The 72,089-nt window shown below is 35.1% G+C and overlaps 1 long non-coding RNA gene across 1 annotated transcript; it reads right to left on the minus strand.

The window, feature by feature from the left end:
- Positions 1-7,628: 7,628 nt before the first annotated feature.
- LOC136040375 (uncharacterized) lies at positions 7,629-51,369 on the minus strand. Its single transcript, XR_010620694.1, has 3 exons — positions 51,230-51,369; positions 12,070-12,200; positions 7,629-7,954 (listed from the first exon to the last, which is right to left on the minus strand). It is a non-coding gene; the product is annotated as an uncharacterized LOC136040375 (long non-coding RNA).
- Positions 51,370-72,089: the final 20,720 nt, after the last annotated feature.

The following is a 72,089-nucleotide window of genomic DNA, read 5'->3' on the forward strand; positions in this document are numbered from 1 at the left end:
CCTTCATTCCTTTTAGGCTTGCCCAAACTTCCTCTACCTTGATCGGTTCTAATAGAATATAATCCTCTTGTCTTAAGGGGAAACCATTCTGCTCTTGTAGCTCCTCTTCTAAACTCCCTATACCGTTTACATATTGCTCCCTTTTGCTAGTGTCCTGCTCCAGGTATGTTTTCCCCGACTCAGCTGGAGGTCGTTGTTTGTCGTTGGCCTTGAATTCCCGCCTTACTTCACTCCAAATCTGTTTTGGGTCTTTTGACAAGTATTCCTCGCTGATCTTTATGGCCCTAATCTCTTCTACTTGTTTTTTTCTCATTTTTATTAGCCTCTTTGAGATTTTTCTCTCTGTTCGGTACTCCAATAAGTGTTTATTCATTTCCTGGTCATTTAGTACTCTTTTCACTTTCTTGAGAAGTTGAACAAGGTTTACTTTCAGCCTCCGACAATCCTCATCAAAGAATTCAGTTTTATTTTTCACCATATCCTTCTTATTTGATATTCCACTGCTTTTCTGATATACTTCCTCTGATATTTCTTCCACGGCTTCTTCTAAATTCCCTTCTCCCAGTATATTTATGCATTTCTTCGCCATTTTCTGCATCTGTTCACTTTCCAACAATTTTTTCAAACGGTTTTTCTCCATACAATCTACCCTGATCTGCTGCTTCATTGCCTTCCTACCCTTATCTTCCATCTTTCCCTTATTCCTCCAACTATATCTCTCACCCTCCATCTCATTCATCCATTTCTTCGCCTGTCCTGCCTTCATGACTACCTCTATTGGCTGATGGTCTGATCCTACAACATCCATAACATAAAAATCCAAACAATTTTCCCATAACTTCCTATCAACCATAATATAATCAATCACGCCTGAGTTCCCCGAACCCGAAAACTGATATTGGTTGTTTTTAATCTGTAGCACTATAGTAGGGAATAGTTCGTTCTTTTATTAAGTATTTTATTGTATATAACAATTTTAGATTAATTTGTCATATTCTTTCAGAGCAATTTGATAGCAATATTAGAATATTATTTATCTTGGAGAAATCTTGGAAGTTGGATTGCAATCGACTGGCTTATTATGACACGCACCCGAAAGTTTTTGACACCCCGGCTTATCACCCCACCCGACCGAAAGCTCATGACCCAAACTGGAACAGTCAGTTACCACCATATCACTGTTTCACTTATAAACGAACTTCGATGACCAGATCTTATTCTTCGATGGCAGCAAGACGTTAGGAGAACCAGAAGAATGTAATTTGTAAATCAGGATCAAATACCTAAATCAGGATCAAATACCTAAATCAGGATCAAATAGGTAGATTAGGATCTAATGCCTAAATCAGGATCAAATCGGTAAATCCGGATCAAACACGTAAGTCAGGATCAAATGCGTAAATCAGGATCAAATAGGTAAATCGGGGTCCAATGCACAAATCGGGATCAAAAACATGAAGATAGCTCAATGTAAAACCTGGGATTTGACAGGTACGTCTGGAGATAACTAGATGACGTATTTATACATATACAGCAGACAAGGATATTAGTTGTTTGAATGACTATTTAAGATGTTCTTTGATATGATTAGTTAGAATATTTAGATACCGCAGGTGAAGCCCTTGGCTTCCTCTTCTACCTACGTGATGCTTCAAAGTAAGTTTGGAAAATAAAGAAATGAATAGTAAGAGAAGTCTCGTCTGCGAAAAGTATGGTTCTCATATCACGTCAATGAAGCTACTCTGGGTTGACCAATGAAGATTCGAAGTACAATTTTCTTTTGAAACTTAGTGGACATGGATCGATGTAGAAAATAACCATGATTGACGATCAATGTGGTGTTGGTGTGCCTTCGCGTGTAGGTCGTTGCATCTAGATGTATGGTGAATATCAATTACTTATCAAAAAATTAAAATAAAGGGAAGCTTTTTTCCAAGTAACTCTTTACTCCCTGGTTTTGTGAAATCTATTTCTTGTTTCTTTTCAAAATTCATATAATAGAATATTGTTTCTACGAAACGTTCATATAAATCTGCAATGCTAAGTTGATATGGTAGGGCTGGCTCTTTACTCAGAATTTTAGTAGTATTTAAAAAGTCTTTACACCCTTGCCATTGTTTTGTTTGCTTTCTCTCTGATTTCTCATAAAAAATGTTTGCTACCATCTAAGTTTGCAACGGAGTGCTGTTAAATTCTGTTTCTATGCTGCTAGTTGATGCAGAAAATCATGCAAATAAGTCATTGCTGTAAATTTCAAGCTGTTGGTCATCAACCTTAGCAGGTGTTTGGATAAAAATCCAAACAATTTTCCCATAACTTCCTATCAACCATAATATAATCAATCACGCCTGAGTTCCCCGAACCCGAAAACTGATATTGGTTGTTTTTAATCTGTAGCACTATAGTAGGGAATAGTTCGTTCTTTTATTAAGTATTTTATTGTATATAACAATTTTAGATTAATTTGTCATATTCTTTCAGAGCAATTTGATAGCAATATTAGAATATTATTTATCTTGGAGAAATCTTGGAAGTTGGATTGCAATCGACTGGCTTATTATGACACGCACCCGAAAGTTTTTGACACCCCGGCTTATCACCCCACCCGACCGAAAGCTCATGACCCAAACTGGAACAGTCAGTTACCACCATATCACTGTTTCACTTATAAACGAACTTCGATGACCAGATCTTATTCTTCGATGGCAGCAAGACGTTAGGAGAACCAGAAGAATGTAATTTGTAAATCAGGATCAAATACCTAAATCAGGATCAAATACCTAAATCAGGATCAAATAGGTAAATTAGGATCAAATTGGTAAATCAGGATCAAATTTTTACATCCGGATCAAACACGTAAGTCAGGATCAAATGCGTAAATCGGGATCAAATAGGTAAATCGGGATCAAATGCACAAATCGGGATCAAATACATGAAGATAGCTCAATGTAAAACCTGGGATTTGACAGGTACGGCTGGAGATAACTAGATGACGTATTTATACATACAGCAGACAAGGATATTAGTTGTTTGAATGACTATTTAAGATGTTCTTTGATATGATTAGTTAGAATATTTAGATACCGCAGGTAAAGCCCTTGGCTTCCTCTTCTACCTACGTGATGCTTCAAAGTAAGTTTGGAAAATAAAGAAATGAATAGTAAGAGAAGTCTTGTCTGCGAAAAGTATGGTTCTCATATCACGTCAATGAAGCTACTCTGGGTTGACCAATGAAGATTCGAAGTACAATTTTCTTTTGAAACTTAGTGGACATGGATCGATGTAGAAAATAACCATGATTGACGATCAATGTGGTGTTGGTGTGCCTTCGCGTGTAGGTCGTTGCATCTAGATGTATGGTGAATATCAATTACTTATCAAAAAATTAAAATAAAGGGAAGCTTTTTTCCAAGTAACTCTTTACTCCCTGGTTTTGTGAAATCTATTTCTTGTTTCTTTTCAAAATTCATATAATAGAATATTGTTTCTACGAAACGTTCATATAAATCTGCAATGCTAAGTTGATATGGTAGGGCTGGCTCTTTACTCAGAATTTTAGTAGTATTTAAAAAGTCTTTACACCCTTGCCATTGTTTTGTTTGCTTTCTCTGATTTCTCATAAGAAATGTTTGCTACCATCTAAGTTTGCAACGGAGTTCTGGTAAATTTTGTTTTTTTGCTGCTAGTTGATGCAGAAAATTGTGCAATTAATTCATTGCTGTAAATTTCTAGCTGTTGGTCATCAACCTTAGCAACTTTTTCTTGCTTGAATTTTTGTTTCTAAAATTTTACTTAAAAAAATTTACTTGACCTGAATCTTTACAAAATGGCTTTAGATCACATCCAAGACCACGAAAGGAACTCTCTAAACCTGTTTTCATATTTTGCCTAGTTTATACCAGCAATCTTTCCAGTTTAGTCTTTTTTAACTCAGCAAGCAAATTAATTACTATATCTTTATAGTCTAGGGCAATTTCATCAAAACTGTCAATTAGGATTACTACCTGCACCCCATCTACAGAAAGATTATTGTTTAATAATTTCTTCTCTAAACCATCATCAAGCTTTAATAGTCTGTTGAGCAAAAAATCTATTGCTTGATCCCCATTAAACTGGCTACTATTAACCCGGTCATTTAGTTTGTCCAAATGATCAGTATGCTTGATTAAACCAATTCTTATCATATATCTACCGTAATATTTATATATTATTTTCTCTAATAGAGTAATCATAAGTGTCGTCTTCCCCATCCCTGCTGTATCGGAAATGATTATTACTTTAGTCTCTTTAACTTGATCTAAGAATTTACTCTAGATATTGATCAATTTAACTTCCTCCAGACTTGATATATTTACGCGATATAGATACGGAGCCTTTTGATTTTTGCCAAATTAATTTCCCAGGCTTACTTTTTAGCCAATGGATGATAGCATTAGGTTTTCTTTCACAAAACAGATCAAAACTTTCCTTTGTATTAACAATCTTATCCTTAATTGATGTTGTCATTTTCTATTTTCGTATTTATTTCTACTTGATGGGGTTTACAATCTATATTATAGTCCTTAGTCTCTCCTAAATCTTTTAGTTGAGAACCAATATTTATGTCTTTACCTCGAACAAGATTAGCAAATGCATATTTATCTATAATGAATCGGGAAATGGATGCATAAATTGATTGAAACTTATTCTTTCTACTTTGCCTTAGAGAAGTATTTGCTTTTTGTCCAAAGCTACTGCACATGGTTTAAAATCTTGCAGATTAATTTCATCATCTACTTCATAATAATCTAGTGCATTATTACATTAAAAATTGTCAGCTAAAACATTAGTTATTTCTTTCTGATAAACTAAAATGATCTTTTTCTTAGAACCTAATTGGATTATGCTAGACAATAAGGAATTATATAGATCAAATAAACTTTCTTGACAATAAGAACAATCATCACATTCTGTTATCAATAAGTTTGTCGCTGAGCCATTGAAAGCGTTTAATACAGCTTCTTTATGTTTATTTTTTCGTTTAACTAGAATGGTTCTACAAAATTTATGATTTAATGCTATAAGGATGATATATGCTTTACGGATTTTTTCAGCAAAAAAGCTTTTCAGCAACTGACGAATAGCATGAACACTGGATCCAATAGGCAGTCCTTCTTGTCTTGTGGTCTGTGGTCTTGTGATCTTCAATCCTGTCTAACACTTGTGGTCTCCAATCGTATCTAAAACTTGTGGTCTTTAACCCTTCTCGGTGGTGGACTCGGCTTCGTTGCTCTGCGGGGTTACTGTTCCCTGAATGGATTCCCTTGATATTGTAACGGGGTATACCCCTTGACTCCACGGTATTCATATATTCGGCATTCTTGTGAAGTTTGTGAAGTTTGAAGAATGTGAAGTTTGCTTTTTCTAACTGTTCATTGTCGAAATTAGCACTAGTAAACAAGACCAGGATCAAATACGTAAATCACGGTCGAATGCGTGACTCAGGATCAAATAGGTAAATAAGGATCAAAAGCATAAGGACAGCTCAATGTAAAACTTGGCATCTGACTGCTACGTCTGGACATAACTAGATGAATTATTTACAGATTTACGGCATACAAAGATGATTGCTGTTTGAAGGACTACCTAAAATGTACTTCGATAGGAATAGTTCATCTATTTAGATAGTGCAGGCAAAGCCTGTTGATTCCTCTTCTGCCTACTTGATGCTTCAAAGTAGGTTTCGGAAAATGGAGAAATGACTATCAAGAGAAGTTTCGTCTGTGAGAAGTATGGCTGACCAACGAAGATTCAAAGTGCAGCTTCTATTTGGAACTTTGTGGATATGGATGGATGTAGAAAAGAATCATTGCTGACGATTGATGTCCTTATTTGTTGTTTTAATATCAAAGATACTGGATAATATCTGTTTTTCCACAATCCCTTGAAATTTAGAATTTCATTTAATATTTAGAATTTTATTTAGAATTTCATTTAATAATGCGTAATACGCTTTACGATTTTACTTATCAAAGAATCCTTGGATTTTAGTAGCTGGCCACCAATGTCAATTTCAATAGGCTCATTTGAACTAGGATTAAAAATCATTATTTCAGTTTTACTTTTGTTGAACCATAAACCTACTTCTCCCTACCCTGCATAAAGAATAAGTGAATTTAATTCAATACCCCTTTTTATATGGCGTATATTTAGAATATCGTCAGCATAAATAGCCATTGATATATTTATTCCATCTAGTATTCGAATCGTGAGTGCATTCTCTTGGGATGTAAAAACCATATTATTGAAAACTGGTGGGGAAGTCACTGCTCCCTGTCGGATACTTTTCTTAATAGGGATTGGGGGTGTGAAATTTTCAAGTCCCTGATGTAGTACTCTTGCACCTTATTACTCAGCTTATTGTACTAATTTCTTATTACTCTAATCGCAGACGAACTAACTCCGCTACAATAAGCACATTCTAGTATATGGGCATGAATACCAGAATCGAAAACTGATACTCCATGGAAAGATAAATTTGTTGATAAGATTTTTCGTCTTCAATCCTTTCTAAAACTTGTGGTCTCTAATCATGTCTAAAACTTGTGTCTTCAACTTTTCTCGGGGTTGGACTTGGCCTCGTTCCCTTGCGGGGGTAGTGTCCCCTGAATGGATTCCCTTGATATTGTAACGGGTTATTTTCATATCCCTCGACTGCACGGAATTCATGTCTTCGGCATTCTTCTCTTTTTCTGAGATCCAAAATATCTGAAAGTAATTTTTGTTCTCTTATGTTCAAAAGTAATTTTTGAATTATACTGTTTATTATTGTATTTTAGTTTTTATATAGAATATTTGGAAGATAGTCTTCTTTTTATGTTTTATTATCTACTTTGAGAAATGTACTACTCATTAAGTAACTATTTACCATTTATATCATTAGTCATAGTGTTCGACTAATCATTTGATTGATTATTTTTTCTTGTTTGGTTATACGGCAGCCGACTAAAAGGAATGATTTAGATATCTGTATTAGGCACGATATCTAGAAGTGAGTAAATTAAAACAGTTCAAAATAGGGATGATACCTTTTTATTGACGGTGAATAGATATAAAATTATTTAGCTGGAAATTTTGAATACGTATACAGTGTTCATCATCAGCAGTAAAACTTTTCTTTATCATAATCAAATATTCTTTATCAGTTATTATAAGAGCAGATGAGATAGAAGGTAGAGAATTTATTATTTTGATATAATATTAATTATTATATAATTTATTAAGTTGGAAAGAATCTTCTTACTTAGGATTATTCTTTGCATTGGTCTATCATCTTGTTTAAAAGTTTGTTTTGGAATAAAAATTTCTTTCGTATCAGGTTTTAAAAGCTTGCATGTTGACTCATCAGGGATCTCAGTGAAAAAAAGATCTTAAGGGTTTTAATTGCTCTACTTATGTAGAATATTGATAAAATGGTATTTTCTCACTTGGGGTTAAGTGACAATTAAGACTGATGGCCGTCAATGTATGCATTGACTTAAGGTCAAGAATTTAGTTAGCAGTCCACATGAGAAGAAAACCTTCGATTGAATGACCCATATTCTATGTCTGAAGGATTTTATCATACTTCAGGCAAGGTCTAACCATAATAAATTCAACCCACAGTTTAATAAACGTCAAAAGTGATCCAATTGAGTGCTTAATATATATCGATTAATAAGTTACAACATTGCAGCTAACGTCAGGCATTTCTTGTGTTCCTGATTGCTGAACATGTTGATGTTTTGGGTTTCTTTATCGCTTGGGGTCTAGGCGATCTGTTGTCTGTTCATCATTCTTTTGTGAGCACTGCCGTATGTGTGGTAGATGTCTTTCGAGTATTTTATTTTTCCACTTTCACTTATATTACCTTTTACGGTCTTCACTAAATTCGTCAACATTTATAAGTCTTCCATTTTTTTATTGTTGGGTACATCTGAAAAAGAAAAGGTAATTAAGAAAGTTAACGACATAATTACCTCTTTCCAAAACCCCCTTTTCAACACAGTATTCACAGGAGAAGGAAAGCCAAGCCTCGTTTTGCTGAAATTCTGGTTATAACCTACTAAAGAATGACATCTCTTGGGTTGCCATTCCCTGGAAATATTTCTCGTCGTTGATCCCTTAAATTGTCTCGTCTTTTATTTTATCTAGTACAAAATCTTAGTGCCACACCTTAAGGTAATAGCTGAGGAAGCCTTAGCTTCATAGTAATTTGTCCTATCTATGAATATAAAAAAGAACATACTTGTAAGAATGTTGCTTTAAGACCACCATTCAAGTGTAAATTACGTTATTATCATTACAGCGATAACTGAGCTCAGTAACTAACAATTTTATCATAGAGAGTTTTTAGAACAAACTTTCGACCTTAGATTGAGCGTCACAAGAATAATGTTGAAAGGGAAGTTAGCTGTAAATACTTGCAGTAAAATTTCTCTTCGAACCGCGAACCCATAAACAATTTTTATCAGAAGAATATGAGCAAAACTCGTATTTCTTTCATGTCAAATTATGTTATTGGTGAACCATTGTCACCCATTGACTCCCACCCAAGGCTGGCATCTCTTGGATTGCAATGAAGGCTGGTTAAATTTGGCGATTTCATTAAATATCCATTGCACTTTTAAATTAAATATATGTAAATTAAATAATTTTTCATGGTTCTTGTCAGAGTACTACCATAGGTGTGGCAGATATCTTACTTTTTGAGCTACTGCTTCAAGTGTTACGCGATATCAGTTCATGTATATTTTTCAGCTGTTTACGTTTTCTTCTTAGGTCGATTTGGCCTTGCGTCTTCGTATTAAGAATCTGGATTAAAGTTGATTATTGAGTATTCATAGTTCGAATTTTTACTTTATGACTGGGATTATCGAGGCATTCTTGTCTTTGTTGATGGTTGCGGGGTGGTAAATATCAGTCGTGTGGTTTTTCGGGCATTCTTTGGTAGTTGTTAAATCATGACAATAGATGTTACTTGTTGTTTGATTTTTGACCATAAGGAGTGGTCAGTTACTGCTACAGTATGCCAGTTTATTAAATAAAAATTTCTTGAAAGAATCACATTCTGAAAAAGTAAAGCAGCACATAAATAAATATATTCATTACGACAAAATTTTAAATATTATATAATCAGCAATATATTAAGAATTAATACTTCGCTTCCAATAATAGTGTTGTGGCGGTAAATACAAGAATACCCTTGTATAAAATAGCTAACTACTTGTTAAATGTTAGAGGTCTGATTTTAAATCGATTTTCTGCGGCCAAACATATATTGGTCTGATTTATCAAACATTTATGTTTTGCTGCGCCAAACATAAATGAAGAAACACAATTTATCGTGTCATAGTCGACCAACCACATATTAGCAATATTTATTTATAATGGGAACTAAATATTGTTATATACAAGAGCCAGTTTCTTGACATTTTTTTTTGCAAAATCTTAGTGCCACACCTTAAAGTAATATCTGAGCAAGCCTTGACATCGTAGTAATTTGTCCGATCTATGAATATTAAACAGAACATACTTATTTGTAAGACTGTGGCTTTAAGACCACCATTCAAGTATAAATTACTTAGTTATCATTACAGCGGTAACTGAGCTCAGTCACTAACTATTTTATCATAGGGAGTTTTTATAACAAACTTTCAACTTTAGATTGAGCGTCGCAAGAATAATCTTGAAAGTGAAGTTAGCTATAAATACTTACAGTAAAAGTTTTTTTTGAACCGCGAACCCATAAACAAATTTTAACAAAAGAATGTGAGCAAAACTCGTATTTCTTTCTTTCTATGTCAAATGATGTTATTGGCGAACCATTATCACCCATTGACTCCCACTCATGTTTGGCATCTCTTGGGCTGCAATGAACTTTGGTTAAATTTGGCGATTTCATTAAATACCCATTCCACTAATAAATTTAATATACGTAAATTAAACAATCGTTCATGGTTCTTGTCAGAGTACTACCGTATCTGTGGCAGATATCTTAGTTTTTGAGCTACTGCTTCTAGTGTTACCCGATATCAGTTCGTGTACATTTTTCAGCTGTATACGTTTTCTTCTTAGGTCGACTTGGTCTAACGTCTTCGTATTAAGAATGTAGATTGAAGGTGATAATTGAATAATCATAGTTGGAATTTTTACTTTATGACTGGGATTATCAAGGCATTCTTGTCTTTGTTGATGGTTGCAGGGTGAGAAATATCAATCGTGTTGTTTTTCGGGCATTCTTTGGTAGTTGTTATATCATGACAATAGATGTTACTTGTGGTTTGATTTTTGACCACAAGGAGTTGTCAGTTACTGCTACAGTATGCCAGTTTCTTAAACAAAAATTTCTTGACAGAATCACATTCTGAACAAGTAAAACAGCACATAAAGAAATATATTCATTACAACAAAATTGTAAATAATACATAATCAGTAATATTTTAAGAATTAATGCTTCTCTTCCAATAATAGTGTTGTGGCGGTGCATACGAGGACATCCTTGTATAAAATAGCCAACTACTTCTTAAATGTTAGAGGTCTGATTTTACATCGATTTTTCTGCCACCTCTTTTATATTACTGATGTATTACTGTTAAAAACATAAGTTGTGCAAAACATAAATAAAGAAACACAATTTATTTTGTCATAGCCGACAAACCATATATTAGCAATATTTATTTATAATGGGGACTGTATATTGTTAAATACAATAGAAAGCCTCTTAATTTTCTTTTACTGTGATTTCCTCACAGTTTTTACGGCTTAGATGTCATCGCGAGCAGTGGGGTTTGTTTGATGCATCTTTTGTGCGTCAATCATCTCATGTTTGGGTCTTTTTTTTATGGCTTTAAGAATGCACAAATACCTAGATTCGAATGTCCAATGTTGACCAAGCTCTTATTGTTTGCAAAAGAGGAACTCAAGATATTATTATATTGTTCCAGGAATTTGGAAAGAATAACCCATATTGATTTTTAACACATTAAAATTTCTGGTCTTATTTAAAAATTAAAATTTTCCTAAGATTTTATGGTCTAAAATTTATTTCAGCATTATTAAGTTACCTTTAAAAATAAAATACAGGATTATCTCAAGTTTGGTTGAGTATTGGGGTTCTTGACAAAATACTTTCGGAAGGTTCTCTCTTTATATTTTTTTATTATTTACTTTTGAAAGATATTCTATTTTTTAATCTCAATTATTGAACAATCTTCAAATTAATTGTAGTGTTTAACCAAACATTCGAATTTTTTTGACAGCCTTTACTTTGTTTGGTTTTAGGGTAAGAGATTAAAAGCAATATGGTTTACAAATTTGTAAGAAGCACAATTTCTAGAAGTGATCAATCATTGGTAAAAGAATATAAATTTAATTAATTGTGTGCTTAAACATCATAAATCGTAGCAACAACCTCAGTTGAATTTTTATTGGTGTGAACTAGAGCCGGGCGACTTCCAGTGCGCTTAGGGATAAAATACTCATTAATGTTGTTTTTGTTAAAAAATTATAAATTGTCAACAATTAAAGCTGAAGTTTTTTGTTTGGGACTAGGGAAGGGTGACTTCCGTTTTCCATGAGGGCTGCACTACTCATTAATGCAGTTATTGGTTGTTTTTAACCTGTAGCACTATAATAGGGAATAATATGTTCTTTTATCAATTATTTGACTGTACATAACAATTCTAGATTAAAAAGTCATATTCTTTTAAAGCAATTTGCTAGCAATATTAGAATATTGAGATATGAGATATATATTTATTAAGAAAATAAAACAAACCGTATTTGCCATTCGCCTGCCAATTAAGGCAGTAAGCTTGTAAGGGCAAGTGAGGTTGTCACCATCAGCTAATTAAAACCACATTCATATTACGCTACTCAATACAAAAGAAACTTAACTGATGAAGGAAGAAAGGAAAAAAGAGAAAGAGGAAAAAGACAAGAAGAAGACAGTAAAAAAAATTAACAGAAAAAAATTAACAGTAAGTAAATCAGGGAAATGCCTTGAATAGAATGACAACCTGGAACGGGCCATAAATCAAAATTACTCACGAGATAAAAGAAACTTCTTTTCCCGTGACTTGAAAGTCGGAAGTCTAGGCACATTTTTCACACCCTCTGGCAAAATATTCCAAACATGGGGACCATAATGGCGAATCACAAAAGATGCCCGAGTAGTACACCTAAACTCATGAGTAAAGTTATTAGCTTTTCTTGTATTATGATTATGACGGTCTCTATTAAAAACAAAAAGATTTTCAAAAGCAGGGGTGAGCAGGCGATTCAAATATTTATACGAAAAAATCGCAACTTGGTAGTCTCGAATTTGGGATACATTCATTAACTTATTCTTCCTAAAATAGTCATGAGCAGGAACATCATCGGAATCATAAAATTCCGATAATAATTTAACAGCTCTATTATAAAGTTTTTGTACTCTTTTTTAACATGTCACAAAATTACTTGCCCATGTAGAGCATCCGTAGCTAATGTATAGACAAAATATGGAAAAAAATAAATCATTTTTAGAATCTTTTTTGGGACTAGATTTTTAACTCTTCGCATCACCCCAAGAGCTCTGCTTAATATTTCAGCTATAGGGTTTGAATGGTTTTTCCACGACAGGTTTTCATCAATTAACCCCAAATATTTTGTTGTTTCTACTCTAAAAATCAAATTTCCTCGAACCATGATTTGATCTTTGCCACACTTGACTAAAGTCTAGAAAATAACATCAGTTTTAGAAAAATATCAAGTTTTGGAAAAGTTTAGGGTTAACAAATCTTGTTGAGAAAAAGTTAGAAATTCAGAGACAGCATTATGAATTTTATTATACAAAACATTAAAGGTGCAGCTAGAAGGAGCAAAGTGTCATCTGCAAATAGAATGACACCAGCCTCCGACAGGTAATGCTTCATTCGATCAAGAAAAATGATGAAAAGGAGGAATCCCAGGATTGAACCTTGTGGGACAACGCACTCTATTTTCTTTTTTGAAGATAAAATGATCCATTCTGTACTATCTGATTTCGGTCGTGTAGATATGATGAAAACCACTCAAGGCTTCAACCCCTCACTCCACTCGAGGCAGGAACTTGAATAAGCCCTGGGTGGTCCACCATATCAAACGCTTTTCTCATATCCAAAAACACAGCTGCAGGTATAAGACCAGCTTCAAATACATCATTAATCCAATCAACCAATTTTAGAACTGCCATACCTGTAGATAGCCCTTTTCTGAACCCAAATTGGTATTCCATTAGAATTTTATTCTTTTCTATATAATAACTTAACTGGGCATGTACAGCTTTCTCATATAACATAGCGAAAAATCGGAGAATAGATATAGATCTTCGATTCGATGGGTCATCTTTTTTCCTTCCTTTATGAAGAGTAACCACTCTTGCAATTTTGAGTGCTTGCGGGAAGACTCCATGATTCAGAGAAAGGTTGATGAGGTGCGTCAAGACAGGTAAGAAACTCGTTTTTGCGGCTTTTATGAGTTTCAGTGAAAACTCATCCATCCCACTAGAACTCGACTTCATCGTAGCCAGGAATTGTGCCACTTCCCGTTCCATATCTTGTAAATTCAAAGGAATTCTCACTTGCAGCAGGTCTTTCAAAAACAGATCCAAAACTCACAAATGTGAACTCACAAATAAGCTAGCCCACGCTTGATCGCAAAGTCTATTTCCTTCATTTGCAAAATAATCACACAGAAATTCACCTATGTGTTGAGAATCAGTAAGACGACCTTCCATCGTCTCCATGGCTCACGCCTCCTCCCTACTGTGAAAATTGCCCAAAAGTTTATTTATTGTTTTCTATATAATTTTCATATTCCCTTGATTTTCTTGAAATTCATTATGGAAATGAAGTTTCTGAGCTTTCCGTTTTACTGAATTTAAAATATTCCGAAATTTTGAATTTTGTAAAATTATGATTTGAACGATCCTTTTGAAAAATTCACATAAAGTAGGTTTTTCTGCTTTATTGAAACTAGAATGGCTTTTGTTATCAATGGTTTTTTAGGAAAATTTCTATTAGAGTTGATTCTTCGTAAGGGACATGTTTCATTCATTACATTATTCACTTTCTCGTTGAAGAGGTCATATGCTGTATTTGGACACTTTTCCTCTATTACACGCGAAAAATTCGTTTCATCCATCTTATTTGCAAAACTATTTAGGCTTTTACCTTTCATTTCACGGTAAAACGATGCCCTTGCACACCGTTTATTTTCCTTTGACTGATTCACCTTTATTTTACTTATTAAAAGAAGTTGATCCAACCCGTCGGACACAATCACATCTGCTTGGGATCTTTCAAGTAATCCACCATTAACGAAGAAATTATCAATTAAGGACGCAGAAAGATGCGAAATCCGAGTTGGAATAGTTACAAGAGGAAAATTATCATGTGACTCCATCATATTAACAAAATCTGAGCTATTCGCCTTTTTTAGTAAATCAATATTAAAATCTCCCATCATAAATTTATTTTTATTTTCATTGTTAATTTTATCTAATTACAATTCCAATTCATCAATAAAAAACCGATTTTTGTAAATTAATCCCAAAATCAATTTTTTTTTCGCCTTATTTTTTATTTTGATGAAAAGGGTTTCGATCCTACCTTCCAGCCACAGGAAGGGGTCATCCCTAACCTAATATTGGGTACCTTCATTTATCAAAATACATAGACCACCCCGCTCCATGGTTGTCCGTTCTCTTCGCTCGCAAACACATCCCGGAAAAGAAAAATCCCAGGGCAGTGACTTGCTAGAAGCAAATGTCTCACATAGGCCTATGATGCACGGTTTTTATCTAGTAAACTTACAATCTCACATAAAGAAGAATATTCCGTTCTTAGGCCTAGACAATTCCAGAAAACGATCGCTCTGTCATCTGCACTCACAGGTTTTTAATACTCATAAAGATTATTCAGATTCATATAATTACTTGGGCGACAATTCAACGAAAACTTATTGATGCATTCATCATCTCCCGCAATTGTGTCGCAATCTTGGCTTCCAAGAATAAACCGATTTTGTTCAAATTCATTCAAAGCGTCATCATATCTGTTCATACTCATTTAAGGTGACTATTTAATACGAAAAAAAATCTGATAGGCAGAAAGAAGAAGGAAAAAGAAACAGATAAACATGAAAGAAACTGACATTTTGGCTATAAAATGCAAAGAGGAAACAAACATACAAGTAATGCACCAACATAATTTCATAACTCAAAATTATGCAGTCGGATTTGGCAAACGGACCACTTCAGTAACAGCTCTAATTTTACGGATCTTTCCTGCTGAGTCTTCCAAAAATTTTCCCGTTGTTCGATCAAACATTTCTGTTTTCTAGCTTACTTTTAGCCAAGTCAAGAATCTGTTTCTTTTTTGAAGTTAGGTACTCGGTAACAAATATTTCCGACCGAGCAAGTTTTGACTTACATGAAAACACTTTTCTTGCAGTTTCAGCAGACTTGAACACAACCAACACAGGCGTAGGACACTTTTTTGCATTTACAATGGAGTCCGAATCAGTAAAATTTGCTCGGAATTTAAATGCAGAAACTTTTGCGGTCGAAGAAAAATCAGAAATTTGCATTTTATCCGTAATCACATCCAATATTCACTCAGAGATGGGAAGACCCCCACTTTGTTCAACACCATGAAATACAAGCTGACTCTGTCGTTTTTCCTGCTCCATATCATCAAGATGGGTTTCAAGCTGTTCAATCCTTTTTTCTAGGGCTAGTTTTGCGTTATGGAGAGCCCGTAGTTTGTTTTCAATCTCATCAAACTTGATCGAATACTGGACAAGTATAGAGTCATGAATCTGAGAAACAATAGACTCAATTATATCTGCACTATTTGATAACCCAACTTTTTCACGTACTTCTTTTTCAATATCATTTCGGGTATTGGATTTTAGCGTGTCCAAGTCCGATAATGTAGAATTTATTGAATTCGCCGATTGATCTGGTAAATTAGGACCACTAGTCTCGAGATGCTTATCAGGAGAATCAGCTAATTCGGCAAAAGCGTTCGCAACGCCTAATTCATTTTTCGTCTTGGCCTTCTTTTAAATGCTAACAAAGGCCGAAAGCTGTGAGGCTGTTTTTGTTACAATTTCATGGCTTCCATAACAAAACACAACATTGGATATTTGTTTTGTTCTTGGCCTGAATTATATCCAACACTCGACATGGCCATGGTGGATAGTTTTTGAATTTTGCTAGAACAACAGTATCCCTTGTGAACTGAGCCATTGAAATGTATTATCAAAAATAAAAATAAAAAACTGCAATTAACTTTGAATAGGTAGGCCCACTTGAGCTTGGCAATCACCTTATAATCGGTCCAATCAGTCTTATAACGCTTAAAAAAACTCAGGCAATCAAGCCCTCACATCCAAAGATCGTATCCAATTTAACTCAATATCAAGTTCATTAGCAATTTATTATGTCCAACAGGTCATATTCAATTTCGTTCAATAGGTCAATGTGCTGTTTTAGGAAACAGGTTTTGAGAATGCAATACAAATCACACCTAGGTCCTTTTGCTTTGAATGATGAATGATAACTGAACGTTCAATTTTATGTACATAACAATTTTAGATTAAAAAGTCATATTCTTTTAAAGCAATTTGCTAGCAATATTAGAATATTATTATGTACTATAGTCTTGTTGGTAATACAGTACCTTTGTTTGGTTCACATTCCTACGCCTTAACGGAAGCAAAAGCTTGGCTACTACAATATTTAGTTTTATATAACTAAAATAGAAATATACATACCCAAAATACACTCAACTTAGTTTTACTTAGCTTTTTTTCACTAGACTTGAAATTTAACTAAACTGGTTAAATTACTCCCCTATTCTATATATACCCAAACTGACATATACCCATATAACACCCACAAGATATTCCCGGAAAAATGATAAAAGGATATAACACCACAGAGACTAAAGTGAAAGTGACAGTTGCATCTATCTTGAATCTACTTAACCCAAACTAAACTCTAGCGTACAACACCCCCTCCCTACATTGAACCGCCCCGGTTCAAACTAATAAGAAGTAAATTTTTTTTAGCAGCATCTTAAAATTTCAAAGATATACAATCTACGATTTAAATCACTTCTGTCCATTTTGCGCAGCTAGCGCTTAAAAATGTCAATTTTAATATTATCTTTTGGAGAAATCTTGAAGTACGAATGCAAACGACTGGCTTATTATGACACGCAACTGAAAGTTTTTGACACCCCGGCTTATCACCACAACTGACCAAGAGTTCATGACCTACACTAGAACAGTCAATATATACCATATCACTGTTTCCCTTGTAAACGAACTTCGATGACCAGAGGTTACTCTTCGATGACAGCAGGAAGTTAGGAGAACCAGAAGGAACTAATTTGTAAATCAGGATCAAATACTTAAATCAGGAACAAATCCGTATATCAGGATCAAATAGGTAAATTGGGATCAAATTAGTAAATCAGGATCAAACGCGTAAAGACAGCTCAATGTAAAACCTGGGATGTGACAGCTATGTATGGAGATAACTAGATAACTTATTTACTGTTGTTTCATAGTTGTTTGATTGATTATTTAAGATGTACTTCGATAGGAATAGTTCAACTATTTGGATACTGCAGGGGAAGCCAATGACTTCCTTGTCTGCGTAAATAATGCTTAAAGGAAGTTTTGAAAATGGATGAATGAATATTAAAAGAAGTAAGAGAAGTTTGGTCTGCGAAAAGTATGGTTCTCATATCACCTCGATGAAGCTACTCTGGACTGACCAATGAAGATTCAACGTGTAACTTCTTTTTGAAACTTATTGGATATGGATGGATATAGAAAAGAGACATGATTGACGATCGATCTGATGTTGGTGTGCCTACTTTGCCTTGGAGAAGTATTAGCTTTTTCTTCAAAGCTACTGCACATGGTTTAAAATCTTGCAGATTAATATTATCGTTTACTTCATAATAATTTAGTGCATTATTACATTGAAAATTGTCAGCTAAAACATTAGTTTTATCTTTCTGATAAACTTAAAAGATTTTTTTTCTTAGAAACTAATTGGATTATGCTAGACAATAAGGAATTATATAGATTAAATAGACCTTCTTGACTATAAGAACGATCATCACATTCTGTTATCAATAAGTTTGTCGCTGAGCCATTGAATACGTTTACTGCAGCTCCTTTATTTTGGGCTCTGGCTTTGTTCATGATTCTTCCTAAAGGTATGAAAATCTATCCGTGTTACCCCTTCTCTGCTTAACTTATCTTAATAAGTTAAGAGTTAATATGAAAGAGAATACAAAAACGTTTCAAAATGCAAAGCAAGCAAACTTTATTTTTCAGGGCAAGTCACAGTCTCTTCTTGATTTCTTTTTTTTTTAGTGCCATGATGAATGCAGCAGTAGTTACAACCTATTAAAGATCCTTTTCATGACAATATCATCAGGTCGATCTCTGTCATTACTTTTTGGGCTCTGGCTTTGTTCATGATTCTTCCTAAAGGTATGAAAGTCCATCCATGTTATCCTGTATAGAATACAAAATCTTGCCTTTAGCAGGACTTATTATTTTTTATCGAAGCCTGTTTATATATAAATATTTTCAAAATTGCTACCAATATGTTTTAAAAGTTTGTTTGAATTAGGAAGTGATATTCATACACATTCTACGAGACAGTCCGATATAATTCGTCGTCCGCTTACTATTACCCGTAGATCTCAATTCTCTATTCGGCATCTAGGACCCCATGCATGGAGTTGTTTACTTATGACTTTGAGAAACATAGATAGTTTTCTTGAATTTCGGCGGGAATTAAAGATATTTTGCCTTAATATTTATGGTTTTGATAGTTGAGTGAACCTCAAGTGGAGCCAAGATGTTGGTTTTGATTTTGGCGATACTGGTAAAGTGTTTTAGTTTCTTTCTGTTTTGTCTTTTTTGAAGTGTAAATCCGTTTCGATTGAAATGCAGGGTAATTGATTTTTCTTTCTTTCTTTTTTCTTTTCCTTTTCTTTTCTTTTTATTTTTTCTTCTTTTTCGTATTGTTTTATTTGTATGTTTATTGGGGTTTTAAGCCCAAACAAGCTTTGCTTAGGGCCATTTGCTTGTTTTGTTTTGTTATTTATATTAATTAACTCATCTTTCTCTCAAAAAAAAGAAAGAAGAACGTTGTCTGCATATGCAACAGAAGACAAACCAATATTACCGTAAGAAACAGAACTTTTAAGGGGACACAGGAACGATGCAAGCACACATTTAAATATACTAGAAGACAATACGGCAGAAGTTGCAACCTATCTATTTCTAGCAGCATTTTTTACACTATGAAGTGGCAAAGACCATGACACTAAGTCGAAAATCTTTTGAGAAAAAAGGAATAAAATAAGAGCTAAGAGCTCATATGGCATTTGTGACGAGGTCAGAAGAGCCAAGAGCTCATATGGCATGAGCTCTAGCAAAATTATAAGAATAAATAGATTAATTTAAAAGAAAAATCAGAGGCTTAATGCTGGTCGGCATTTAAAATAAGAGCTCTGGGACACAAGGTCCTTTTAAATATCAAAATTCATTAAGATCCAATCACCTACTCGCAAGTTAAAAATACCTCATTTTTCTAATTTTTCCTCTCCCTTCAGCCCCCCCCCCAGATGGTTGAATCGGGGAAATCAACTTTATCAAGTCAATTTGTGCAGGTCCCTGACACGCCTACCAATTTTATTGTTCTAGCACGTCCAGAAGTACCGAACTAGCCAAAGCACTGGACCCCCTAACTACCCCAAAGAGAGTGGATCCAGTCCGGTTTCGTCAATCACGTATCTACGACATTTGCTTATTCTAACCACCAAGTTTCATCCCGATCTCTCCAATCTAACCGTTTTCCAAGATTTCCGGTTTCCCCCTCCAACTCTCCCCCAATGTCACCAGAACTGGTCGGGGTTTAAAATAAGAAATCTGAGACATGAGTTCCTTCTTAATATCAAAGTCGAAAATACCTTACGAACGGTCACCCACTCTCAAGTTAAAAATACCTCAATTTTTTAATGTTGCTGGATTAACACCCTCTCCAACTCCCCCAAAGAGAGCGAATCCATTTCGATTATGTCAATCACGTATCTAGGACTTGTGCTTATTCTTCCCACCAAGTTTCACTCCACTCTAAGTGTTTTCCAAGATTTCCACCCCCCCCCCCCAAATCCCCCCAATGACATTGGATCCGGTCGGGATTTAAAACATGAGATCTAAGTTACGAAGTCCTTCTACTATGAAATTTCATCCGATGAAATTCAAGATCCAATCACTCCTTCGTAAGTTAAAAATACCTCATTTTTTCTACTTTTTCTGAATTGACCCTCCCCCAACTCCCAAAAAGAGAGTAAATTCGTTCTCTTTATGTCAATCACGTATCTAGGACTTGTGCTTATTTTTCCCTCTAAGTTTCATCCCGATCCCTCCACTCTAAGAATTTTTCAAGATTTTAGGTTTCCCCCCTCGAATGTCACCTCATCCGGTCGGAATTTAAAGTAAGAGCTCTGAGACATGATATCCATCTAAATATCAAATTTAATTAAGATCCGATCTAATTTTTCCAAATTAACCGTCCTCCCACTCCCCCCCAGATAGTTGAATCGGGGAAACAACTAGTTCAAATTTAATCAGGTCTGGTCCCTGATACGCCTGCCAAATTTCGTCCTAGCTTAACTGGAAAAGCCTAAACTAGCAAGGCCGGAACTGACAGACCGACAGACCTACAGAATTTGCGATCACTGTATGTCACTTGGTACATACGAAGTGCCATACAAAATAATTTTTCTCTGGGGACGGAATATTTGGTTGAAGATTGGCTTCAGTATGACTTATTTTGGAAAAGGGTTATTTCCAGGCTTTGGGCAAGCCATGGGTAGAAATAGTTATAGGCCCTACTAAACTGAAGGAAAACTCGACTTTCTTAAAATTTGAAACCCCCTCCCCCTATTTTAGATATGGCTTGTGATACCAGAGCTCGATATGATCCCTGATCCTAGTCATCTTTGGTCTAGCTTTCATTTGAATCCGTTGCTCCATTCGCAAGTTATACTAAATTAAACCAAAAGCTTGACTTTTTTCAGCACTTAAACCCTCTCTCCCTCGTTCTATTTGAGCTAGGGTTTTCATCTCAAAACTTGATGCCTGTCACGGTCTTAGGCTACTTTGGTTCAATATTCACTGAGATCCATCAATCTCTCGCAAGCTACACTGAATTAAGTGAAAAACTCAACTTTTAATTAAGCTTGGGCCTCCATCCCAGAACTCAATGCATATCATACACTTAGGCATCTTTATTCAATTTTCATCGAAATTCATCTCCATATACAAGTTACAGTTAATTAAATGAAAAACTCGAATTTTTTTTAACACTTAAAGCCCCATCGCCCTAATTAAGCTCAATTTTAATCCAAATAGTTCAATTTCAATACAAATCCGCTATACTCGATTGCACAGACGGACGGACAGACAGACAGATCTCAAAAACCTATCTTGATGGATATTTTCCACTGTCCAAATAGGTGATGATAACTGCATGATGATATGCCATTGTTTTTCTTGTTTTGGATCCAATTAGCCAACATGGCTACCTAAGACGCTGTAAAATCCGTCTGTCTGTCTGTCCGTCCGTCTGTGTAATCACGAATAGGGGGAGAAAAGTTGGTTGGATTTGGATGAAAATTTTGATGGCCAGATTTGGTGCCAAGGATCATGAGATAAATCAAGTTGAAATATGAAGACCCTAGCTCAAATAAAACAGGGGGGAGAGGGCTTTACCTGCTAAAAACAGTTTTTCGTTTAATTCAGAGGAACTTGCGAATGGAGTGATTGATCTGAATGAAAATTGAGCCAAAGAGGCCTAAGACCATGACACATATCAAGTTTTGAGATAAAAACCTTAGCTTAAATATAACAAGGTGGAGTGGGTTTTAATTCCTGAAAAATTTAAGTTTTCTGTTTAATTTAGCATAACTTGCAAATGGAATAACGGATTTGAATCTAAACTAGACCAAACATGCCTAACATCAGGGCTCATATCAAGTTCCGGTATCACAAACCCTATCTCAAATAGGGCGAGAGGGAGAGGGTCTCAAGTCTTAAGAAAGTTGAGTTTTCCTTTAATCTAGTAGGGCCTATAACTTAGGAATGGAGTGACAAATCTGAAGTCAGATTCGTCTGAATACCTGAATTTGCTGAAACGAATTTGACAAAATACCACTGCATTGGATCCTGCTAGAATTACCTAGACTTGTTTATTCCAGACAGCATTTAGATGGGCAAAGATTCATAGATTCAGTAGTTTTACCAATAATATGGTCCTGAAGATGATGAAATGGTAGAAATCTGGTTCAGTTGACGAGATGACAAAACTTAAACATTAATGGTAGAAATATAAGCCCAAATGGACTATAGCATGCAACATTTAGCACAAAACAAAGGATTTTAGCTCACTGTAGACCAGTGAACTGCGAAATAATTTCAATTTTCTTTTTTATATAGCTTTTAAACAAAAATTAAACCAAGTGTTAATAATACTATAATATTTTTTTGTCAAAAACAAATACCTTGTTTCATATCCAAAAATAGGGCATGGAGGTATATCTGAGTTTACTCTAAATCTAAAGGGTGATGTTTTCTTGTACATTGCCAAAGCACGGACACACAAAAGCTATATCTGAGTTTGCTCTAAATCTAAAGGTGATGTTTTCTTGTACATTGCCGAAGCACACACACATAAAATTTTCGTGTCAGAGGTAAAGCATTTGAAAAACAAGTACATTAAAAGTATCTTAAGTAATAAGTATTTCGTAATCTTACTTAAGTATCAAGTAATAAGTACACCATAGAGTTTTTACTTAAGTACAAGTACAAGTAATGGAAAATTTTACTTAAGTAGTACTTCAAGTAAAAGTACTTCAAGTAAGTGACAGCAGTGCTGGCAACCTACCCCAGCTGAAAACCCAATCTGATTCTCACCAAAATATGCCGAAGAATTAACTGATGGCAGGAGAAAATACTCAAACATTTTGCTTATATTGCAGGAAACTGTTATAGGCCTGTAAGATGCACACTCAGTCGGAATCTTTCCTCTTTTCAGGATTGAAGTAACTGTTCCACACAAAAACTTTCAGGCACAACCGAGGTGTATAAGCACATTTGAAACAGAAGTTGTAAATGTTGGACTAGAGCTGGACCATCAACATTTAGGTGTTTGACACTTATACCATCACAATCAATAGAGCTAGACTTAAGCTTCTTTATAGCTTGTGCCACCGAAACTAAATTAACTGGGAGGATTTGGTTCTGGCGGAGTGATATGGGAAGCGCAGAAATAAGAAACCTCATAAAAGTAGCATGAACAAAATGGTTTATAGTGTTGAAAATCTGGTCGTAATATTTGCACCAAGCAGCAGGACTAATTGGGCTACTTGTTGACGAAGAGTCATCGATTTTATTTGAATTTACCACATTTTTCCAATCGAAATTACTTGACGGGAATTTGCACATTTTAGATTTTTCAGACCGTAAATACTTTTTATACTCTAATTTAGTTTTCTGTTTAAGCTGAAATACTACACCGCTACGCGGTCGTTCGGAAGAAACCCAAATAAGTAGCCAAAGTTTGGCTTTATTTTTCACTGATTTTAGACCCGGATCCCAAGACCATTCAGGCTTCCGCGTATTAAATTTAACACGTTCTTCGGGAACAGCCACCCTCTCAGCTTCCTTCATGCATGATATAATATCAAAATAATATTTATTCAGAAAATTCTCATCATTTACAAATTTAGATCCAACCTGAAGTAGCTGAAAAGGAACTTTTATCCTAGACAAAAAAGCTGTAAGGGTAGAAATATAAAGAGCCCAATTAGCCTTATTCCAATTTCGTCTGGTAAATCATCTACGATTCCCACGTCTATTAGAACTATCTTGCGAAAGAGAAATACAAAGCATGAAGGAAATTGGTAGGTGGTCTATATCGCTTCCTATTTCATGTACAGAAACAGTCGAAACAGATAAATTGGGAGAGCAAAGAACATGATCAATGTTAGTAAGGCTCCCAGAATGATGGATGTATGAAAACAGACGATTCTTATCCACTAGCTTAAACTCAGATAAAAAGAATCGAAAACCATATCAGACCGAATATTTGAATTCAGTAAATCAGCATTAAAATCCCCGGTGACAACAAATTGATAACCGAGAGAAGATGCGGATTCTGTCACTTTTTTTCAAAACACTACAGGTCTTGGCAAACTTATTCAGTGATTGAACCGACTTACGATCACAAGGAAAGTACACGTTAATAAGTATTAAATCGGCAATTCGCACGGCCAAGAGGTTTTCGTCACTATGGAACAGCACTAGACAATTTGGCGTTTCTATTGACACTATTGACAGTATGAAAATTCAATACTAGACTGCTTCATTAGCCAGCACCAGGAGTGCGCTGAACTTACAATTCAAGAGTCCATTCTTTTTATAACAAGAAAGCTTCCAATAGAGTGTGGCATAAGGGCGAATTGAAAAAAAATTAAGTGCATGGAAAATGAGGTCATTGACGTGTCTGTGAAACAGTACCCTTTATGTAGTTCTTGATGGGTTACTTCCACTGAATGTCTAGTAAAGGTCGGGTAGCTTTCTGGGACCCACAATTTTCCCGGTGTATATCAACAACATAAAAGACCTCAGTTTTATGAAAACCAATGTCTATGTTCCTCCATCGTTTGCTCCAGTATTCCAGTCCATCATCGTCCATTTCTCGCACTGGCAAAGTCTATGAGGTCTTTATTCCTCCATCGTTTGCACCACTATTCCACTTTATCATCACCCATTTCTATTCTAAAATAAAAAAAAATACTACTAATACCTAAATAAGCTTATACAGTCGGACAAAATTCAGATCTTAATAAGTTAAGAGTTAATATGAAAGAGAATACAAAAAACGTTTCAAAATGCAAAGCAAGCATACCCCCCCTTAAATTCTATATGTGACCGTATTTGGAAACTTTATTTTTTAGGGCAAGTCACAGTCCCTTCTTGATTTTGTTTTTTTAGTGCCATGATGAATGCAGCAGTAGCTACAACCTATTAAAGATCCTTTTCATGACAAAATCATCAGGTCGAACGTTATCTCTGTCATTTCTTTTTGGGCTCTGGCTTTGTTCATGATTCCTACTAAAGGTATGAAAATCTATCCATGCTATCCCTGCTCTGAAGGCCAATAGTGACTCTAGCCTTACTGGCTCATACAGGCATACTCTCTCGCACTGGCAAAGTCTATGAGATTATTTCCAATAAAACTTTTTATACATACCGAGAGCCAAATAGACTTACTAAATATACAAAGTATGAATTCCACTGGAATTCATAATATGTGAACACTATTGACAGTATGAAAACTCAATACTAGAGTGCTTCAATAGCCAGCACCAGGAGTGCGCTGAACTTACAATTCAAGAGTCCATTTTTTTTATAACAAGAAAGCTTCCAATAGAGTGTGGCATAAGGGTGAATTGAAAGAAATTTAAGTGTATGGAAAATGAGGTCGTTGACTTGAGGTATCCTTTATGTAGTTCTTGATGGGTTACTTCCACTGATAGTTTAGTAAAGGCTTGGTAGCTTTCTGGGACCCACAATTTTCCTGGTGTATATTAACAACATAAAAGACAATTTAAACCGATCAAATAAACAAATAAGATTTAATGGCCAGATTTAAAACCTGATCAACTTGATCAGGTTTAAATGAGCGATTTGAGGTTTAACACCAGGTTTGTTCAAAGTTATGTGTTGATATTTACCATTTCATATCAATTGTCTTTCCACTCAAGGGTATGAGAAACGCCAAATTGTTTTTGCTGTCAGTGAGTTCTTCAATATGATTGGACAAGAAATCGTTAACACAAGTTTTATGAAAACCAATGTCTTTGTTCCTCCATCGTTTGCTCCAGTATTCCAGTCTATCATCATCCATTTCTCGCTCTGGCAAAGTCTATGAGGTCTTTGTTCCCCCATTATTTGCTCCACTATTCCACTTTATCATCACCCATTTCTGTTCTAATATAAAAAAATACTGCTAGCACCTAAATAAGCTTATACAGTCAGACAAAATTCAGATCTTAATAAGTTAAGAGTTAATATGAAAGAGAATACAAAAAACGTTTCAAAATGCAAAGCAAGCATACCCCCCACATAAATTCTATATGTGACTGTATTTTGAAACTTTATTTTATTAGGGCAAGTCACAGTCTCTTCTTGATTTCTTTTTTTTTAGTGCCATGATGAATACAGCAGTAGCTACAACATATTAAAGATCCTTTTCATGACAAAATCAGCAGGTCGAACGTTATCTCTGTCATTACTTATTGGGCTCTGGCTTTATTCATGATTCTTCCTAAAGGTATGAAAATCTATCCGTGTTATCCCTGCTCTGAAGGCCAACAGTGACTCTGGCCTTACTGGCTCATACAGGCATACTCTCTCGCACTGGCAAAGTCTATGAGGTTATTTCCAATAAAACTTTTTATACATACAGAGAGCCAAATAGACTTACTAAATATACACAATATGAATTCCACTGGAATTCATACTGTGTGAACACTATTGACAGTATGAAAACTCAATACTAGATTGCTTCAATAGCCAGCACCAGGAGTCCGCTGAATTTACAATTCAAGAGTCCATTCTTTTTATAACAAGAAAACTTCCAATAGAGTGTGGCATAAGGGCGAATTGAAAAAAATTGAAGTGCATGGAAAATGAGGTCGTTGACTTGAGGCTCTTAAGAATTTTCTGTGAAACAGTATCCTTTATGTAGTTCTTGATTGATTACTTCCATTGAATGTCTAGTAAAGGTTGGGTAGCTTTCTGGGACCCACAATTTTCCTAGTGTATATCAACAACATAAAAGACAATGTAAACCGATCAAATAAACAAATAAGATTTAATGGCCAGATTTAAGACCTGATCAACTTGATCAGGTTTAAATGAGCAATTTGTGATTTAACGCCAGATTTGTTCAAAATTATGTGTTGTTATTTACCATTTCGTATCAACTGTCTTTCCTCACAAGGGTATGAGAAACGCCAAATTGTTTTTGCCGTCAGTGAGTTTTTAAACATGATTGGACAAGAAATCGTTAACACCAGTTTTATGAAAACCAATGTCTTTGTTCCTCCTTCGTTTGCTCCACTATTCCACTTTATCATCACCCATTTCTATTCTAAAATAAAAAAAAAATACTGCTAATACCTAAATAAGCTTATACAGTCTGACAAAATTCAAATTTTAATAAGTTAAGAGTTAATATGAAAGAGAATACAAAACACGTTTCAAAATTCAAAGCAAGCATACCCCCCCCCCACATAAATTCTATATGTGACCGTATTTTGAAACTTTATTTTTTAGGGCAAGTCACAGTCCCATCTTGACTTCGTTTTTTTTAGTGCCATGATGAATACAGCAGTAGCTACAACCCATTAAAGATCCTTTTCATGACAAAATCATCAGGTCAAACGTTATCTCTGTCATTACTTTTTGGACTCTGGCTTTGTTCATGATTCTTCCTAAAGGTGTGAAAATCTATCCGTGTTATCCCTGCTCTGAAGGCCAGAGTGACTCTATCCTTACTGGCTCAAACAAGCATACTCTCTCGCACTGGCAAAGTCTATGAGGTTATATCCAATAAAACTTTTTACACATACCGAGAGCCAAATAGACTTACTAAATATACACTGTGTGAATTCCACTGGAATTCATACTGTGTGAACACTATTGACACTATGAAAACTCAATACTAGACTGCTTCAATAGCCAGAACCAGGAGTGCGCTGAACTTACAATTCAAGAGTCCAGTCTGTTTATAACAAGAAAGCTTCCAATAGAGTGTGGCATAAGGGTGAATTGAAAAAAATTTAAGTGCATGGAAAATGAGGTCGTTGACTTGAGGCTCTTAAGAATTTTCTGTGAAACAGTACCCTTTATTTACTTCATGATGGGATACTTCCACTAAATGTCTAGTAAAGGCTGGTTAGCTTTCTGGGACCCACAATTTTCCTGGTGTATATCAAAAATAAAAGAGACAATGTAAACTGATCAAATAAACAAATAAGATTTAATGGCCAGATTTAAAACCTGATCAACCTGATCAGGTTTAAATGAGCGATTTGAGATTTAACACCAGGTTGGTTCAAAATTATGTGTCGATATTTACCATTTCATATCAACTGTCTTTCCACACAAGGGTATGAGCACTGGTTTCTCGCACTGGCAAAGTCTATGAGGTGTTTGTTCCCCCATCGTTTGCTCCACAATTCCACTTTATCATCATCCATTTCTATTCGAAGATAAAAAAAAATACTGCTAATACCTAAATAAGCTTATAGCCTACAGTCGGACAAAATTCAGATCTTAATAAGTTAAGAGTTAATATGAAAGACAATACAAAAAACGTTTCAAAATGCAAAGCAAGCATACCCCCCCCCCACATAAATTCTATATGTGAACGTATTTTGAAACTTTTTTTTTTAGGGCAAGTCACAGTCCCTTCTTGATTTCTTTATTTTTAGTGCCATGATGAATGCAGCAGTAGCTACAACCTATTAAAGATCCTTTTCATGACAAAATCATCAGGTCGAACTTTATCTCTGTCATTACTTTTTGGGCTCTGGCGTTTTTTCTTGATTCTTCCTAAAGGTATGAAAATCTATCCGTGTTATCCCTGCTCTGAAGACCAACAGCGACTCCAGCCCTACTGGCTCATACAGGCACACTCTCTCGCACTTGCAAAGTCTGTGAGGTTATTTCCTATAAAACTTTTTATACATACCGAGAGCCAAATAGACTTACTAAATATACACAGTATGAATTCCACTGGAATTCATACTGTGTGAACACTATTGACAGTATGAAAACTCAATACTAGACTGCTTCAATAGCCAGCACCAGGAGTGCGCTGAATTTACAATTCAAGAGTCCAATCTTTTTATAACAAGAAAGCTTCCAATAGAGTGTGGCACAAGGGCGAATTGAAAAAAATTTAAGTGTATGGAAAAAGAGGTCGTTGACTTGAAGCTCTTAAGAATTTTCTGTGAAACAGTACCCTTTATTTAGTTCTGGATGAGTTACTTCCACTGAAATTCTAGTAAAGGTTGGGTAGCTTTCTGGGACCCACAATTTTCCTGGTGTATATCAACAACATAAAAGACAATTTAAACCGATCAAACAAACAAATAAGATTTAATGGCCAGATTTAAAACCTGATCAACTTGCTCAGGTTTAAATGAGCGATTTGAGGTTTAACACCAGATTCGTTCAAAATTATGTGTCTATATTTACCATTTCATATCAACCGTCTTTCCACACAAGGGTATGAAAAACGCCAAATTATTTTTGCTGTCAGTGAGTTCTTCAATATGATTGGACAAGTAATACCAAAACAACATCGTTGATTTTTTCACTATATTTTCCGCAAAAGTTGGTCCTTATCAAACAGTTCGTGGTAACGAACTGTAATAAGGTGCGACCCGGCTTAATAGTAACCGAAACGCTAAAAAACGGAATTTTGATACCAATAGTTACACCAAAGTTTTTACATTAAGTTTTTTACTGTTTTAAAAATTACAGTTGAAAGAAAGTGTCAAACTTTAGCGTAAAGAGCGGGGCGTTGAGGAAGGAGCAGCCCCTTTCATATACGAGGTTTTTTCTGTTCGTTTTAAGTTTTAATGTCGCTCGTTACTTTAAGTTAAAAACACTTGTTTTTTATTTAATAAATACGGTCTGGGTTCTCTTCTATGTCCCACTAAGGGTTGGGGGTATTTGGATCATTTGAATCATTGGCTCTACAATCACTGTTGACTCTTAAAAAAGGCACCAGGACTTTCGATTTCAATGAAAACCTTATATATCCTCGGGGGGAAAATTACAACCCTTGTCCTTGGTTTCTGGGGGAGGGGTGGCGTAGGAATCAATTTTCATAGTAAGTTGTTGTGGCACTGAAATTATGAATAAAAGCGCAAATGATTAAAATTTTGTTCCAGGTCATTCTAGTGCAGCTGTGCAGCTTCCGGAAGGAAACAGGAAAAGACATTTAAAAAACGCCTTATTTGGGTTATATCTTTTAATTTGAGTTATAGATTACTAAGTTAAACACAATTACTGGGTATAATCTAAAGGCAGCTTAATATGATTTTTTTAAACTTTAATGTATTTTTCAAACACAGAATGGGGGGGGGGGATTATTTTCAATATTTAAATGATAATCCAAAAAAGGCATTGTTCCCCTTAATATTCCTCTGGCTTCTAATTTCCAATTTTTCTCTTTCGGGTGAAACAGTTTCCTTTTGGGTAGCTTTCCACGACTTGCCAAGAAATTCACCAAACTGAGACTTCACCTCCGCCATCATCAGTATGTACAGATCATCCTGGATTCACGAAAAGGAGAACCAACTCAGTGCATTTTTATATATCTTTACTCTTTTTTAGACTTTAAAATAACTTATAACTTTGTTCTTTCAAATCAAGACTTTTTTCTTCAAAAATAAACATGATTATATTTAAATGGATTGTTTCAATTTAGTTATTACTTTTAAAAAATAGATTTATATAGGTTAGCATTCAGAGTTGGATCCAGATTGAGTGATTACTTGCATCTCAGGAATTTTAAAATAAGAATCGTTTTACTGTGGACCCTAGTGGTTTTAAGTGGCATAACATTTTGTCAAGGACTCGATGTATCCCTCGAGCGGTAGAAAACTGCTTATCAGAAAAATATAAAGCTTTGTAGCTTCGCAACAGGACAAGTTAGAAGACAGTCAGCTTTGCAGTAAAAGCAATGCTGGATGTACGAGAATAACACTGCTGCGTTAGTTAAGATAGAAAATGAGGTTAGTGGCTTAGTTTCGTATTCAGTCAGGAGTTAAGCAAGGGCATTCTTATAGAGTTTCTCCTAAGGAAAACAGCAAAGGCTACGGACAGCATGGAATCAAATGGGAAAGCAATATTCTTCGAGACTTCCAGATTATGCTGATGATATAAGAATTTTAAATGTAAGTCTTTGCTAAACGAATGCATCTTTAGAGGTTGTATCAGTTCAGGATGCAAGAATAAGTATAAAAATTAAGCTCAAGAAAACTTAATCGCAAAATTTTAGGATTAAGTGAAGTTGAAGAGGTGACGCTGGGTAACAAGAAGATCGATCAAGTGAACAACTTCACTTACCTATGTTAAAGACGGTGGGTGCAGTGAATATGTTACAAGTAGACTAACCAAGGCCCAGGGTTTCTTTTTACAGTTGAAATAAAGTTTGTGAGAATAAGATAATACGTCTATTTGCCAAGATTAACATGTTGGAAAGAAAAGTTATGACAGGGGTCAAGCATAGTTATGAAACATGGGCACTCTAAAACACGGAGGAGGATTTACTATATGTTCTCCTGAGAAAACTTGCCTATGAGCACCGACTGACCGCATCTCAAACAGTTAGCTGTGTGAAAAACGTGGGTCTATCCCTCTGTCTAGGACAATATTAAGAGAAAGATTAAGATGGCTAGGATGTGTTTTTTGGATGAAGGGTGACACACTGTCCAACATCCTCCTTGTCGGGCAATCGTCCAGGTCACCCAAGAATGGCGTTGGAAGATGTCATAAGGAAATGGTAAATTCTTGAGAGCTTGTAAAGAGGCATGCTTTAAAAAGATTTGGAGGGAGGAGGGGCAGGCGTAGCTGTGTTGACCTCTGGCAGCTTGATTTTGAATTGAATTAGAAGTAGTAGAATTAGAATGGCTCGTCTAAGGGAGATAAGCAGGGATAGAACCACACAAATCTTGCAACGGTAGAAACTGAACAGCAGCTCTTTGGCTGCTCTCAAACACTTTCTCGTCACATAGAGACCCATTTTTGAGGCCTTGAAAAGATTGTTCCCTGCAGCTTTATTCTTCGCCAGGAATTATTTTTATCCACTACCTCCCTCTAAAGTAAATATTACCAGATCCCCTCCCTTTCCTGGAATAAGTACGTTTCAAAATTTAACTCGGAAAACAAAGGGGAACTTGCTTAGGACGATAAATGTTTGAAGGACAAAAATGGTACTTGTTAGTGATATAAAACACACTCGAGATGTGAAGCTTGGTGACAATGAAATAGGATGAAAATAGAATATATTATTAGCAAAATTGTGAAGATCATTGGTGAATTATTAAATCGGGAGCTTTGGCGTTGGCTGACCGTCTCAAAGACTAAGGAAAATTCATTATTAACGCGATTCTTGACCTAGTTCATTTTAACTCATTATTAACGCGATTCTGAAGGACACCGGCTAGTTTTCTTTGACTAGTGACAGAATATAGTGTCTTTCCATGGATGTTCAAATTAACGTGAAGTATGGGTATTTTCTGTGCAACCGAAAAACTATAGAAAAATTGAAGGAATTGGTCATATAATGGAAATAGGTGAATCTTTGTTTACAAAAAGGAAAAATAATGCAGGGAGAATCTTACTGCAACAGTGGGTGTTTCGTGGAGTATGCCGGGAAACTGGTGAAAGATTTTCATTGGAAATCCCCAACCGAGGAGCCGAAACTTACTTTAATAAATTAAGCTTCACATAGAGTCAGGATCAAAAATCATTTCAGAATGTTGGTAGGACTTCAACACAACTGAGCTTGAACAAGTAGGTTTCACTCATTTGAAAGAAAACCACAAAAATAACCGTGTCGACCCAGAAACCGGCGCCTCTACCCAAAAAGTAGATAGAATATGGGGTTCTGCAAAGTAGAGGAACAAACAGCTCCGAGGTACATCCTGCCATCATTTACACACATACTTAGTAGAGAACTTGTGGTGGGCGACAGTAGAGGCAGAAAGCCGTCGAGTTCATTTTGACGCGATTCTTGAGGACATTTCTGCGAGCATATTTCCAAGTTGTAATTTTCACAATTTTGCTAACAAAGTATTCTGTTTTCATCTTATTTTGTTTTGTTTTTTACATTGCCATTAACCAAACTTCAGTTTTTGAGTGTGTTTTATACAATAGACGGGAAGTCCCTTTCCCCGCTCCATGCATTACATAAAACACGGATGCATTACCCCGTTTTAAGCCACCCCCGTTAAAAAGTTTTTAGTCAGTTTAACTGCCAAATTAACTGAACAGTAATTGTAAAATAAATAGGATTGATCAATACCTCAAATGTAACTATAAAACAATCAAGTTGTCTCATGTGTATGTTTATTGATGTCTATAATTTTTCGCCAAAACTTTTCATTTACTGATGTAAAAAACGATTTAGATAGGTCAAGTCATTGGGGAAATTTATTAATGGCATAAGCCCTGGAAACAAAGTCATTGTCTTATATCGCCAACTCACTTGACTAAGAAATTTCCAAAGTTTCAAATCCATCTGATAGCTTTAGTTTTGAAAGAAAAATCTACTCTACTGTACAGCACATTGGAAAATTTTGCTTAAGATTGGTCTTTTAGATTGACTTGACTTTATTAAACAAGAAACGATATACATAAATCTTCTACAAAGGAGACAGGGAGGCAACTCGTTTTGTCTCCTTTAACAATAGAGAAAAAAGAAGAAGGAATTACACCTCAATAGCTCACACGGACTACATAAAAAAGAGAGAGAGAGAGAAGAAGCGGGAAAAAATCGACTCGTAGACACGGATGGGACTTATAAACTAATTTATAAATAAATCGCTTTACATTCAGTCCCCACTACTATAGGCAGAAAGAACTATCTCTTTCAATTTCTTTTTGTAGGTATAGGGTGATGGTGACTCATTTATTAAATCAAATAGTTTATATTTATTGGCAATCTCAGGAAGTTGATATCTTATTCTTAGTCTTGATCTCTCATTTTTAATAAAAGAAAAAAGAAACTTATTCCTTGCTCTTGATAAATGGCTATGTTTATTTTCAACCAAGAGTTTCATTTTATTGAAAAATTATCCCTACGTTTGATTTCTAAAAACCATATGGCTATATTAAGGTGAAAAATTTGTTGTAAATGAAGAATATCAAGAAATAAAAATGATGTTTTAGTTTCAGATAATTTTTATTGTTTTCCTAGAGTGTGTTAAAAAAAAGGTCCAGGATTCTTATTGCCTTGTTTTGGACAATTTGGAGTCTTCGTAAATGTGAATGGAATGTCAGCATCCAAACGGTCGGGCAATATTGAAAATAGCATTCCACTAATGAAAAATATAATTTTCTCATTATTTAATAAGGAAAAAAGAACTTCATGCAAACAGCCGAGATTCCTGGACACTGTTGCCTCGAGTTTATTAATATGCGCCTTGTAAGACAGAGTTGAGTCAATGTACATACCTAAATATCTAAATACATCCACTTTTTTATGGAGGAGGTTCCAATACGAATAGTTTTAAGTGACACACGCTTCACTGCTCTCAAACTTCTCCCAAAAATCACAAATTCCGACTTCTCTAGGTTAGGTATTAGTCGATTAGCATGAAACCAAGAATTTACATTAAAAGCAACAGTTTCGAGGGCCATTCGTAAGTCCTCCTCGTTGCCAGCCTTCAAACTAATTGCTGTGTCGTCTGCAAACAATATTGGTAATTCATCGTCAGAAGGCATGCATTTTGGAAGGTCATTTATGTACATAAAAAAAGTAACGGCCCCAATACAGACCCTTGTGGAACCCCTATATTTTCTAAAGGGAAAATATGAGATGATTCCTCACCAACTTGGATTGTTAAACTTCTTTCTAACATATAAGATCTCACTAACTCAAAAGCTATTCCACGAATTCCTATATTTTCCAATTTATCAAAAAGAATTGTATGTTCTGTTGCATCAAAAGCATTTTTAATGTCAAAAAAACGCCATCTATAAAAAGTACTTTCAAAATAGCTGACAGATGCCAACCCTCATTACTAAAGAGAAGTGTTGCACTTCAAGGTTTATCTTATAAAAAAAATAAGGATTCTACGGCCAAAAGGTATTAGTTGGGCTAAAATTGTGCTATTTCTGTTTCACGCATATATTTTTCGAATCTTGAACCGAGTTTATGCCCTTTTGACAACACGGTTGCAAAGATTAACTTTTGGATTCTTTAAACAATCCCCTTTAACTTTCCCTAAAACTTTAAAATTTTAAAAGATTCAGAGTTTTCCTTGAAACTAAAGGTTTCAAGGTTTGGTTTTACGTCCTAATCTCTTCCTGAGTTATGGCATAAATCCTATTTTAACAAATTTGACGCACCTTATATATTTCAATTTGGTTTAAAATTCATCTCCATATTCTCTGAAAATAACATTAGCTGTTCCTGAGATAAGACAAATATTCACCTCCATATTTTTTGAAAATAGCTGAGGGGTGTATTGACGTTGCTCATTCGCCTGACCATTTTGAGACAGTTTCAATTACATATTAAATAAATAAAAAACAAGTTTTTTTTATCTGCAAGTAAGGAGCGACATTTAAACTTAAAACGAACAGAAGTAATTCCTTAATGAAAGGGGTTGTCCCCTCCTCAACGCCTCGCTCATTACGCCAAAATTTGACTCTTTCTCATTACTCTCCTTTTTAGAATAATGAAAAACTTTAGAGTAGAGCGAGGCGTTGAGGAGGGTACAACCCCTTTCATATACAGAATATTTTCTGTTTGTTTTAAGTTTTAATGTCGCTCCTTACTTGCATTAAAAAAAACTTGTATTTTTATTTAATTTTTGAAAATTTTTGAATGAATGTATGCTTTGATTTTAGCTCTCCACACGTGAATAATTAAAACGAATTTTTTTTTTGTTAAATAGTTTTCTCATAGTTTTGATTGGACGATTTTGAGAAAAAAGGAGTGGGGGAGGCTTAGTTACCCTCCAATCTTTTAGTTTCTTAAAAAGGCAGCTATATTTACGATCGTTTTTATTAGTGAAAATATTTGTAACTTATGTAACAAACTTCTAAATTCGCATGTTTTTATTACGTATATGAGGGGGTTTTCCCTCTCGTCAATAACTCGCTCTCTACACTAAAGCTTAATTTTTTTTAATTTTTTCCCAATTCCTTAAGAATGACCCCTGAATCAGAAAGGCCGTAGAATAAATCGTTGAAACTAATAAAAATTACTTTAGCGTAAAGAGCGAGGTATTAGGAGGAGGTGAACCCATCATACGCGTAATAATTTCTGGTTATTTTAAGTTTTAATCCTGCTCCTTACTTTCAGTTGAAAAAACTTTCATATTTATTTTTTCATTCCTGTTTTTAAAAAAATCTTGCGCCCCCTTCATTGAAATTTTCCTCTCTCATGACAAATTCCTCCATGGAAAGTTCCCCTCCCCTTCAACCAAAAAAATCCCCCTGAAGGTGTCTCTGCACTTCCCAATAATCATTACTATGTGTAAACACTGGTCAAAGTTTGTAACTTGCAGTCCCTTCCATGGGAACTGGGGGGAGTAAGTCGTCCCCAAAGACATAGTTTTCAGGTTTTTTGACTATGCTGAATAAAATGGCTATATCAGAATTTTCATCCGTTGACTTTGGAAAAAAATTAGTGTAGGAGGAGGCCTAGGTTCCCTCCAATTTTTTTGGTCACTTCAAAATGACACTAGAACTTTCAATTTCCGTTAGAATAAGATCTTTCGCGACATTCTAGGACCACTGGGTCGATATGATTACTCTTGGGAAAACAAACAAACACGCATCCATGATCTGTCTTGTGGCAAAAAATACAAAATTCCACATTTTTGTAGATAGGAGCTTGAAACTTCTATTATAGGGTTTTCTGATATGCTTAATCTAATAGTGTGATTTTTGTTAAGATTCTATAACATTTAAGGGGTGTTTTCCCCTATTTTCTAAAATAAGGCAAATTTTCTCAGGCTCGTAACTTTTGATGGGTAAGACTAAACTTGATGAAACTTATATATTTAAAATCAGCATTAAAATACAATTCTTCTGGTGTATCTTGTTGTATCCAAATTGCGTTTTTTAGAGTTTCGGTTACTATTGAGCCGAGTCGCTCCCTATAACAGTTCGTTTCCACAAACTGTTTGATCCAGAGTCATGGCTGGGATTTTCTGCTTTCGTTGTAAAGGAAAAAAGTTTTGAAAGGAATTTTGAAATTTAGCGTCGCTAATGATTGTAATTAAAGTGCTTACAAAGCTACCCATAATGCCCGTTCACTATGCTTGAATAAACTAGTTTCGTATCTATGCCAAAAATTCAAAGGTTTGCGCTTCCATTGACGTCAATTCAGATACAAAAGAGAAGATTGTATCTGAGTATTTTCTTGCGAAGAACAGATCCCTTGATTAAATTTAAAGAGTGAGAGTTTTGTTAGATTTAAAGAAAGGTCATAGAAAATTGATTAAACATAGAAATAGAGAAATATATAAAAAATTATATAAACATATATATATATATATATATATATATATATATATATATATATATATATATATATATATATATATATATATATATATATATATATACAACTACACAGAGTTTAAAGTAAAAAAATGTGAAATTTATTTCTTTACTTAGCCTATTCGTCAGTCATTAACAGGGACGGATAAAGAATGAATATTTGGGGGAGGGCACCAATGAAACTTTGATTCGTTGAGCCCCGCAGACAGCTGGGCGTGGTCTGTACTCTAAATTTATTCCGAATCAGATGGCCAACTACAACCAGTGCCTCTATCCAACACCACTAGTCAAATGACCGGAATGATTGTAGACGAAGGTGCCGTACTACAGAGACTTTCAAACTTTGATGCCAACAAATCTGCTGGACCAGATACCATCCATCCGAGGTTACTGATAGAAGCTGCAAGCATCATCGCTGTACCCCTTACAAACATCTTCCAGTCTTCGCTTGACTCCGGCACTATTCCATCTGATTGGAAAGAGACACATGTTGCTCCCATTTTCAAGAAAGGGGACAAATCCAGAGCAGAAAATTACAGACCAATCAGCCTAATGTCCGCCGTTTTGCCAAGCTTCTTGGGATAGTCGTGAATGATGCAACCCACGACCATTTTACAACCCGCATAATGCGATGGAAACCAATCTACTTGAAACTTATAACATCACCAAGCCCTCGACGCTGGTGTACCTGTTGAACTGATTCTCCTTGATCTAGTCAAAGTGTTTTATAGGGTCCCCCCCCCAGAAGGCTCCGCACAAAGCTTTTCTCTGTAGGCCTGAACCAGACGACGGTCAATTAGCTCATGTGTTTTCTCACTAAACGCACACAAAGGGTCAGACTGTTTAGATCAGGTGGTCAGAAGATATACTCCAAACTTTGCGATATCATTAGTGGTGTCCTACAAGGTACAGTCCTACAAGGTACAGTCCTTGGCGCAACTCTCTTCTTGATTTATATCAATGACTTAGTTACCAGAGTCAGCAACAATATTACACTATTTGCCGACGATTCTAAGCTTTTGGGTTGGCACACACAGAGGCGCCATTTGGGTGGGGCAGGGGTGGGCAAATACCCACCCCAGATTTTCCAGGGGGCCCTAGCTTCCACCAAAAAGGGTCCTTTGCCAGCCATAATAATAACACTATTTGCTATTAACCATTGTAAATTTTGAAAGCAAGTTAGATACATAATTTAATTCTCAAGTTCTGTCAAATGCCCGTTTCCTAAATGATTATATTAATATTATAAAATCAGAATATTTGCAGTAATTGCTCTAAGTTGATAGACTAAAATAAGTCAGTTCCTGGCCTATCATTTCTTGATGGAATCCTTCCTTGTTATCTTCCAATTGCACTACATAGAAGCAATTACGCAAGCGATGAAATTGCTGTCTCGGCAACTCCATGCTGTCGCCGTCAATTTGGTTGTTTCTCGATCGCGCACCCTGATTCAGGCCACAAGGAGCAAACTCACCAACCTGCATTCAGACGCTTCATTTGTGTTACTTTTAAAGAAGGCTAAAGAGTTTGCAACAGAACTCGAAATTAAAGTACCTGCTGTGAACCTGCTGTGACAACTTTCACGCTAAGAAAGAGTTTCATCAAATCTGGAAATTGGACTACTACTTTGGCAGATGAAATGAAGCAAGAATACTTCAAAACTTTTGACCGTCTACTAGCCAAATTTGACAGAAAGTTCACAGATAACTTGCCAGTGCTGAATACGCTCAAGGCCTTGGATACAAGCTCAACCAAGTTTATGGACAGAGCTGCTCAAGCTTTTCTCCTCTCTTTGCGTTGAGCTGGATATCGACAGCTTTCTTCTCGAATCTCAAGCTGGTATTGCCAAGCATTTCTTGCCCAATGAGGAGAAAAAGCCGGAAAACTTCCCAGACATTGTCAACCATCTTCAGGCACTACCAGTGGCTTACTCAGAAGTAATTAAAGTACTTCGTATTGCTGCCACACTTCCTGAGACAACAGCTAAGCAATGAGCATTTTTGTTAATACCCTCAGCATAACAATGAAGGTTACTTTCACCAACGTAATGTTTACTTAAATAAGAAATTTTCTTGCTGAGGAATGCCAGCCTGTAGTCTGGTTGAATTTTCCATTTTCAGTTTAATCACTTAACCTCGTTGATTGTATTCTTTGTTGTTATAATTGATCTTAGAGGTCAGTGTGGCTGAGTTCCACATTTGTTTATAGTACATTTCCAAGCAACACATGGGTGCTGAAAATGCATTTTTACTTAGAATATTTGATCAATGTGCTGCCAAAATCCGGATTTTTCTTACGCAGCACAAAGTGAATCGTGGGGGGAGGGGGGCCAGATGGAGTTCATGCCCACCCCAAGATTTGGCTCAAATGGCGCATCTGGGCACACAGCACAAGCCTCCAAGCCGATCTCGACCATATCAATGAGTTGGCTGAAGAGTGGCTACTGTCAATCAACATCAGCAAGTGCTGCGTGTTACACTTTGGACCAAAGAGTGAAAACGCAGTGTACTCAATGTGGGATCTTGACAAGGGAACAAGGATTGATCTTCAAACCCACAATGAAGAAAAGGACTTAGGTGTACTCGTTGATAATCAGCTCAAGTTTCACTCCCACATGAGGAATGTGGTTTCTAAATCTAACACAGGACTTGGCCTACTCAACACATCTATTACGAGGAGATCCCCCAAAGTCTTTCTCAAACTTTATAAGGCCATCATAAGACCCAACCTTGACTTTGGAAACTGCATAGCCGCTTCCCAATATAAAGGCAACACGAGACTTCTTGAGGGCGTGCCACCAAGGTTATAGATGGGCTGAAAGACCTCCCTACGATGAAAGACACAAAAAAACTCTAACTACCTTCTCTGGTGCACTGCTGCAAACGAGGGGACATGGTGCTTACTCAAAAACTCTCCAATGTAATATCTAGTCTTCTCAACCTGAATAAGTCCTACCAATCCCATACAAGAGGCCATTTTTTTTAGAGTTTTTTCCTTTTTTTAATTTTATCACTCTTTGTTGAATAAATATAGAACACAGACCTCGCCCTGCTTCCCGCGTGGCTCATGGACTAATTTGCTTTGCTATATAGGTAATGTTATCTGTAAGCAAGCCCACTTTACGCATTTTTAGTCTTATTGGAGGGGGATTTCAGAAGCCTAAAAAAAAAAGAATGCACTTCTCTGATAATGACAAAGAAACAATTTGCGATCATCAGAATTTTTTCTATATGCAGCAATATGCACTTGGAACGAAAGTAAACATTTACCGAAATTAAATACAAGATGAGACAATATACTCTACAGGCATATTATAATTAATTACAATATTAATTGGTGACAGATTAATATTGGTGTCACCATATTGGAAATAATTATAATAAAAACCTTAAAACCTGTGTCTTGCGAGAATAAGAGTTCAGTCTTGTTCAAAAACCTGGTTACTGTCACTACCTGCTTTTTTCCCTAACAAAATCTCATAAGAAGGACGTTAAATGGACCTAACCGCTGTCCAAAATTAATGCATTCCAGCAAAAAATAAGCTGATTTTGAGCTCAATTCGCCATCTGTAGTTTCTATCCTGTTGCATAGTCTGCGAGATCACCGAATTTACGGCAAGTATTTTTATAACTCTTTTTTTAAACACGATATTTGTTAATATTTCCTACGTGAACCCATAACTTAAAACAGTGTTTTGCCTAAATTTCTTTTTGGAGTGCTCTGTGAACTTAGACAACTAAACAGCATAGATCTTTGGCCGAGTCCAAAAATAATATGCATTTTGCAGTATCAGAACCTTTTCCGTATTTTAAAGAATCCTCAAAATCCTCAAAAAAAACATTTAAGCCTATATTTTCTTCTGGGTACAATTGCATCTACAACAAGAGCTAAGAGCTCATATGGCACTTGTGACGAGGCAAGAAGAGCTAAGAGCCAAGAGATCATATGGTATGAGCACTAGCAAAATTCTATGAATCAATAGATTGCTTAAAAGGAAAATAAGAGGCTTAATGCCGGTCAGGATTTAAAATAAGAGGTCTGAGTCATTATGTCCTTCTAAATATCAAAATTCATTAAGATCCATTAAGATCACCCACTCGTATGTTATAAATACCTAATTTTTTCTAATATTTCTTCTCCATTTAGCCTCCCATATGGTCGAATCTGGGAAAACGACTTTATCAAGTCAATTTGTGCAGCTCCCCGACACACCTACCGATTTTCATCGTCCTAGCACGTCCAGAAGCACCAAACTCGCCAAATCACTGAACCCCTCCCCCGACTCCCCCAAAGAGAGCGAATCCAGTACGGTTCCGTCAAACGTATCAAGGACATTTGCTTATTCTATCCACCAAGCTTCATCCCGATTCCTCCACTCCAAGTGTTTTCCTAGATTTTCCCCTCCAACTCCCCCCAATGTCAAAAGATCTAGTCGGGATTTGAAAAAAGAGCTCTGAGACATGAATTCCTTCTAAATATCAAATTTCATTAAGATCCGATTACCTATTCATAAAATAAAAATACCCCAATTTTCAAATTTTCCAAGAATTCCGGTTTCCCCCTCCAACTCCCCCCAATGTCACAGGATCTGGTCGGAATTTAAAGTTAGAGCTTTAAAGCGCAAAACTCTTCTAAATGTTAAATTTCATTCAGATCTGGTCACTCTCTCGTAAGTTACAAATACCTCAATTTTCAAAATTACCCCCCCCCCCCCCCAACTCCACAAAAGAGAGCAGATCCGGTCCAATTATGTCAGTCATGTGTCTTAGACAGGTATTAATTCTTCCCATCAAGTTTCATCCTGATATCACCGCTTTAAGTATTTTCTAAGATTTCCGGTTCCCCTCAACTGCCCCCCCCCCAATTACGCAAGATCCGGTTAAGATTTAAAATAAGACATGTGAGTCACGAGGTCCTTCTAAATATGAATTTTCATTGAGATACGGTCACCCAATTGTAAGCTAAAAATACTTCATTTTTTCTAATTTTTTAGAATTAACCCCCCCCCCCCCAACTACCTCAAAGAGAGCGGATACATTCCGGTTATATGAATCGTGTATCTAGGACTTGTGCTTATTTTTCCCACCATGTTTCATCCCGATCCCTCTACTTCGAGTGTTTTCCAAGATTTTAGGTTTCCCCCTCCTAACTCTCTCCCACCCCCTCCAATGTCACCAGATCCGGTCGGGATTCAAAATAACAGCTCTGAGACACGATATCCTTCCAAACATCAAATTTCATTGAGATCTGATCAACCGTTCGTAAGTTAAAAATACTTGACGGCCCCCCCCCCAGATGATCAAATCGGGAAAACGACTATTTCTAATTTAATATGGTCCGGTCTCTGATATGCCTGCCAAATTTCATCGTCCTAGCTTACCTGGAAGTGCCTAAAGTAGCAAAACTGGGACCGAAAGAGTTTGCGATTGCTATATGTCACTTGGTTAATACCAAGTGTCATAAAAATCTAAAGTAGATGGAATTAACAAGATTATTCTAAAGGGGGGGGGGGAAATCCTTCAAACCGAATTCTAGTTCTTATTTTTTCCCACATTTTCCTAGGGTATTTTGGATTAATATTTAACCGCCTTCCCGTCATATCCCCTATCTACTGATAAAATCATCTTGTACCAAGGCTTAAAAATAATAAACAAAAAATTTCGATGTTCTGTTTTGACTCTAAAAGCAAGGCAATCCAGGTATAACCGGGAAGCCTAAGATTAATATACAACTTGCTAGTATCATTATTTTAGACTTCATAATGCCATCTTGGAAAGATATGTCTTTAAGGGATGCTTCAAACAGAAAAAAAGCACAGCTAAAAAAAAAAACTTCTTACTTTTTAGGTTGTCAAAGTGCCAAATACCCAAGATTGTGAAATTCCCAAGATTTTTTTCCAGTGCCTTCCAGACATTTTGTTCTCAGTAAAAAATTTATGTAAATAAAATTGAATTGTCAAAAATCTTGCTTTATGAGCCTAGCTTTTTAATTTTTTAGGTGGGAAAGTGACTAAAGCTTTACACAAGCTGATTGTACAATGTTTGAATTGCCTAATATCGATTTCTGTCAAATATTGTTATTACTGAATCATAACTTTTAGAGTACAAATTCACATTTTGAGGTTTCAGGCATAGCCCCTACCCCCATCTACACAAGAACCCACCGGTAACATTTGTCCCTTCCCATCTGAGAAATTTCCTGATGGCAATCATGATGTTCTCACCCCTTTGTACCTTTCCACCGATTGTGTCAGTAAACATATGAATGTGAATTTTTATGCTACAAAGACTTAGTAACATAAAAGGGGGTTTTCACTCACAGAACCCATATTGAAGCTTAGTCAAAATGAAGAGACATAGATGATTAATTTCTAACTTCCATAAAATAAATACATCACATAATATGAATTAAGTAAATTCAAGAAGGATAACAAGTACAGGGAGTCGACTTGAAAAAGCGTAACAGCGTTTCACGTTGAGTAAATAGGCTAGACCTCTTGTACTGGTCCGTAATGTAAACTTGTTTCAAATTGGTGGGTTGGTTACAACTGACAATTCACACACAGTTTTACATGCTACACCTAGCTTTGGAAAAACACTTTTTTGGGAGAATATTTTCGCTGAAAATGCCTTTTGTGTTTCCATGGAAAAAACGATCAGTTTAGCCCCCCAGATATTGAAAAATACGCTAGCCCTCTTCTTCTGACTTTTGAGAATTGACTCCACTGGTAATAATGCTACAAATTTTAAAGGAGTGGAGCTATAAAAAGATTGGAAGGTCCGATTTACAGAATTTCTTGTTGAACTATTCTACGTGTTGTTTCCCAATCAACTTCCATTTTATGGAAGTTACCCTAAAGTGAATGATCATCAATAAGCCAAAAGGATTATTTTTTACAGATCTTAAAAGTTTATAATAAGTTTACCTCTCACTCAGACTAACTGTCTTAGCTTGATCATCGTATTTTAATTTATCTAAAATTAAAGATCATATTCACTATGCCAATCTCTAAATTTTTTATTTTTTAAATAAGTTCACGAATACAAGTTAAAGAGCTGCTCAGAATATGCAACTTAAAATTGAAAATAATCAAATAAAACGTACCCTGACAGGAGCACAACAACACAAAAGGGGGGTTGTAGAACACAATCATCATCATCTATAATTGATTATTTATTTGTTTCCCAAAATTCCAGACAGTAGAAGATATTTGTCCGAGTAGTCCATAAATGCAGAAAGGACCAAATGTTAAGCTCACAAATACAAGTTAAAAAGCTGCTCAGAATATGCAACTTAAAATTGAAAATAATTAAATAAAACGTACCCTGACAGGAGCACAACAACACAAAAGGGGCGTTGTAGAACACAATCATCATCATTTATAATTGATTATTTATTTGTTTCCCAAAATTCCAGACAGTAGAAGATATTTGTCCGAGTAGTCCATAAATGCAGAAAGGACCAAATGTTAACCTCTTATTATAAGCAAGGGGATGAATTTAAATGTATTGGTTACTTCGGGATGAAGATTATAACGAACAATTAATTATGATTAAAGATAATTGGCATCTGGAATGCACCCATAATATAAATTGCCCTTCAATTTTTTGTTTTAACGTTATATTCGCGAAGGATACAATGAATCAAGGACTTAATCATTTATATACAATGGTGTGTCCAAGGCTTTAAAGCATCGTCTTGATTGACATAATTCACCCTATCAGCAACATTCTTTTTTTAGGTGGATCATTTTTGAACAGCCGGCTATGACTGGACAGCCTTCTAAAATTTCAAAGCTATGATTGGCTGTCTGATTTAAGCCTGCTGCTGACAGGGTGAATGATGTCAATCAAGAAAAGGCTTATGTATAAATAAATTCAAGGTCTCATTAGAAGTGATGCATGGAAGAAAAAGAAAAAATAACCTACAATTGAACTACTCACTTGTCAAAATCAAATTACTATAAAATTAGAAAATATATGAAGCCACATTGGCCTACCACGATAAAGCGAAAGAAGACAATCTAAAAAAACAACTGGTATATAACCAGTATTCTATTTCTGTTATTATTCTTCATGGAGTAGCTATTGCATATATTACTTAGATCTTATTTCTTTAATCTTTTTAGATATCTTCCACAATGTTGTCATTGTTAAGGTTTTTTCTGCATCACCGTTGAGGAAGGCTTGTTATATACAGACATGTTCGCTTGATTGTACTTTTTTCTCCCCTTGCTGGCCATAAACCCAGTGTTTTCAAGATTGTATTTGTTAATTTTTCTGTAACACAAACAAGGCCATATCCACGGACGGGGAGGGATTAGGGAGTTTGACCCACTCCCCCCAAAAATATCCGACTCCCAAAAACATGACAAAAATACATATAAACAAATTTTTGACACGTTTTTAAAGATTTGGTTGTGACCTCCCCCCCCCCACTGAGGAAGTGAATAAACTGCTGGATTTGATTTTACCGTAACAAAAATTGTGTAAGACATCACTTTCAGAAAAGCTTTCATATCTAAGGAACAAACAGTCAGGTGACAGGGGCACCTTTTGGGAAAGGGGGGCTACCCCAGTTCCCTAAAGTGTTATTCTGCCCCCCCCCCCTCCCATTTAGTTTATAAAAAAAATACTTTGCTTCAATTATCATTTTATTTTTTTCGAAAAAAAAACATTTATCCCTCTGATCTTGAAAAATAATTCTTGTATTTTCATTTAAAAATAGAGAATAAAATCCGTTCCCCAACCCCTCCCTAAGTTTTCCTGAATTTGCGTCAATGTCGGGTAAATGAAACTTTGAAGCCAAATATTATGTCTTGGGATCCTGAAAGCATGATGTCCTTGTCCTGAGAAATATTATGTACCGGGCTCACCTACTTGTATTTAAAAAATTGAAGAGAGTTTGTCCAGAAAGCAACTGATTAATCGGCAGTGGAGAAGATTATTCAAAATTTATTTTGCGTTTGCTTATATATGAAAAGACTCGTAGCCCCATCAATTACTTGATAAGCACAATGCCCTGCACTTACCAGCCGTTCTAACTTGAATTTCAACAGTATTTATTAAATTTTCGGAAATTAAAATGCTTACTGTTAGATATGGGTATCGGTCAAATAATACCACCATGCAGGAAATGCACCACCAAGGAAAATCTCAGAAGGGGTATTTTCCAGCAGAGGTGCTTTCCAGCAGGGGTGCTTTGTCTCCCCTAACCCTTCATAAATTTAAAAAAATACAAAGGCCCAGAGAAACATGAAAAAGGTTTGCATGGAATTTTACAATGTATATACAAATATAATTATATTTTTAAAATGTAGGTTACACCGAAGGCCGTATCCAGGAGGATTTGAACCCCCCCCCCCCTAATTATTAATCAGATTCGTAAAAACGTAAAAAATACACATTAAAAAGTGATACATATTGTAGTTTTTTGTAACCCCTCCCGAAAAAAAAACTTCTGTAAATCCCCCTCTAAAAAAAAAAAAATTCTGGACCACCACTCAACCGTGGTTACACCACTCAACGCAGCTTCAAAAACAGAAAAAAGAAGAAGCAGGAATTTCTGCCAACAATGTCAGACGCAAGGTATTCACATGACGATGTTTATCGCCGGCAAAGATAATCCAAAAAGGATGTTAGGTGCCACCTATTTGTTTTTCGTGTTGTAGCTTAGCTACGTTGACAAATAACGGTAATAAAGACCCTTCATTTCTGTGCCATAGCGCTAGTAGCACTAAAGCACCTTTTTTGTGAATAAGACTCCCAAGGTGTAAAACCCTTACTGCCCTTATTACAGAAATTAGGACAGAGATTTATAGGATTATATGAAACACGAGGTTTAATCTTTGCAACAAGAGGAATAATAAAGGAAAGTAAGATGTGATCTCTTCTAATCGCCTTATACGCCAAAATCGACTCTCCAAAATTTGCGAATAAGCTTTCTAAGGCGAAGAATTCTTATAACCCCTACGACACTAACTAAGGCGTAGCTTAATGAGAATCTGTTTAATTCTGTTTGACCATTGAGTTGGTCAAACTGCTTTCAAATAAAATAACGTGCTAATAATTTACTAACTCTATAGATGAAAGTCCTCTATTTTGAGGGGCTTTCGCATTGAACTGCTTTATAAAACTGACTTGCTTTATGAGCAGTATAACTGCATCCACATCACAATCACGACCTTGGATTAGAAGTTATATAAGGGCTTTGCAGGACTAACATACCCCTTTCACTAGATGCTACAAATACAAAATGGAGCTTCGACAAACGAGAGAAGTCCCGATATTTTTGCAATATTTTTTGCGTAGAATCTTACAATTCTATTTCCGATTTCACAGGGACTGACTAAATATTTGGAAAACTTTTTAAAAATGGGTTTTTAAATTTTCAAACTTTTTAAATTTGAAATAAAGAAAATAAAAACTTCCAACATTTACTTTATGCGTACATATTCCACCTAAATTTTAACATGGGATAAGTGAAAACTGTCTATAACCCAAAACGATGTCAATTTATTTTGCTTAGATTTTTCTTTTGTAAATAATAGTCTCCAATGTTTTATTTTAAGGGCTGCTTTTCAATAAAACTGGGCTGAAAACTCCAGAGCATATTGATTAATGCAAAAAATCGTGTCTCTATGGCATTGACATATCCAGCTGTTCAAGGGTGTATCACAAAAGTTAAACACCAGAAGAATGCAAGTTGGATGAAATTTATGAAATATCTTAATATTTCGTTGGCCGTCAGGGTATATTCCAGTACTAAGAAAATTTAGCGATTAAATCTGCATCTTTTCCTGATTAAAACAGGTAATAAACCTAATCTTTGGAGTTGAAGAAATAAGTTTTATGTTAAAAACCTTTAGATGCCTTTTATATAATTAATATACAATAAAAAAGAAAATACATAAATATACAGTAGTATTAAATATTCCCTCAAAGCTGGGGTAATTTTGCAATAATTTTGTGATTTTTTCTTTTTTTAAACTGCCCTGAAAATTCTCCCAAGTTGATTTAATGACACATAAGTTAGAGCACAATAAAACTCCAAATCTTCTGGTTTTAAAGCCATAATCATAATTTTTAATAGAATCAGTTCTAAAATTCAACTGTGTTGTTTCTATGATCGAGGGACCAAAATAATCGAGACCGAATGATCGAGCCTCTGAATGAACAAATGAATAAGCATATATGAAAAAACGCGAATGATCATACGTCAAGGCCGTTGGGCAAAGACATCAGGGCAAAATACGCCATCAATGACTGCCTGTATATGCATAATGGGCATATACAGAATGATTTGTTTCGGAGAGGGAACAAAAAAGTAAAAAACGGAACAAAAACGCAGCTCGCACAACTTCTCATGGCCAAAATCCTGCTTATAGTTGAGGGTACTAAATGTTACACCTTTATGGAACCAATTTGAAAAACAAAAACATAGTATTTAAAATAATATTACACTTTACGGAATAAAATATCAACCAAATTGAGTGTTCTACTATTTTTACACAAATCAAAAACTCTTCTTTCAAAATCAAAAAGAAAATACCGCTATTATTTACAATATACCACCTATTCAACAGCAGACTCTGTAACACTTATATAACACTTTTCAATAAATGGAATAATAAAGGAAAATAAAAGGAATAATAAAAGGCAAATAAAGGAAAGTAAGATCTGATCTCTTTTAATCTTCTTATAAATGAATTAAGACACAGCAAAATCTGTCCAGCAAAATTTATGAATTAGCTTCCCAAGGTAATTACTACTTATAACCCTTATTAAAACAATTAAGACTGGGTTTTATAGTATTCTCTGAAGCTTATATTTAATCTCTTATGTTGTTGAAAGTTTTATAATAGGCTATTTTTTAGTCAGCAAGTAACTCAGGGCCAATGATGGATATAAGGGGGAAGGAGCGGAAATCAAGTTTTTAGCTTAAAATCTTTCAAGTAAAAAAAATAAAAACAAAAAGAAACGGTTATACTTTTTAAAGTCTAGGCAACCACATTCCAACAAGCAAAATTTTATTCATTATCTATTATGTTCGGAACACTGATTTCAGCTCTGAAAACACTTGCTTAGCGTTATACGACGAGTATTTGAAGCGATCATTTTTCGTTATACAGTCAATAGGTTTCCAATCCTCACAAATGAGCTATGTCGTTTGGCAAGCTCTGCTGTTAGCAAATAATGAATGAAAAAATATATTGATGTAACTCTGATTACCGCATACCGCTAAAGAAACTGAATACCGGAATGATGGTACAAATGAATACCAGAATATTGAAAATGTGCAATTTTATATTTAAATAGGTATTCGGGATTTTTTTTTTATGAAGAATGTTTATAGGAATAACTGATAAGATTCTTGATCTCTTTCACTCACGTATACCAGCCCAAACTCCATGGTGGTTGTCGCAAAAGTGGTTTTTGTCGCAAAAGTGGAGCCTGAGAAAATTTGCCTCATTTTAGAAAATAGGGGAAAACATTCCCTAAAAGTCATACAATCTTAACGAAAATCACACCATCAGATTCAGTGTATCAGAGAACCTTATTGTAGAAGTTTCAAGCTCCTATCCACAAAAATGTGGAATTTCGCATTTTTTGCCAGAAGACAAATCACGGATGCATGTTTATTTGTTTGCTTTTTTCCCCAGGGGCGATCGTATCGACCCAGTGGTCCTAGAATGTCGCAAGAGGGCTCATTCTAGCGGAAACTAAAAGTTCTAATGCCCTTTTAAGTGACCCAAAAAGTTGGAGGGCACCTAGGCCCCCTCCCACGCTCATTTCCCCCCAAAGTCACCGGATCGAAACTTTAAGATAGCCATTTTATTCACCATAGTCGAAAAACTCAATAACGATGTCTTTGGGGACGACTTACTCCCCCGCAGTCCCCGTGGGAGGGGTTGAAAGTTACAAACTTTGACCTGTGTTTACATATAGTAATGGTTACGCGGATGTTTACGGACGTTTTCAGGGGATTTTTTGGTTTGGGGGGATAGTTGAGGTGGGGGGGGGGCTACGTGGGAGGATCTTCCATGAAAAACTTCTCATGGGGGAAGAGACTTTCAATGAAGAGGCGCAGGATTTTCTAGCATTATTGAAAAAAAACAATGACAAAATAAATATGAAAAGTTTTTTTCTACTGAAAGTGAGGAGCAGCATTAAAACTTAAAACAAGCAGAAATTTTTATGCATATGAAGGGTTTACCTCCTCGTAATACCTCGCTCTTTACGCTAAAGTATTTTTAGTAATTTCAACTATTTATTCTACGGCCTTTGTGATTCAAGGGTCATTTTTATGGAATTGGGACAAAATTTAAGCTTTAGTGTAAAGAGCGAGGTATCGAAGAGGGTGAATCCCCTCATATACGCAATAAAAATATACGAATATAGAAGTTTGTTACGTAAGTTAATTCGTAAATTATGTATATTTTTTACTAATGAAAAATGTTCGTAAAAGATTAAAAGTTCTACTTGCCTTTTTAAGTAATCCAAAATTGGAGGGCATCTAGGCTTCCTCCCTCACTCCTTTTTTCTCAAAATCTTCCAATTAAAACTATGAGAAAGCCCTTTAGCCAAAAAAAATTAATTTGCAAATTTCGTTTTAATTATTTATGTTTGGAGAGCCAATTGTCTAGTCATTGGAAATGGAAGGTTAGGAAAGGATGCGGGACGTGATGAGTTCACTTGTATTTCTGGAATGAATGTTAGCGTTATTAATTATGATTTGGTGGACAGTAGGCTCTCACCTGAATCCCTAAACCTTGAGGTAGTGCATTTTGCAGGTTCAGACCATTTTCCTTTAATTTTGTATTTACAGTCGACAAATATCAGTAAAAATCAGCAGCAAAGAAAAAAACTAAAGAATCAGACATTTGGAGCAGGAACGAGCAACACTGGCTTGGTAAAATCAAGAATACTATGCGAATGGGTGGAGAAACGTGCGACCCGAATAAAAGAGTATTTTTGCTCGTAGCCGATGGTACAACAGTTGAATGCCCTAGTAGGCGAGATTGAGGAAAATACCGAAACAAAAAATCACGTTTTTCGACAATGAATGTGAACCGAAAGAGAAGAATTAAATCACATGCTACAATATGTTAAAAAATCCGAAAAGGCAATCGAGAAACTGGAGTTGCTCCGACATTATAGAAATAAAAGAAAAGAGTATAAATTAATGATAAAAGTGAAGAAAATAGAGTTCCAATGGCGGGAACAAAATGAATATGCGCATCTTTATAAGACAAAAAATTCCCAGGAATTCTGGAAAAGAGTCTCATCAAAAAAGATGACTGCTCCCAAAAGTATTCCGCAAGAGGACGAGTTCCCCCCCCGTTCTTTGGGAAACTAGGAGCAGGTAAAGCATCTGGCACACAACAGCCTCCACCCGATATCGAATAACTGGCCTGAGAAGTCGGAACTGCCTCTCGTGACCACACTGAATACCCAAAAAGATTATCACCTTTGTCGCCAAATCCAGCGGGAAGAAATAGTAGATGCCATAAAATAAACTAGGGCTGGGTTTGCGCCAAGACCATATGGGATTCCAGCAAAGGCTTTAAAAGTACTACAAATGGTATTGGCCTTATTTTACAGCTGAACACATTTTTGTGCATCTTTAAGTCACCGATTCCCATCAAGTTCCTGAACAGCGTTGCCATAGCTGCTTTTCCTCGATTTGTCATCTTTGAAATATGATTGCCCCATCTTCCGCTCAATGTTAGATGGAATTCTAAATATCTTGCCTGAGACACAACCTTCACAGCATCATCTTTCAAATTAAAACTCTCTACATGTTTATTTCCTGTTGATTGTCTATGGCAAAATAATATGTCTTTTTTGTGTTAATTTCCAGTTTCTTTTCCTCTAAATATTCAGCTGTCAAATCCAAAAGAGTTTGCAGCTCCGAATGGGATCTGGTGACCAAGACAATATCATCGGCAATAGTAATGATAATACATTACTTCCAAGGTGTAGAACTGGTGCCTACCTTTTTTCAAGGTATTTGGCAAGATCATTTTTGAAAATAGCAGAAAGACTCGGTGATAGGGTACTACCCTGTTTTACACCATTTACATAAAAAAAAACTCCAGATATACCGCTTCCTGCTATCTTTACTGCATTTCTGGTAAAAAAATACATCGAAAGTAGAAGCCTTAGTTCAAGGAGGTTGACATAAACAGGAATGGTGTCGACTGAGGGTTCAATTAACTAGTTCTATTTTAACAGGGTTGGCTTGCATGCACGCTGTTTTTATATTATATTCTCCTTGGCCAAAGGAATTACGATTTTAAACTTAAAACTGATTAAACACTAAATGTTTTTGACCTATTTCCCCCCCCCCCTCCTCAAAATATATTACTATTCCATTTGAAAATATGTGATCTCCTCAGCCAAGGCAACAATACATGATATTTTAAAGCCAATACAAAATTTCTCTGATTTTCGCCCATTTCCTAGATGAAAACGTGTCTCAAAAAATAAATTGTCCTATGCATTAGAGTCAACTTTCCTCAGAGAATTATGGCTTTAAGTCTTTATCTGCTCAGAAGAGAAGTTTATTGACTCTCTTATTGGTCTGGTATTAAGGCAAACACTTTTTCCACAATTATGCTTCGCATGATTTTTGGGTTTTCCTAAAAAAAAAAGAAACTTAGAATATCAGTTCTCAGGGGCACGTTGCCGCAATTTATTATTTGGTGTACGAGGGCTCGTTTACTTCATATTACTGATAAGTTTTAAGGCATACAAAGAAAAAATTTGGCCGAATTTGAGGGGAACGAATATTCTATTTATTCTTGGTCACTAATTTGAGTTATCTTAACCCAGGGACTTTAGGGTCAAAGTTTAGACTACACATAAAAAAAGGTTTATTGCCCTTTCTTGGGATTATTCCTGAAATTAGTTTTTTCTAGACTAGGTTTCCAATTGGCTAGGGACTCACAGATGTAAGTCACAAACAAATTGTCAAAATTTTCAACCTTGTTTTTTGGCTCTTTAATACCCTTTTTCTTCATATCAAACTGTTAATTCCCTTAGCTTAAGCAATGATCTTCAAATGTTTTAGGTTCACCGGGAAAACTTTATTTTGCAGCTTTTCATTTCCATTTTTAATGAACCAATACCAAAAAAAAAAAAAAAATCGGTTTTGGACCCTGCACCTCAAGACGAAATTTCTTTTGTACATTAAGATCTCGCTGGCCCTAGGACTTCATAGTTTTGTCTTAAAATTTATAAAATCTTAACAAAACCGTATAAATGGCAGAAAAGGTTCTACATAAAATGAACAGAAAGAGAAAAAAAGATGACAGGTTAGTTGCAAAAATGCACAGACTCGATAAGAAATAGACGTTTAACGTTAAAAATGGTTTATATTTTTTGTATGAAATATTTTATAATCACAAACCAAAGGTTCAAAGGTATAATAATAAGTTACACTCCAACAAAAGGGGTGAGATCTTAATGACAACTGAGCGATGAATGACCAAAACATAATAGAAGCTAAAGGCAGTTATCTAAGAAGATAATTTGTATTTCTGATTAAGAAAAAAGTCCCAGGGACTGTGAAACTGAAACTGAAGCCATAGATAATTAAAATATTTTGAAAAACCAGAAGCAACATTTGTTTCTTCAAATCCTACATTTATTGGATATTGGGCAATTATATTTTAGGCTAGATACCATGATGATCTTCGAATACCATTTGTGTATGCTTACAACAGCCAAGAAAAAGACACAAAATAATTTATACTTGAGTTAAGCATAACAAATTAACATTCTACTGGGCTGTTCTGCAGACACTATGGAAAAACAGATGTGAAGAATACTTTCTCAAAGAATTTCATATATATGTCATAAAATATATGTCATATATATTTATATATATGAATATATATATATATATATATATATATATATATATATATATATATATATATATATATATATATATATATATATATATATTCATACTAGCTGTAGCGCGAACTAGCTGTTGGACTAGCTGTAGAAATAGCTGTTGGGGTGGTGCGAAGCGCCACCCCAACACCTAGTTGGTGGGGCGCTTCGCACCCCCCAAAGCCCCCAAGCGCGCGCAAGTCGTTACGTGCCATGTTAGTTACGCACCATTGTAGTTGTGTCCCTGTGTCCCACCTGTGAATAGATATATATATATATATATACTAGCTGTTGGGGTGGCGCTTCGCGCCACCCCAACACCTAGTTGGTGGGGGCGCTTCGCGCCCCCCCCAAGCCCCCCCGCGCGCGTAAGTAGTTACGCGCAATAATAGTTACGCGCCATTGTAGTTGTGTCCCTATGTCCCACCTGTGAATATAGATAGATATATATATATATATATATATATATATATATATATATATATATATATATATATATATATATATATATATATATATATATATATATATATGGTTTTAACTACGTAAAACTTGCGAATATACAACATTCTTTGCTGTCCCATTGTCTTTGCATATAAATAGATTGTCAGGTTTACCGACTCTTGAACATGCAACATATAATGGTCCATGGGAAAACAATCTGTATTCAGATCTATACCTCATGATTCTAATGATTGCCCTTGAGCTTTGTTGATGGTGATTGCTAATCGACCATTCCCTGTCCCGGTGTCCCGGTCGTCATTTACATCCCCCTGTTTCCCCCGGTGTCCCCGTTGTAGTTGTGTCCCTGTGTCACGGTCGTCATTTATATTCCCTGTGTCCCGGTCGTCATTTGTATCCCGGTGTCCCGGTCTGTATATACATTCGTTTTTTAGTTTTGTTTTTCTCCTTTATTTTTTTCCTTTTTTTTTCTTTTTTAGCTTATTTAGATTTTTAGATTTTTTAGTTTTTTTATTAGTTTTTAGTTTTTTTTTCTTTTTAGTTTTTTTGTCCCGGTCGTCATTTATATCCCCCTGTTTCCCCCGGTGTCCCCGTTGTAGTTGTGTCCCTGTGTCCCGGTCGTCATTTATATTCCCTGTGTCCCGGTCGTCATTTGTATCCCGGTGTACCGGTCTGTATATACATTCGTTTTTTAGTTTTGTTTTTCTCCTTTATTTTTTTCCTTTTTTTTTCTTTTTTAGTTTATTTAGATTTTTAGATTTTTTAGTTTTTTTATTAGTTTTTAGTTTTTTTTTCTTTTTAGTTTTTTTGTAGTTTTTACCTTCTTTTTAGTTCTGTTAATTTTTTTTTTTACTTATGTCCTGGTCGTCATTTATACTCCCTGTGTCCCGGTGCTTTGTTGATTGCTAATCGAACATTCCTTTTGTCCTGGTCGCTTTCTCTTTGAGTGTCGTCATTTATTTTTTTCTTTTTTAGTTCTTTTAGTTTTAACCTTTTTTAGTTTTTTTTAGTTTTTTAGATGAAAATTTTTTTTAGTTTTTTCCTTTTTTTCTTTTTAGTTTTTTATTGGTTTTTACCTTTATTTTAGCTTATTTTTCAGTTTTTTACTTTTTTTTATTTTTTTTTTATTTTTTTTAGTTTTTTACCTTTTTTTAGTTTTTTTAGTTTTTTAGTTTTTTAGCTTTTTTACTTTTTTTTATTAGTTTTTTAGTTTTTTTTGTAGTTTTTGCCTTTTTTTAGTTTTTTCAGTTTTTTTTTTAGTTTTTTATTGGTTTTTACCTTTATTTTAGCTTATTTTTCAGTTTTTTCCTTTTTTTTAGTTTTTTTTAGTTTTTAGTTTTTTTTAGTTTTTTACCTTTTTTTAGTTTTTTTAGTTTTTTAGCTTTTTTATTTTTTTATTAGTTTTTAGTTTTTTTTGTAGTTGTTGCCTTTTTTTAGTTTTTTCAGTTTTGACGTCACCTGATCCAGTTTTTTCAGGTGACGTCACCTGATCCATCCACAGATCCACACACAGACAACTTATTTTTATATATATAGATAGATATAATCTGGCGTAACGGACAGACAACTTATTTTTATATATATAGATAGATAGATATATATATATATATATATATATATATATATATATATATATATATATATATATATATATATATATATATATATATATATATATATATAGATATATATAATAATAATAAAATAATTTATTTATAACCCACAAAGTACATTAAACTGTGGAGTAAACACACAAAAAAAAAGAAAAAACAAGACAAAAAACATAACAACATAAATAACATAGCAGCATAACGACATACAACATAAATAAATTACCTCCAATCAAAAAATGGCCAAAGAGGGTCAAAAACACCGACCATTTGCGGAGTTTTAAAACATATATCTTTAGATAAATGTTTCAGTCGCGAGGGCGCATCATTTGAGTGTCGTCATTTATTTTTTTCTTTTTTAGTTCTTTTAGTTTTTACCTTTTTTAGTTTTTTTTAGTTTTTTAGATGAAAATTTTTTTTAGTTTTTTCCTTTTTTTCTTTTTAGTTTTTTATTGGTTTTTACCTTTATGTTAGCTTATTTTTCAGTTTTTTCCTTTTTTTTAGTTTTTTTTTATTTTTTATTTTTTTTAGTTTTTTACCTTTTTTTAGTTTTTTTAGTTTTTTTAGTTTTTTTAGTTTTTTAGCTTTTTTACTTTTTTATTAGTTTTTAGTTTTTTTGTAGTTTTTGCCTTTTTTTAGTTTTTTCAGTTTTTTTTTTAGTTTTTTATTGGTTTTTACCTTTATTTTAGCTTATTTTTCAGTTTTTTCCTTTTTTTTAGTTTTTTTTTAGTTTTTAGTTTTTTTAGTTTTTTACCTTTTTTTAGTTTTTTTAGTTTTTTTAGTTTTTTAGCTTTTTTATTTTTTTGATTAGTTTTTAGTTTTTTTTGTAGTTTTTGCCTTTTTTTTAGTTTTTTTAGTTTTTTAGCTTTTTTATTAGTTTTTAGTTTTTTTTGTAGTTTTTGCCTTTTTTTAGTTTTTTTAGTTTTTTAGCTTTTTTATTTTTTTTATTAGTTTTTAGTTTTTTTTGTAGTTTTTGCCTTTTTTTAGTTTTTTCAGTTTTGACGTCACCTGATCCAGTTTTTTCAGGTGACGTCACCTGATCCACGATCCACAGATCCACAGACAACTTATTTTTATATATATAGATAGTTTTTTTTTTTTACTTATGTCCTGGTCGTCATTTATACTCCCTGTGTCCCGGTGCTTTGTTGATTGCTAATCGAACATTCCTTTTGTCCTGGTCGCTTTCTCTTTGAGTTTCGTCATTTATTTTTTTCTTTTTTAGTTCTTTTAGTTTTTACCTTTTTTAGTTTTTTTTAGTTTTTTAGATGAAAATTTTTTTTAGTTTTTTCCTTTTTTTCTTTTTAGTTTTTTATTGGTTTTTACCTTTATTTTAGCTTATTTTTCAGTTTTTTCCTTTTTTTTAGTTTTTTTTTATTTTTTATTTTTTTTAGTTTTTTACCTTTTTTTAGTTTTTTTAGTTTTTTTAGTTTTTTAGCTTTTTTACTTTTTTTATTAGTTTTTAGTTTTTTTTGTAGTTTTTGCCTTTTTTTAGTTTTTTCAGTTTTTTTTTTAGTTTTTTATTGGTTTTTACCTTTATTTTAGCTTATTTTTCAGTTTTTTCCTTTTTTTTTAGTTTTTTTTAGTTTTTAGTTTTTTTAGTTTTTTACCTTTATTTAGTTTTTTTAGTTTTTTTAGTTTTTTAGCTTTTTAATTTTTTTTATTAGTTTTTAGTTTTTTTTGTAGTTTTTGCCTTTTTTTAGTTTTTTTAGTTTTTTAGCTTTTTTATTAGTTTTTAGTTTTTTTTGTAGTTTTTGCCTTTTTTTAGTTTTTTTAGTTTTTTAGCTTTTTTATTTTTTTTATTAGTTTTTAGTTTTTTTTGTAGTTTTTGCCTTTTTTTAGTTTTTTCAGTTTTGACGTCACCTGATCCAGTTTTTTCAGGTGACGTCACCTGATCCATCCACAGACAGACAGACAACTTATTTTTATATATATAGATATATATATATATATATATATATATATATATATATATATATATATATATATATATATATATATATATATATATATATATATATATATATATATATATGTTTTTAACTACGTAAAACATGCGAATATACAACATTCTTCGCTGTCCCATTGTATGTGCATATAAATAGATTGTCAGGTTTACTGACTCTTGAACATGCAACACATAGTTGTCCATGGGAAAAACAATCCGTATTCAGATCTATACCTCATTATTCTAATGATGTGTCCCTGTGTCCCGGTCGTCATTTGTGTCCCGGTGTCCCAGTTTGTAATTTCTCTTTGAGTGTCCCGGTCGTCATTTATATTCCCTGTGTCCCGGTCGTCATTTGTGTCCCGGTGTCCCGGTCTGTAATTTTTATTCGAACAATCCCTGTGTCCCGGTCGTCATTTATATATCCCGCCTGTGCCCCCGGCGTCCCCGTTGTAGTTGTGTCCCTGTGTCCCGGTCGTCATTTATATTCCCTGTGTCCCGGTCGTGATTTGCGTCCGGGTGTCCCAGTCTGTAATTTCTCTTTGAGGTTCCCGGTCGTCATTTATTTTCCCTGTGTCCCGGTCGTCATTTGTGTCCCGGTGTCACGGTATGTAATTTCATCAGTTGAGAAACATGACGTCAGTCGACAAACAACTTCATGACGCATACAGCTCAATCCTTATAATGACGTCAGTCGACAAACTTGACGTCAGTCGACACACAAACATGACGTCACTTGACACACACACACACAGACAGCTTATTTTTATATTGACAGATATCATATATATTCATATATATGTCATACCGAATTTCATAAATAGGTTACCGAATTTCACTTTAAACTGTGACAACCTTTCCTAAAGAGATTGGTGTAGTGTGCTCCTGGGTACAAATTAAAGAACCAAAACTGCAAACATTCTTACCGAATCAAAATATTTTTTAGACAATCAGCAAAGAAATAACTATTTGTGTTCAGTGAGTCGTTAGTAAAAATAATTTGTTTCTTTACGGTAAATAAGATTGAAGCTTATGCTTATTAAATTTAACAATAAAAAGGAGGCAGTCATTAAATCAAAACATAAAAGCAACATTGAAAATACATACCACAAGTTTGCCAAAGACAACTGATTGCGAAAAGAGTGTAAAGAAAAACAATGTCTGAGACCTAAGTAAAATTTAAGCAGAAAAATTGGAAATAAAGGTAGCTTACAGAAAATAGCTTGTAGATCTCATCCAGTTTTCGGCATTGTACCATTACCGAAAAAAATTACCAAAAAAAAATAATCATTATTTGTGGCCAGTGGATTAAATTACGTTAGTGAAAATGACTTGTGTCTTTACATTTACTAAGATTAAAGTTTATGCTTTTGGTGAATTCAACAATAAAAAAAAAAGGTGCAGTCATACAAACAAGAGCTGAGCTCATATGGCACTTGTGACGAATTCGGAAGAGCCAAGAGGTCATACGATATAAGGTCTAGCAAAATTCTAAGAATAGATTGATTTAAAAGGAAAATCAGCGGCTTAATACCGGTCAGGATTTAAAATAAGAGCTCTGAGTCACGGGGTCCTTCTAAATATCAAAATTCATTAAGATGCGATCACCAATTCGTACGCTAAAAATACCTAATTTTTTCTAAAACTTCCTCTTCCTACAGCCCCCCAGAAGGTCGAATCGGGGGAAACGACTTTATCAAGTCAATTTGAGCAGGTCCCTGACACGCCTACCTATTTATATCGTCCTTGCACGTCCAGAAGCACCGAACTCGCCAAAGTACTGGACCCCCCTAACTCCCAAAAAGAGAGCGGATGCAGTCCGATTACGTCAATCACGTATCTATGACATTTGCTTATTCTACCCACCAAGTTTCATCCCAATCTCTCCACTCTATGCATTTTCCAAGATTTCCGATTTCCCCCTACAGCTCCCCCAATGTAACCAGATCTGGTCGGAATTTAAAATAAGAGCTTTGAGACATGACTACTTCTAAATATCAAATTTCCTTAAGATCCGGTCACCCGTTCGTAAGTTGAAAATACCTCAATTTTTCTAATTTTTTTTTGAATTAACAGCCCCCCTCCAACTCCCCCAAAAGACAGCAGATTCAGTCAGATTATGTTAATCACATATCTAGGATTTGCGCTTACTCTTTCCACCAAATTTCACCCCGATCTCTCCACTCTAAGCGTTTCCCAAATTTTCCCGTTTTCCCATCCAACTCTCCCCAATATCACCGGATACGGTCAAGATTTAAAGTAAGAGCTCTGAGACACAATATCATTCTAAATATCAAATTTCATTAAGATCCAATCACCTATTCGTAAGTTAAAAAAACCTCATTTTTCAATTTTTCCTCTCCCTGCAGCCCCCCAGATGGTTGAATTGGGAAAACGACTGTTATTAAGACAGATTCAGCAGAACCCTGACACGCCTGCCAATTTTCATTGTCCTAGCACGTCCAGAAGCATCGAACTCGCGAAAGCACTGGAAATCCCCCCAACTCCCCCAAAGAAATGCGGATCAAGTCCAGTTATGTGAATAACGCATCAAGAATTTCTGTTTATTCTTCCCATTACGTTTCATTCTGATTTCTCCACTCTAATCGTTTTCCAAGATTTCCGGCTTACAAGATTTCCGGGTTTTTACCTCCAACTCCCACCAATTTCACTGGATCTGATCGGATTTTAAATAAGAGCTCTGAAACACAAGATCCTTCTATATATCAAATTTCAATAAGATTTGATCACCTGTTTGTAAGTTAAAAATACCTCATTTTTTCTTAATTTTTCCGAATTACCCCCCCCCCCCCAAAAAAAAAAAATCCCCCAAAAAGAACCAATCCAGCCTGGTTATTTCAATAACGTATCTAGGACTTGTTCTTATTCTTCCCACCAAGTATCATCACGATCTCTCCACTCTAAGCGTTTTCCAAGATTTCTGGTTTCTTCCTCCGACCCCCCCCCCCGGATTTAAAATAAGAGCTCTGAGACACGAGGTCCTTCCAAAAATCAAATTTCATTAGGACCCAATCACCCGTTCGTAAGTTAAAATACCTCATTTTTTCAAATTTTTCCGAATTACCGAATTAAGTCCCCCCAAACTCCCCCAAAGAGTGCAGATCCAGCCCGGTTATGTCAATCATATATCTAGTACTTGTGCTTATTCTTCCCACCAAGTTTCATCCCGACCTTTCCACTCTAAGCGTTTTCCAAGATTTCTCCCCCCCCCCCCAATGACACTGGATCCGGTCGGGATTTAAAATAAGAGATCTGAGTTATGAGGTTCTTCCAAATATCAAATTTCATTAACATCCGATTACTCCTTCGTAAGTTAAAAATACCTCATTTTCCCTAATTTTTCAGAATTAAACCTCCCCGCCAACTCCCCCAAAGAGAGCGGATTCGTTCCAGTTATGTCAATCACGTATCTAGGACTTGCACTGATTTTTCCCACCAAGTTTCATCCCGATCCCTCCACTCTAATTGTTTTCCAAGATTTCAGGTTTCACCCTCCAACTCCCCCCAATGTCACAAGATCTAGTCGAGATTTAAAATAAGAGCTCTGAGACACATTATCCTTCTAAATATCAAATTTCATTCGTAAGTTAAAAGTACTTCATTTTTTTAATTTTTCCGAATTAACAGTCCCCCCACTCCCCCCTCAGATGGTCGAATCGGGAAACGACTATTTCTAATTTAATCTAGTCTGGTCCGTAGTACGCCTACAAAATTACATCGTCCCAGAGTATCTGGAAGTGCCCAAACTAGCAAAACCGGGACAGATCGACAGAAATTGCGATCGCTATATGTCAATTGGTAAATACCAAGTGCCATAAAAAAAACATAAAAACAACATTAAAATACAATACAATAAGGTTGACAACGGATCAGATTACAACAAGAGTGTAAAGAAAAACAACATCTGAGACCTAAGCAAAAGTTAAGCAGAAATAGCGGAAATGAAGATAGCTTACAAAAAACAGTTTGTAGACCTTGTCCAGTCTTAAGCATAGCATCAGATTACACTCCAAATGCCATATGTTCAAACGTGAAATTTTATAGGCAAAGCCATTTCAAAAGTCCGCTTTCTTGTCTAATTATTCATATACTAAACCAAAAGATTTTAAGACAAATAACACTAAACTTACTAAAATTCTTAAGACCGTAATATCTTTTTTCAAGTTTCCATTTTTAAAAACATGCTTCAGATTTGCTGAGGCTTTAAAAAAAGTGTTCATATGCTGAGATAGGAAAAGAAGTTCCCTAGCATGGTGCTTTCGACAAGTATGACATGAGCATATGTGGAATTACAAGATATCGCTTTTTACTTATAAGTTATATAAGTTATATGAGTTGAGCAGGAATTTACTTAAAATCCAAAAGAGTTGGTCTAAAAAATACCGCACTACTTGTATATACGTCTTCATCCTTGCACCAGAAAAAAAAGCAAATATCTATGTAAAAAGCTATGTAAAATTGCTTTTTTGGAATTACAAAGAGCCTAAGCTTGGCAAGAGAATTTTGACACTGGATAAATGTATAACACCCTTACACATTTACATAAGCAAACAGTTCTCCCTCAGATTTTTTTTGTGACAAGAAGATTGGTAACTAAAAATAAACGTTCCATGATACACATCATACTCAAATGGGTTATTTTTTCAACAGATATTTTATATTTTATTCGCCAATATGAGTTCTATGATGTTGAGATAAATTAGATCTTAAAGAAAAACATTTCTTACATATATCACATTCAAAAGGTTTTTCTTCAGTATGAATTCTTTCATGATCAGATAGGGTCGATTTTCGACCAAATGCTTTATCGCATATATCACATTTGAATGGTTTTTCTCCAGTATGAATTCTTTCATGATTAGATAGAGTAGAGTTTTGACTGAATTTTTTATCGCATATGTCGCATTGGAAAGATTTTTCTCCAGTGTGAGTTTTTCGATGAGAAGATAGGATCGATTTATGGTGGAATGTTTTCTCACACATGTCACATTCGTAAGGTTTTTTCCAGTATGAGCTCTTCGATGAGAAGATAGGTTGCATCTTTGATGGAACGTTTTCTCACACATGTCGCATCCGAAAGATTTTTCTCCAGTGTGAGTTTTTTGATGAGAAGATAGGGTCGATTTTTGGTAAAATGATTTCTCACACATGTCACATTTGAAAGGGTTTTCTCCAGTATGCGTTCTTTGGTGACGAGATAGATGGGATCTTTGGCTGAATTTTTTCTCACATATGTCACATTCGAAAGGTTTTTCTCCAGTATGAATTCTTCGATGGGAAGATAGGTTGGAACTTTGGTGGAATGATTTCTCACACATGTCACATTTGAAATGTTTTTCTCCAGTATGTGTTCTCTAATGACGAGATAAACCAGAACTTATAGCAAAACATTTCTTGCATGCATCACATTCGAAAGGTTTTTTTACAGTGTGAGTTCTTAGGTTACCTGCAAGGGGAGAGTGCTAAAATAATATAAAGATCACTCAAAATAAAATACTTTTAAATGGACACTAAATTCGGTTTTTAACACTTTTAACCTTAATTAGTCACTATATATTTCGTTTTAATGAATCTTACCTTGGTGATAAATTTATATGAGCCAAAATAAAGGTATTATTATAGTGATTCATGGATTCCTTTATTTTTTTTTTATATAAAGAGTAGAATGATCTTGTTTTGTAAATATGTTCTCAATTTTAAAACCTTAAGCTTGTAATGTAATAACAATTCTTAAGCTTGAGGTTGTGAATGTGTTTACGTAAATCAATCAATCAATCAATTTATTTATAACCCATCTACAAAAAAGTGGGCGGAACGCCCTTAAGATGGAGTAATAAGAGAAAAAATAAATAAAAAGAAGCTACAAATAAATACAAATCAACACAAACAAACAATTAAATAAGTAATGCTGACCATGGGTGAGACACTATCGACATAGAAGAACGAAAATCATGAAGCCTTTTATTAATAATAGATGTAGGAGAAACTAGGCGGAATTTGTTCATTAAGTAACTATTTCTAGTCCAAGGAGGGTAACTGAGATGGAATTTAGCATAACGAAAATATACTCTACGAACAGATAGTTTCTGAGGTTCACTAAAAAACTGCCAAACCGGACAAAGAGAAAGGAGATGAAGTACAACTAGGCTATTATAAATTTTCGCAAGATTTAATTTATCAATGTGTTTAATATTAGATACATCTGAAGCATAAGCAATTCTCAGTTTTTTCTTCAAATTTTCAAGGGACAATTTCACAGTTTCTATCATATTTTTTCCAATAGGCGTTCCAAGGTAAACTAATTTTTGAGGAAGGGGGACTTGAAAATTAGCTAAAGATAAAAAAATAGGGCCATTTGTCTCTTTCAAATTGAAAGCTACAACAGTAGTTTTTTCAACATTGAAAGAAAGCCCAATATTGTTATATTCATTGTAAAGCTGATTAAACGGGTTTTTACATCCACTAAAAGTACGGCTTAGATTCAAAACGTCATCTGCAAAAGTTATTAAAGACAAGTTAAATCCACGGTGAATACAACTAAAATTAACAGAATTTTGGGCATTTAAAACAGAGTTATTAAAAAAAGAAGGTGAGGTAAGGCCACCTTGACGGACTCCTTTCAAAATATCAAAAAGGGAATATCCTCCCTTTAACTTCGCCTTAAGGTGATGGTACATATACAGAAGGCACTTTACTATTCAAAAATTTACCCCTCTTTTATACGCTTCAAATAAAACTTGGGAAAAAATGCAAGAGTCGAAAGCACGAGCAACATCTAATGCGCAAAGGATAATATGGCATCTACTTCTTTCTGCATCAGCAAGAACAGTCATTAAAGCAAAAAGGGTATGCTCCCGGCTAATACCTTTTTGGTAACCAAACTTGTGGGGTGGGACATAACATTTAGAAACAATTTCATCCAAAATTAAACAATTAATTTTTTCATCCAAAGACTCAAACAATTTAAAAATAGTACAAGAAACGGTTATAAGTCGGAACGAATTACACGCAGTAAAATCCTTTTTGCCCTTTTTCGGGATAGGGGTTATTTGACCAACTGTAAATTGATAAGGAACAACTCCGTTTTCAATAGACATTTGAAAAAGTAGAGATAAATGATTAAAAAGAAGAGCACTTGCATAATCAAAATGTCTGGCAGTAATTCCATTAACTCCCGCGGAATTTCTTTTCTTTAGTTTTTTACAATAAAACGATACATCACTTGGCTTAATTATAAATGTCGAAGTTTCGTGTTTTTTCAGACAAGCACTTAATTCTTTTTCAAATTTTGACTCAAGAGCAGGATCGGGAGAAGAAAACTCATGCTTATAATAATTTATCCACTCAGGCTCAGGAATATTATTTGCACTAATGTTTTCACAAGGGCGTTCAAATTTTTTCCAGAGCTTCGAAGGGTTCTCTGCAATTTTATGAGCGTTTTTCTCAGTAAGATCAACCTACTGTTTTCTTAACACTTTAGCAAAATAACGTTTAGAACGTAGCTGCAAACCATTTATAGTCCCAGACTTAGGCCTGCCGCAATCCTTCCAAATATTCAGCCAAATTTTAGAAGACTCGCACGCAGAAATAAGGGAAGGGTTTTTCGACCAACCCTGAACTTGAGAGCCTTTCCTAATACGCTTGCACGGGACAGCCGAAGCTTCAGCACACTTTAATGCATGGTTAATTTCAGCTAAATAGGTGGTAAGTCCGATGGCTATTTCTTTTTCACTAAGGCCCGAGCGCGTGCACAACAAATGAAAGGGCACCTTTATTTTATTTAATATTCTGTCACATTCAAAACAAAACATCTCGCAGTTAACTTCTTTTCAGTCTTTTATAAAAAACCACTTTTTATCTGGCTGTTTAGGGGCATGAAATGAAGCATTTATTTTCAACTTTATTGGAAGGTGATCCGAATAAAAGCCATCACAAATTACCTCGACAGTTTCATAGGGGAAAGATGCAATAAAATGATCAAGGTTAGAAGTCGCGGACAGGACACCAATAAACGTGAAAGTTTCTGTTTTGTCAGCAACTGAGTAGGAAGGGGGGAGGGAATTCAGAAGGAGTTGGGTTCTTGGCGATGAACTGTCTGTTAAGTTACAATTAAAGTCTCCTGCGATCAAAACTTGAGCATTTGGACGCTTTGAAAATCCCTTCACAAAACTCGCTAGCTTTTTGCAAGCATTTATGTATTTATTCTCTGATTACGAAGAGCAGTAATTGGTTGGCAGGTAAACGTTTATACAGATTAGGTCCGAAAATTCGGCAGAAATGAAATGGTCATTCGACTCAAGGAGATTGACGGGAAATTGTGAAATGATAGCTAATCCGCCTGAAGGTCGGCCACGGCTCTTATTCATTTTCGCTGGGTGAAATAAGAGATAAGAATTCTGTGAAATGCTGAGTAGATTTTTCCTTTCATCAGACAAAAAATGTTCTTGCAGAAAAATTATTTCATTTGTACTTGAAAGTTCAGAGAGGACTAGGCCTTTGTCAACCACTTTGCCATTGATATTCCATGATAAGAGACTTAAGGCTCTAGCCATTATGCTGACTTAACTTACTTAAGAGTCCTTAAAAGGCGACTGGACATTTGAAGCTGTAACAGGGATGATCCTCTGATTTGCAAAATGCACACTTCTTGGGCCTTTGACAAGGAGATGTTTTGGAGCTTGAATGACCATGGTCACTGCAGACTGCGCAAATAGCTTCATTTTTGCACTTACTGGATATATACCCGGAAGATTGACACTTGAAACATCTTACCGGGAGGGAGAGATACTCAGCCACTTTTATCCTCTCATAATCTATGACTGGGGGATTTCTTATGGCATTCATAAGATCAACTTTGGTTTCAAATTTCAATCGAAACGAGCGGGTGTTGCCAATCTGTTTTGAACTGACAAATTTAGGAATCAGTGCGCCAAGTTCATCGTCATTTATATTGCTGGGAACAAATCGAGCAATACCGAGGTGAGAGGGGCTCCTGATTGTTGCAAAAAGAGATTTATCACCGTTCTGAAAGACCCCGACAAGAGTTTCTGCATCAGCCTTGCTAGCTGTAACAACTCGCCAATTATCTTTTCTGGGCTGAACTTCGACAATTTTAGAGCACTCTCTGCCACACATTTTTTTTTTGCAAAAAGTCTTTCCTCAAATCTGACTTTGTGAGGTCAGAGGGCAAATTCTTGAGTGCCACTGCATATGAGGGCTTTGTTTCAGTAACTGTAGGAACAATCGAGGGGGCGGGAGGGTCCTTATTCAGAAAATTTTCTAGCTTATTACAAACTTCTGTAACTTTTCTGGTGATTACCGCAGCTATCTGACCAGGACAGATAGGGACTTCGTCAGGTTCAACTATCACAAAGACTGGCAGCTCAACGTTACGTTGCTCACAAAGTTCAAGTACCTTTAACATTTCGTTAATATTGTCTTCGGCACTTTTCTTAATTGACACTCTATTGGTGTAGTGAGCAGAAGACCACAGTATCTCCTTATAGTATCTCTTTTTAATTAATAATTAATCTCTTATTAATCTCTTTGCTAGTATCTCTAGCAAAAGATTCTCTCTATGCTCTTTGGTAACCTGGATTCACTTACACACTTTTTATTTATTTATATCGTCAGAGCAGAAGTAGTAATAGTAGCACCCCCAGAAGTTTAATCTTAATACCCCCAGTCGTTCTCGACATATTGCTGAGGTGTCTTATGGGGAACCATATACAAAATGCTTTTTGATTTACTTTAAAACAACATCTAGTTTCAAAGCATAATGGGCCGGTTTCATAATTGTGGGGGTTGACATGCCTAATATCCTTATAGACATAGTTGTTGTGCCGTTCTACTTTGCTGAGCAAAATGGCTGTCACACCATTTTGACCCAATGCGTTTGGAAAATGAATAGGCTTGAGAGAAGGGTTGCTTGCCCTTCAATCTCTTGTTACTCTTAGGAAGGGTACTTGACATTTGCGCTGTAATTGGAGTGCAAGGGGGAGGACTTCGCCCTTCATATATCTGGAAAAAAAATTTTAAACAAGCAAAAACAAAGTGCAAACATTTTAAATGTATTTTGTTTTAAATAAAGTGCAAATTACGTTCTGTTCTTGAGGTTGTCAGCCCTATAGGGGCTGTTAGCCCCACTCTTGTGATGTTTTGGTCGTTTTGGGTTTGACTCGGTTATTTGTTGTATGATTTAAATAAAAAAAAATACGTTTAAAAGCTTTAACTTTTTAAAAAATTTAATAAATCAAAAACTATTAAAACTTAAGGGATATATATCAGTATATGTATACTAATGGCATTCCACAACCATTTTTTTCAGTAAAGTGCAAATCACCCTCTGGCCTTGAGAAGGTATTGGGGTTGTCAAAGACATAACCTCTGGACCTTTCAACTACACTGGACAAAACGGGCATCTCAAATTTTATATTATATATGTTTTGGGAGTTGACAGAACGTGAGGAGCTCGTTGCCCCCCAATCACTTTTGACTAATAAAAATGGCGCTAGCCCTTTCAATTTTCAATTGAATGACCCTTTTTTGAAGTTTCTCCTACAACAAATGGATATCTCAAAATTTCTATCAGATGCATTCCGAGAAAATTTGAGGTTTGGGGTAGGGGTTATTCACTCTCCGATCGCTATGACTCTTTAGAAGGGCACAAGAGCTTCTGATTGCTAATCCAACGAGCCCCCTCGGAATTTTATACTATCGCCCATTCTATATATGTCTTACATACCCATAGCTTAACTGAGGGCTGGGGAGGGGGGTTATTGTTGTCATCCTCAAAGACATAATTTCCAGTCTTTTCAATTACATTGAACCAAGTGGATATCTCAAAGCTTTGATTGAATGTGCTTGGGAAAATGGGGGCGTGGGAGAGGGGTTAGTTATCCTCCAATCACTTTCGACTATTAAAACGGGCACTGGCCCTTTCAATTTTTAATGGAATTAGCTGTTTGCGAAGTTTCTATGACAACAAATGGCCATCTCAAAATTTCTACCAGATGCATTTTGGGAATGTACGAGGTGCGGGGAGGAGGGAGTATCCACCCCCTGATCACTCTGAACTTTAAAAGTTGGACTAAAACATCTGATTTCCAATCAAATGAGCGCCTTTTGGAGTTTTTACGATCACCCTTTCTATATATACCTTATATGCTTCCAGAGCGTAAATTATAACCTTCATCCCGAGGGCTGTGAGGGGGTGACATTCTCAACGGTATAATTTCCAGATTTTTCCATTACATTCAACAAAATGGCTATCTCAAAATTTTGATTCGATGTATTTGGGGAGATGATGGGCGTGGGAGGAGGTTTAGGTGCCCTCCAATCACTTTTGACTATTAAAAAGGGCACTAGCCCTTTCAAGTTTCAATGGAATGAGCTCTTTTTGAAGTTTCTTTGACAACAAATGGTCATCTCAAAATTTCTATCAGATGCACGTCGGAAAAATAGCCTACGAGAAGTGCGTTGGGGGTTATCAACTTTACCATCACCATCATTCTGAATCTCAAAAACGCCACTAAAACCTCTGATTAGCAATCTAATGAGTGCCCTCCGAAGTTTATAGATCATCATTTCTATTTAAACATCAAAATTCCTCCAGGGCATAACTGACAAGCCTTGCCCTGAGGGCTGGGGGGAGTGCAATCCTCACAGGCACAATTTCCCAAACTTTCAACTATGTTGAATAAAATGGAAAAAAAAATGAAAAAAATGAATAATACGTTGTGCCCACATTGCTGTTTACTAAGGCAGCGCTATTGCTTTGCTTATGATTGTATTACTATAAAAACACGAAGATGGGAATCAAATACCTTTTCAATGGTGATCGGCGTTTACCCTCTCCCCGGCAATTGCCCCCCTCTCATCCTCCACTGAAAATAACCCCTCGAAAAACCGCAAAATACCCCCCTTCCACGGAAAACACCACTCTGGTAACTACCTGCCATGGAAAATATCCCCCCCTTGGAAAATGAGGCTTTCCAAATTTGAGAGTTTTATTCAATTTCTTTCCGTAGGGGGAAGGAATTTTCGTACTCCTGTATTATACATCACTCCCCCAAGTTTACTCTATGTAAAAGTTGTTTCTTCGTTAGTTTCTTACAGCTTAGCCCGAGACAAGACAAATTTAAGTGACAGAATTGGTGGGAAATATATAATTTGGGGTGTATATTTGCACATAAGGGGGGGGGTAAGTATTTGGACAGTTTAAATTCAGAAAACAATTTTTACTTCATAATATGCAGAATGATTGTACCTATCACATTTTGAATACAGACCTTCTATACTTTACCCCCCCCCCCCTAATGTACAAATATATAACCCAAATTTGTTTCTAAAGTAACGAACAAACCGGTTTGTTCTCGAGTTTTAAACATCGTAAGCTAGAATGAGTGGCGTATAACACACATGTACCGAAATTTTTCTTGGAGAGAGAGAGCTGGATTTCCCGGTATTATTTAAAAATAATGAGAAATTAAATTTAAGAAGATCAGGTTTTTCAACTGAAAGTAAGGAGCAACATCAAAACTCAAAACGAACAGAAATTATTACATATATGAAAGGAATTGACAACACCTTGCTCTTTACACTAAAGTTTTGACTTTTTGTCCTAATTCTTTAAGAACGATTCTTGAAACACAATGGCGGTTTAATTAGAACAATAAGCTTTGTTTGAAAAATTCTACAAAAGTAACTTTAACGTAAAGAGCGAGTTGTTGAGGGGGAGGTAACCCCTTTCATGTATGTAATAATCTCAGTTAGTTTTAAGGTTTGATGTTGCTCCTTACTTTGGTTACTCCTTTACTTAAAGTCATTTTTCTTGTTTAATTACTTACAGATAGTATTTGTTAATGGGAAACATAAGGTATTAAAGAATAAAGAACCTCATTAAATCAAAAATGAGGGGAAATAAATCAAATAATCTTTAGTAAAAACTCTGGAGTCTAATAGAAAAAAATAAAATGATATAAAATATTTTTTTTTATATGAAAAAGACTATGTCAATAAGAAATGAACAGAAATTAATATACAAACTTTTTCCACAAAAGAAGTTTGTCAAAGACTAGTAAATAGCCTCGTTGAGCCAAAAATGATTAGAAGTAAATTCAAATAATTTTCCAACGATAAAATTACAACAAATCACCATAAATAAATGAATTACCCCCCCCCCCAAACAAATAAATAAATAAATAACCCATCCATACTCAAAACAAGCAACAATTAACATGAGTAGGGCTGACACTAACCACACCTCCTTATAATTTGCGCTTTTCTGAAAACAAAATACTTTTTAAATTTTTTAAAACTTTTTTGACTTTAACAAATAAAGAAGTATTAATACTATAAGGTTTAGACATCATAATATGTATATTAAACTGACAATACGCGGTTATTCTTTTTTTTTAAAGTAAAGTGCAAATTATATTTTGGTCTAAAGAAGACATGGGTGTTGTCAGCCATACTCCTTTTGATTTTTGTTCGTTTTGAGTTTGACTAGGCTATCTATTGTAATTTCTGCTAGTTTTGGGTTTCATTTATTTATTAATTGTTATTATTTTTATTATTATTGTTATTATAATTTGTTAACTATTTATTAATTCATTGATTTGCGGTAGTTTTACGCTTGGAAGATAAGAAAAACGAACTCGTAGAATTTGA

This window comes from Artemia franciscana, chromosome 20, assembly GCF_032884065.1.
Source record: "Artemia franciscana chromosome 20, ASM3288406v1, whole genome shotgun sequence".
Taxonomy (NCBI): Eukaryota; Metazoa; Arthropoda; class Branchiopoda; order Anostraca; family Artemiidae; genus Artemia; species Artemia franciscana.